Consider the following 72,089-nt stretch of genomic DNA (forward strand, 5'->3'; position numbering starts at 1 on the left):
ACCTCTAACTTCATCTTCATCCGTACTTGAATCACCTTTAACATGATGAATCCCAACAGAGTTCGACATACTAATACTTGCACAAAACAATAAAAAAACAGCTTTTAAATAACAATCAAATATTATAATATATGTCTCCCACAAGCAAAATCACTTACTCACCTCGCAGAGGAAGCGTCGCCGTCAATGAACTAACGAAAACGAATCGAACGGATATAAATTCGAAGGAATTGAACGGGTAAACAACCTTAATCGGGTCAGATCAACATCGGAATAAATGGATCGGTGAAGAAGAATATGATGGAAGAATAAGATGAAGATAACGATTGAGGAATATGAAGGAAATGGGGAAATTGGGGAAACCCTAATATGTTACCCCTTTTGTGCACTTTTTTTATCTTTTATTTTATTTTGACCAGAAAGTGTCCTTGTTTTATTCTTTTTTTGGTTACATCCCTTTACCATAAAAAACAAATCGTTGCATAGCTTAGGAAGCATTTTTTTTTTTTTTTAGAAAAGGCTAGGAAGCACTTGCAAACATATATTTTGGGAAATTCATTTTAGAATAAGATGTTTTTCTACTTGCAAACATCCCTTTTCTCCCAAAATTAATACTAGCTTCCTAGCACGTGTCCGTCTGTCCGTTTTTTCTACTGCGCTAATGTATGTATTTACTTGAATGCGTTTTTTTGTATAAATTAATATACACTATATGATACACAAATAATTCTTTAACACCATGTAGAAGAGTAATATATAAAACTTATTACATAAAAAATAAAAATTTGATGAATAGAGATGTTTGACACTAAGAAAGGTTTGCTCTAAAAAATTAAAATGTTGGACAATGGAACAGAGTGGTTTGAGACTCAAGAACACAACCACATTGATAAAAATAAGTAATTAAACTCCAACAATTATCTCAATATCATCAGTAGAAAAAGAAAAGGAAAAAGAAAAATATTGCGAGGTAGAAAAACTCAATATCATCACTATATGTTCTCCGTGTAATTAAACTCCAACAATTATCATCAGTAGAAAAAGAAAAATATTGCGAGGTTGAGGCCACAATAACAAAAACATTCATTCAAATACGAAGCCCGTAAATTTTCATTCATATTGCGAAGCCCGTAAACATGTCATGAAAAAGGAGTAACAACCTGTAACAAAATCAAGAAATAAAGGGAGAAACGTGAATAATGATTATATTTAAACAAAACTTTATTTTCCTCCTTTGCTAATATTTAATATGCAAAGCTAATATTTAGATGTCATCTTTCTTCATATTTAGCATAACATGAATAATGTCATAAGGATTAAGGAGTTCACCATACACATTCAAAAACAATTAAACTAATTTTACATAAAATTTTAGGAATTAGGACATATAAAACACATAGACGGATAGATGTTCATAAATTACATTCGAAAGAAAAGACTCAATGATTCATACTCTAATGTTTTAATCCCCAATGACTGTTACATAGAGCCTATCCGGTGGATTCTCAACAACAAAGAACAAGGTATCACCAACTTTGAGATGCCCTTGCCGAACATATTCATACCAACCTTTTCCAATGTATTTCTTATCTTCAATTGTAGGAGATGAACGGATTTCGCATTCAAATAATGTACCATTATCTTCATCATGGAGAACAATATTACTTTGATTCACATGAAAGCTTCGAATGGCAACGTGCATAGGAATATGCTGCACACAAATATGTCAAATGAATTAAAAGGTAAACTAACATTAAATACAACGTATGAAGCATGAAATAGTTGATTCAAGATACACAAACACACCAGAACATTTTTTGCTTGAATCAAAGAAGTAGTAACCTTGACCATCCAAACATAGTCATCAATATGGTCAAAGTTAGCAATCCATTCTCCAACAAGATCTCCTATTGGTCCATCAACCACTCCCTCGTCTTCATCTTCAACGGGGTAAAAATTCGCGTAAAATTCAGCCAACTCCGGATCGGTTTCAACGCTGTATTTAATAATTTCATTAACATGAATCAGAGTTGAAAAGATAATTATATAAAAAAATCTGGCATAATAGTATGAGGCCATTAGTTTAAATAAATAATATGTTGTTTTATATGTGAAAAGTTAGATCAGTTAGTGCTACAACAATAAAGCAAGCTTATGCATATATGAACCAAGAGCAAGAAATGTTGAATGAGCCAAAACAAGTTGGATTTCTTCATTATCCACCAAATATCATTTAGAATGCTACAACAACTAAAGTGAACTTATGATTATATCCTTACCAGTAACCACGCAAACACAAAAAAAAATAAAGGAGGGTGTAAAAAATTGAGATGCAACCTTGAAGATGAAGTCATTGGGTCCTTTGAATGCTCCTTGTTGAGGAATGAGATCTTTGTTTGAGCTGAACTAGGATGTGTGTGGTTATGGTTTCTTGTTGGGTGGCCTTCTCTTTAAAGGCAAGATGTGTGTGGGGTTAGTTGTGGGGTAATGAATTTTGTATTTATTATGAAATGGGGACCATTTTGGTTTTAACTTTGTTGGAATGTATTTCTTTCAAACAAAAAAAACTTTGTTGGAATGTATTGAAACCCAAAATAGAATATGAAAAATTGGCATTTAATTGAAATTGGCCCAACTTATTCTTTTTCTCTCAAAAATTGGCATTTATATATGCTCCAAATTCATTCCAGCCATAGAGCCATAGTGTCCCTACTGTCCTTTTCTATCATATCTACTTAACCGTATGGCAAAGTCTAACATGTGAGTTACACTAAACCTTCTCTCAACATGAAAAAACTTAATTTAAAACAACACAACACATCATTCATACACATATATGTCCTAGTTGAGACTACATTATCCTTCTATCAACAAGAAAAAACTTCATTACAAAACACATACCACATGATTCATAACAACATAAAATGGAAAAAGACAAACTATTAGATGATTCAATAAGACACGGCCATAACCATAGTATTCTCTGATTCATCCATACTGAATGCGACAAAATCACCTGCTTTGATATATCCGTTGAATAATTCGCACCATCCTCGAAAAACAGTATGTTCCATACCATTGAAATCTATCTTCCAAGTGTGTTGTGTTTTTTCTCCGGTAAACGGTAAGCCTAAACCTTTCATCCTCGGATAGTCCTCGTTGTAAAGTTCGTTAACGACTCCATAATAAATGGTTACAGCTAACTCTTCGGGTAGAACTCCATTAAAGAAGTTGTCCACCACAAACTTAGGGATGACCTACATACATTAAGATTCAATTAAATTAAATTATTATTTAGATATTTCCAAACTATGCAACAACATAAATGGTCAAATTTCACTTAAGTTAGAGTATATTACCAATGGTTTGCAATCCTTTGCCATTGATTCAGAAATAAAAAATCGCCACATGGGGTCATGACCCCAATAACCACCATATCTTCTTGGATCGTTAGAATCAATTTTCCCCAGATACTTGCCCATTACTTTCATCTCAAAAGTACCCTCTCCAACTACTTTCAATTTCATTATGCCAATCTTTGTTACTTGGTACATGAACCGTAGTCGTTTTTCGTTGATCCTTAAATATGTGCCTCTATGATTGTTTGCAATAAACCCAATGAAACAGTTACCACGATCATCTTTGACAACCACATCGTTACCAAGGCGGGATTTCCATCTTTCGTAAAACCATTTAGGAATGTATATTCTTTCCTGTGCATAAAAACTCATGCTAAAAATATTGATTAACCATAAACTAAAGCTACAATGACATTTTCGTCCGAGATTATTACCGTGTTTTCAACGAACCAAGCCGTGAATTCTTCCCTATTAAAATGAAACTCTGCAAAGTTTATTGGATATGCAATCAAATATCAGTTTGTCACAATCAATTTGGATAACCCAAATAAATCCATTTGAAAATATTATTCAAAAAAGGTTAAGACTTAAGATAAACCCAAAAAAATCAATTTTAAAAACTTCAAAACCCAAACAACATTAAGTTATTGAAACTATTACCTTCTTTAAAAGACATTTTCAGCGAGTGGGTGAGCTTAACTGCATTTCGTTCCATTTGTTGCTGGAATGATAACAAAATATTAGATGCTGCTTTCTCAATTTTAGAACACACCAATAACCCTAATTGAACATTTGAGTTGAAATACATACCCATCTCTCACTGTTGGTAGGTATAGGGGTCGGTGGATCAAATGAAACCCTTAAAAAAGAGAGACCATTAAAATTAAAAATATAAACATGGTACACCATCAACAAAAAACCAAATAAGATTAGTGGTTGTCTACAAAAAATAAAAAATAAAAAAATTGAAAAAGCGCAACAACGAGTTAATCATTTAGGGCATGCATGCATGTGATGAAAAAATAAATAACTTACCTCATTGAGGATGATGCATTTCGGCGGTGGAGAAATGGGGTTCCTTTGTCTCCTAAGGAGATTTTGGTTTTTAGTGAGAAAACGAGTGGCTGAAAGCGATTGTGTTTGTTGGATAATGAAAGTTTTTTGTTTCTTGTTAGTTTTTAGCAATGTATTGATGGGGACCATTTGGGTTGGGGGAGAAAATGGGCTGCCAGAAAAAGTAAAGCTGGGCCCATTCGTGTGTGTGTGTGTTATATAGCTGGATATATTACCATTTATGGTCATTGCAATGTATTGAGGGGGGTGGCCTAATAAAGCCAATAGTGGTATCATCGGAGAAACATAATTTTCTCTCGACCCGCATTAAAAAATTAAGACGCGCCATAGAATAGACATGATATCATAGATAACAAATATGTTGCGTACATTGTTTCGGGCGACAGTGTTAATGACAATGACATTTACTATATCAACATTGTTTATATGATGCACACATATTTTGTTTAGATTAATATAAAATAGATAAACTAATTGTAAATTGCTTATCATTTTCCCACAATGATTAGGTAACCAAAGCATGACTATCCAAAACTATCTATGATTTAGCTTTATTACAGGGAAAAAATCGGTTTTACATAGAATACGGTTAGCGTGTTTACATATGTAGTAATCCAAAATAGTGTTCCTTAAATTAAAAAAGAATAAAATTTACCGTTCATGATTATTATAGGCAACCGTATATGTACATATGCTACATTCACGGCAAAAAAACATCACTCTAACTAATATTGTGCAATATTAGGTTAGCTTGACATAGGTATAAGCTATTGCATAGGTATAAGCTATTGCACAGTCACTTAAGAAAACAACCATGTGCAATTTAAGAATTTGGTATAACTTAAATAGACATAGCATATATAATCATGTAGATATAGCATAACCATTCATCAGAGACATAGCATGTCCAAAAAAACAACCACGTTCTAAGGTTAGAGACAATGTCTTTGGGGCTATCACATAACCACCATAATTAAGTTAAAGTTACAAATTGATTGTTCAAAAAAAAAAGACAAAAGGAACAAGCTTCAAACAAACCCAAACTACTCTTTAGCCAAGTGCAGCACCGCGAACAATTCGCACAAACATGATATCGGTGGGTTCATCAAGGCAAAACCGTAACTGGTCTCCAACCTTGAGCTTGTTCTCCCTAACAAAATTATACCAGCCATCTGTTAGATACCTTTCATTGTCACTGACTACTCCTCTTTTTGGATTTTTGATTGTGCATTCATAGATTTTGTCAGTGTCATATAAACAAAGGTTGATTGTAGTTTGCTGTTTTGGGATGGCTATCTCACAAGTTTTGGCAGGCAATTGCTACAAAAACAAATGTGTATATGGTCATACACAGTCAATGTTCTTAAATCAAATTGCATCACAAGGATTACAATATACATACTCAAGCACAAGGATTACAATACAGCATAAATAATTGTAGTATATGGTCAAAAATATTATATCACAACATAGATGGTAAAAAAACAATGTTTAAACAAACATGTGATACGTACCAAAGTCTGTGGTCTTTTCTTCCTTGCAAGAGCTTTGGTAACATTACGCCTCCAATTATATACTTTGCAGAGTTCTGGTGGAACAAACCTACGACCAAGCCAATCACGTCCATCACTATCATCATCATCAGAATCATCATCACTGTCATCATCCACACTACTATCATCAATATCAGAATCATCATCACCATTATCTTCCCCACTATCATCTTCCTCACTGTCATCATCACTTTCCTCCTCAGAATCGTCATCACTATCAGAATCAGATATGACCAATGGATTGTTCATTGACTTGCCAATTTCTTCCCTTCCACCCTCAGGACCTACAATCTGCAGCTTGAATTTATTGTCCTTGACAAGATAATGCAGCTTAACTCTCGTAGGCACTGTCAATCCACACTGTTGTGCCACTCGAACCCCAGACTCCATATACTGATTAAAGCCAACCGTATTCATTTTGGTCACTATAGCTTGACCGCTTGGGAGCATAATCCATCCACGACTCTTAGATCTAAGCTCCATATACCAGTTGCCAACAAAATCAATTGGCAACTCAATACGTTCCTATAAGAAATAAACATACATCATGTATTGATTTGGAACAAAAATTGTTTTCCCTAATAAGAAATAAACATAACTCTTCATAATCATAACAATTACCAGATCAGGATGAATCACAGTTTCGAATGATCTAATTTTTTCACTGTTGGAAGAACTTCCTCGTTTACAAACCCTATATCAATAACATAAAATAAAATTAGTAAAGTAAAAAAATTAACCTTTTTCAACACATTTACTGTTACCATGTATATATCAGAAACAATTAACAGAACAAAAATCAACAACATATTCTAATAAACCTACGATTTTATCCATTTGAATCGATTTTTGATGAAAAAAAATATATAAACCAGAAAAAAGATAGATTCATCTATGTCGATGTTGCATGAGTTTACAAGATGTTACCTTTTGGAGGCGCGTTCCATATCCTTCGGCGATGACGAGTTTAGCTTTGATGAAGGATGCATGTTGAAGGAAAAGTTGGAAGGAAGTTCTTAAACGTGAACGAGAAGTGAAAGAGACTGATAGAGATAGCAAAGGTTTTTTTTAGCTTTTCGTAGGTGAATAAATGGGGACCATTTGGATTTGGTTGGAGACAAAGATTGTCCAAAGGTGGGCCGTGCATTTTTTGATGGAAATTTTTTAGAGTTTTCTCTAATAAATAATATTATACTAATATTTGGTATTAGTAATATTAATAGAAATGAAAATATTACTAATATCCTTCAAAAAAAATATTACTAATAATAATTGAAAAATGTTAAGGCAAACACACAATTATCATATATAATAGTTAGTGTGTGTTCGGTGCGGGTGAAATGTTATTCCTTTTGAGAAATGTGTGTTGATATTGAATAGTTTGTTTGTCACTGATGCAATCATTTTAGTTATTTGAAAACAACATGAACATGCATGCACCTTCACTTACAATACATTTTTGGCCTAATTACTCTTTTGGTCCCTTTAATTGAAACCAAACAATAAGCTAATGGACGAAAAGAGTAATTAAGCCTACATTTTTAGTCATGCATCTCTACCACCAAATAATTGAAATCCTAACTAAAATATTTTTTTTAAGGGAAAATACATATCTAATATTCTATAATTATAAAAAAACAATTGAGAGGCCTTTCAAAAAAAAAAACAATTAAGAGGTGGTGTTATATTAAGGCCTAGTATTAAATATGGTATTGGAACGGTTGAATGCTTTTAAGCAATGCTTGCAACGTGCACCCAAAGATCACAATCCATCAATCCCAACGATTCATCACAACCGTTCACACCCTTCATCCTCTCATAATGAATGCTTTTACTCAATAACACACCTCACTTTATACTCTGACTATTCTTATCACAAACCAAACACCACAAACCTCTCCGTCCTCCCTGTTTTCTAATCGTCATCACCACCCCACATCTTTGTCACCGATCAACTTAACCCAAATCCTAACAACATGCCTCCTACCCTTGATGAACTACTTCAACGACCTGCAAAAGGATTTTTCTCCACCGTACACGTCAGAAATGAGGTCTGTGTTAAATAAACTTCACTATTGTCCTTATTTGCATAGGTTAAATATATACTTGTTAGATCTTTTCGTGTTAGATCTTTGGTAGACATAAATCTTTTCTATTTAAGTTGCTTATTAGATCTGTTTGTGTAAATTGTAATGCTATACATTTATCATTTTAATGCATGAATCTTTTCCATTTAAGTTAGTGTTTATATCACTATGTCAACATTCGTTTTGTACTTTTGATATTGTTTTCTTTCTTTCTGAGCGCTGCTATATGCAGCGAACACTTTCATCCCGAAAGTGTCCCGTCGTACACATGTCCCATTTTTAAAGGTTGGTGAAAATTGAAAGTAGGTTGTTAGCGGAAATCAGGGGATGGTGGTGATTATATTAACCGATAGCATTAATTCGCTATGTTTCACGAGTGTGTTTGTCTGGATAAACAACATTTTCCTTTCTTTAAAAGATTGTGATTTGTTTTAGTAAAGTTATTACTGATAACTATGTTTTGGACTTTATGTTTCCAAGTAAGTGATTGTTCTATGTTTTGGTCTTTGTTTTATTTTTGTGTTACAGGAATATGGTGAAGTTGAACCAAGCTTTTTTAGAGAATTTCACCATGAGTTGGGACATACCTGGGTACTCTACGACAATAAAGGTGTAAGACTCACGGTTGAGTGCAACCATGACCCAGATTTTCCCCTGTTAACAGATGGCTGGGTGAACTTTAGGCAAGTTCATAATCTCAATGGGCACCACAATATTTTCTTCAAGTATTTAGGAACGAGCATCAGCACAGGGAGAAGTATTTTTGTTGTTGATATTTCGGATAAAGAAACACAAACTAGCGTTTTTCCTTCATGGCACAGTAAAAGCTTGGGATTTAGAAGGGCTGTGGTTTTTCATAAGACTCTCACAAATGCTGATTTAACTACTGAATTGGTTGAGTATTCAAAAGATTCATAATTTTTGCATTATTTACTAAATTGTTTCAGGAAGACTTAAATGAAATAATTTCGTTTCTTCTTTTTAATGTAGACTGTACCTGAAGAGATGGAAGCATATCTTTTGAAATCACTCTTTTATACGGTTAAGCTGCGTGGACCAACTGGAGTGCAGTTTGTTTGTCATCTTGAGGATGCTGAAGCTTGGCCATGGAATATGGTAATTCGTGATGATTGGATTGAGTTTGTGGCGCACAACGAGTTCGAGGTTGGAGACACACTTTATTTTCACATGGTTAACTTTCATGAAGACCAAGTAATCAACGTTGGGTATGGGTTTGATCAGTTTAAATTTCCGAGCTTTCCTTGTTATTTTGGGTTGTAATGTTAACGGCATAATGCCAATGGTTGTAATATTAATGGCATAATGCCAAGACATTCTCATTAGGTAGGTGGTTGTTTGAAGTATGGTATTATGTCAAGACTTGCTTTTTTAGTTTGTGGTATTTTGGCTGGTATTATTAATGGCATTGTGCCAAGAACATAATTAGTTTCTTTGTGCTATTTTGGCTTTTATTATTAATATCATAATGTCGTATTTAATTTGTACTATATAACTCAAACTTATATTTGTGTTTTATTTGAACAACCAAGATCATTTTGAAATCAAAATATATTGGTAACATTGGTGCATGCATGCAAAATATAAATCAAACTATATTGGCATAACCCAGATTTTCTTCTAACGTTGGTGCATGCATGCAAAGGGTGACAATGTTTTGAAAGGGAAAAGAAGTACCATAGTGCCAAGAAAAAAAAGCAAGGGACTATGACCATTTATTGGCAACATCCGGCTGTTGGTTCAAAAAGCTGTGGTGGGGCCATATTTATCCATTGAATATGGTGGACAAGACAAAAAAGACAAAGTTAAGAAGGTATATAATTGGAAAGGTGACGTGAGTGGTCCCGTGGTGTGCAAAAATAATGGGTAATAGCCAATGGATAATGAAATAAGAGGGAAAGATCGGTTTGTTTTGGCACGAGAGGTAAAATGAAAGTGCTTCCGCCAAAAAAGAAAATCGAATAAGTTAAATTGTGTGTTTGGTCGATCCCACCGTTGGATGTGACTCTCACAGAGTTAGAAGGAAGCAGAAACTGGAATTTCTCAGATCGGAATCCCGGAGACGTGTCTACCGGACAAACTATCCCTTCAGAAGCCTAGTCAACTAGGAAGGGCAACTCCCCGGAGACTGAAACGTGTCTAACATTGGAACCGAATCATGTTTGGTCGATCCCACCGTTGGATGTGACCCTCACAGAGTTAGAAGGAAGCAGAAACTGGAATTTCTCAGATCGGAATCCCGGAGACGTGTCTACCGGACAAACTATCCCTTCAGAAGCCTAGTCAACTAGGAAGGGCAACTCCCCGGAGACTGAAACGTGTCTAACATTGGAACCGAATCATGTTTGGTCGATCCCACCATTGGATGTGACCCTCACAGAGTTAGAAGGAAGCAGAAACTGGAATTTCTCAGATCGGAATCCCGGAGACGTGTCTACCGGACAAACTATCCCTTCAGAAGCCTAGTCAACTAGGAAGGGCAACTCCCCGGAGACTGAAACGTGTCTAACATTGGAACCGAATCATGTTTGGTCGATCCCACCGTTGGATGTGACTCTCATAGAGTTAGAAGGAAGCAGAAACTGGAATTTCTCAGATCGGAATCCCGGAGACGTGTCTACCGGACAAACTATCCCTTCAGAAGCCTAGTCAACTAGGAAGGGCAACTCCCCGGAGACTGAAACGTGTCTAACATTGGAACCGAATCATGTTTGGTCGATCCCACCATTGGATGTGACCCTCACAGAGTTAGAAGGAAGCAGAAACTGGAATTTCTCAGATCGGAATCCCGGAGACGTGTCTACCGGACAAACTATCCCTTCAGAAGCCTAGTCAACTAGGAAGGGCAACTCCCCGGAGACTGAAACGTGTCTAACATTGGAACCGAATCATGTTTGGTCGATCCCACCATTGGATGTGACCCTCACAGAGTTAGAAGGAAGCAGAAACTGGAATTTCTCAGATCGGAATCCCGGAGACGTGTCTACCGGACAAACTATCCCTTCAGAAGCCTAGTCAACTAGGAAGGGCAACTCCCCGGAGACTGAAACGTGTCTAACATTGGAACCGAATCATGTTTGGTCGATCCCACCGTTGGATGTGACCCTCACAGAGTTAGAAGGAAGCAGAAACTGGAATTTCTCAGATCGGAATCCCGGAGACGTGTCTACCGGACAAACTATCCCTTCAGAAGCCTAGTCAACTAGGAAGGGCAACTCCCCGGAGACTGAAACGTGTCTAACATTGGAACCGAATCATGTTTGGTCGATCCAACCGTTGGATGTGACCCTCACAGAGTTAGAAGGAAGCAGAAACTGGAATTTCTCAGATCGGAATCCCGGAGACGTGTCTACCGGACAAACTATCCCTTCAGAAGCCTAGTCAACTAGGAAGGGCAACTCCCCGGAGACTGTAACGTGTCTAACATTGGAACCGAATCATGTTTGGTCGATCCCACCGTTGGATGTGACCCTCACAGAGTTAGAAGGAAGCAGAAACTGGAATTTCTCAGATCGGAATCCCGGAGACGTGTCTACCGGACAAACTATCCCTTCAGAAGCCTAGTCAACTAGGAAGGGCAACTCCCCGGAGACTGAAACGTGTCTAACATTGGAATCGAATCATGTTTGGTCGATCCCACCGTTGGATGTGACCCTCACAGAGTTAGAAGGAAGCAGAAACTGGAATTTCTCAGATCGGAATCCCGGAGACGTGTCTACCGGACAAACTATCCCTTCAGAAGCCTAGTCAACTAGGAAGGGCAACTCCCCGGAGACTGAAACGTGTCTAACATTGGAACCGAATCATGTTTGGTCGATCCCACCGTTGGATGTGACCCTCACAGAGTTAAAAGGAAGCAGAAACTGGAATTTCTCAGATCGGAATCCCGGAGACGTGTCTACCGGACAATATTAGTTTAATTATATTTGATTAGGAATATTATATAATAAAATAAGGTAAGGTTTTTTTTTTTTTTTGAAACAAAATAATAAAATAAGGTAAGGTTTTTTTTTTTTTTTTTTAGAGAAAAATAAGGTAAGGTTATAATGTTATATAAGTGACTTCAACCAAGTTCATTAGCAACGTTTTGTTGCATCTTCTTTGTTTAAGGAACTAACCTTCGTCTTCAAGTATTTTTCTTTTTAAATCTTAGTTTAAGGAACTAACGTTCTGTAGTCTACTTAAATCTTAGTTTACTCATTTTATTTTTCTTTTTAAATTTTACACTAATCATCTCATATTCTCTGGTTCAGATTTTATCCCACATCTCTCACAAATGGCATCTTCTACCAACAGCTCAAACCATGTTTCATGGAGCCGGTATGCTATCAAATTCTGCAGATGTGAAGAAGTTGCAGAGATCCAAGTATCAACGAACAAGGAATACCCAAATAGACTTTTGTATAAGTGTAAAAAAAATGCTTGCAGATGGACTTGCTGGTGTGAACCCATTCCTGATTTCACAAAAAATAATTTCCAACCTCCAATGGATTTAACTAAAGTTGATCTTGGACATGAGATTTCTAAGCTGGTACAAGATCTGAACTTATCGGTTGAGGCACAGGAAGCAGAGCACGAGGAGATAAGAGATGAGATTAAGCATGCGATTGGTGGAGTCAAAAGTGTGGTTGATGATAATTTGGATGTTATGAAAAATCAACTTTTGACCAAAATTTCTTCTTTGAAGACACATTTTGAAAATGCTTCTAAGGATGAACTCTCTAAATTGACGAAAGAGTTTGAGAAACAGAGGAAAAAAGATATTGGGAAATTGGTGTTCGCCCTGATTTTGGTTTTAATTGTGATTTTGTTTAACAAAACCAATTGATTATGGCAGCTGCTGATTATTTTGGACGAACCTGTTAACTCTTTTTTTATGAAGTTTGTGTATTTTTTTTGATGAAGCGAACCTGTTAACTATAGGATTATGTCATGTTTTTAAAGTTAATTAAATTTAGGAGTTAACTCTATGTATCAACCTTTGTCGAAAAAAAAAGAAGCTCTGGATCAAGCAATTATTTCACATTAAGTGTGTTTTCTAATTTACATTGTTTTTTTTTTAATCTTCTAGTTTAAGTGTTTGTTTGTTAGAGAAATAATATGCCTTTGTTGCACTCTAATATGTCTTTGTTGGCCAAAGCTAAGTGATAATTAACCATTAACTCGGATTATTTTTTTAAAACCTCACCAACAGTCAACACACCACAATTTTTGTTTGAATCACAAGCAATGCATTCAATGAATTTTGGACTATTACACAGTTTAATATCATACAAATGGAATGTCTTCAGACCTCAACATCAAAATAGGACTTGTAGGGTATTACAAAATTGGAGCTACTTGACACATGTCAGCAGATGGGAGCATTGTAATGGGTGACCTTACAGCACACAAATTTGTCTTGTACCCATGTTCTGCAGGCTGCAGCATGCTTTCACAGACATTATCCTTCAAATTTCACCAGCGCGCAAACCAAAATTCCATCAGATGGCTCGGCGCCTTTTAGAGAACCATGTTAAACCTGCATTTTTTAATTGCATTTATGAAATAAAAATTAAAATAATAAAATTGTGATCTGCTTTTCATTAATTGATATGCATGATAATGGAAACTAATGGTGTCCTGCACCCTATCTCCAAGGCTAAATTAATCTCAAATATGGAATGTTTTGAAAACCACTACCCTGCTCTGCATTTAATGTCCACTTTGCAATACAACCTATCCTCAAATCAAGTCACAGCTATTTGTTTTATCTTGGTTTTCGGGTGTCAAACATTGATTACGTTTGAACCTTTTAAACCGGTGATATCTTATTTTTTCTTGGGAAGGGAAAAAGTAAGCAAAACCCTTGAGAATCGAGGTCCGGGAGTTGTTTTCGCTACGGGAAGGTGTTAGGCACCCATAACGACTATAGTAACCTATAGGAACCGTCTTTAATTTCTACGTGCGCGCTTTATTTTTAAATGCTATTTTGAAAGTGTTATTAAGCCTAAAGAGTTTCTAAGTGAAGAATTGGAGGGAGAAGAATGTTTTTGGTTTTTTATTTTAGTTGAATTGAAGGAATTTTGTTCCTTGCCTACGTACCCGATTAAGGGATCAAATCCACCGTAGTTCTCTCTCAAAAAATGTTTTTGTTTTTGTTGGTTGATTTTAAGTTTGAAAATGGATTTTGGAAGAATAGAAAGAGGCCTCAAGGGCATGAGATTAGGAAATAGTGAGGTTGGATTAGTGAATTGCAAAAGAAGTCAAAGTTTGATTATTTTCATTGAAATTTGATTAAGAAAATGGAAAAGAAAATACAATGGGATATTGGATCCCAAGGTTTATTTGGAAAAGGTTTGAGTGAAGTTGTTCACATTTGTTTGAAAAATTGATTTTTTCTAAGTATGAGTCCTAGGCATTCATCTAAGCATACAATCCTAAACATACATCTAAACATGCATATTCTAGCTACTTAGTGATGTGTGTGCATGTGTCGGTGCTTGTGTCGGTGTACATCATTAGAGTCCATTGTCCTTTACATCATACCCTAGATACATTCTATGGCCTCTTTGCCAAGAAATTAAAAGCATGAAAGAATATTACAAAATTTCCTAAGTGTTTACATTCTAACTTTTGGTACAAATTAAATTGCAAGAAAGAAAATAGAGATGAAAATGGGATGTAATGATGATGCTTATGGTGAATATGAAATATGAAAGGAAAAGATTAGTAGCATAAGGCAATATCAAAGAAATGAAGTAAGAGAAATATTAGAATGTAAAAAGGTAGAAAATAAGTGCAAACATGGCCAAAATTTGTTCATAAAATGCAAGAACCAAGTGACCTATAATCCTCACATTCCAATTACATTTTTAAAGTTTAGAAACAAGCTTGGAATGGGAATTAAGGCTACTTGATCTACTTGACATTTTAAAACAAGTTTTGAAACATATTTACATTATTTAACTACTTAATGACTTGTAAGCTAAGTAACCTACCAAAATTCACAATTATGCAACAAAATTAAACACAAACAGTAGCTAAAATCCTATGAATTCAAGTGGCATAGGTCACCAACATTCATCAAGATATTTGGATTAAAATCAAGCAAAGATACACTTATTTTTAGCACAAAATATAACAAAAATAGCAAGAAAATTGACACCTAATTTTTTAACCAATTTTGACATGTAAAAATTACCACAAAATGCTACAAAATTATCAAGAAACCTATATGAATTTTTTAGGAAATTTTTTAAGGTTTTTTGGACTAAAAAAATGCAAGAAAATTATTAATTCTAACAAAAATAAGAAAAAAAGATTCAATTATTTTTCAGAGGCTTTAGCACAAAAAAAAAATATCACAAAAATGTTAAAGAAAATATCAAGAACACATTAGAAAAAATATTAGAAATTTTTGTGAAGAAATTTGGACTGGTGAGGGTGTGAAAACACAAGACTGTGCGACAAATAGCAAGAAAACAAGCAAAATACAGAAAAACCCAAAGAAACGACCCAGGCCCAAACACAGGTTGGATTTGGATCATCCAAGGGCCTTGGAGGCGTTGGATCGATCCAGAACCTCTAAAACCCTAGATCCAACGGCTTCAAAGCAAGGGGAACATGGACCTGCAGTGCACGCGCGCGCGTGGAATCACAGAGCTAGTATATAAGCAAAATACAAAGGAATCCCTCACAATCCTCACTTCTTTCTCTCTCTACAAAGTTCTTAGAGAGAGAGAGTCTGCAGACTCTCTCTTCTCCGACCTAAGGCCGGTCATCTTCAACCTTCCTCCGACGCGGTGGCCGGCGGTGGCGCCGCCGCGTCGGAGCCCTAAACCGCCCAGAACTCAGACTTAAACACATGTTTCTATAGCTCCTGACCTCCTCTCTTCGATTTCGAGGCTCATTTTTTTCAAAGGACTTGCAAATCGACGTAGATCGGGGAAAAATTAAACACGACGTTGATGTTCTTTTGCTTTTAGCTCTTTTCAAACGATGTTTTTGAAGAAAGATTTTCTGTGACACTCCTTTCTACGTCGATTTGCGAAGAAAAAGCACGTATATGAAACAAGTTGCTATGATTGATAACGAAAGAGCGAAAACAGGATGGGAAGAAAGATTTGGTACCTGAACGAGAGAGAGGACGAACTCTTCGGAGGTTTTTCTTCTTTTGACTTCTGTGAACTTTTCGATCTGCTTCTCTTCTTTACGCTCTTGCGTTGATGCTTCAGTTCTTGTGTTGAAACCCTAGGGTTTCAGATTTTGTTGTGCTTCTGTGCTGGCTTCTGCGATCCTCTTCTTCTCTTCCTCGATCTCTTTCTCTCGTGATCGCAGATATGCTTGAATTGCGAGAGAACGGTTCGATGATGATGATTCTTGGAAAAGAATCACTGAGAACCTTCAATACTTGTTGAATTAGGACTGATTTGGTGAAATGTTTGCTGAATTCGTTTTGCTTGTGGCTGAATCGATGGAAATTGGTGCGAATTTGAAAGGATTTGTGTGTATTGTGATTCTGGAAAAGTGGTTAGGGTTTGAAGATGATGAACTTGTTCATCATGTTCTTGAATTTTTTTGAGAGTTTGTTACGGTTTTGATCTGTTCTGAGCAGAGAGAGAAATTGTGAAGTGTTTGTGATGAGGTGTTGGAATCTGAATGGCACTGCAATGATTGGGGCCTTTTATAGGCTGCCAAGTGTAGCTTCTGGACCAATAGAATATTGCCACTTGTACTGGACCTTGTAACAAACTTTTGGACAGATGGACAAATGAGCAACTGACACGTGTACAGACCTGATGACTTGGACAAAAGGACTAAAAGACAATTTTTAGGAATTTTAGGACTAAAAATAAAAAATAAAATGAATTAAAATTGGTAATTGGAAAATAACGTAAAGTGGAACGAATAAAATTGACAAAACGGACTAAAACGAACCAATGGCCTAAATGAGGTACTTTAAAGTAACCTCTCTCTGCCGAAATTTCGTGTGAAATGACCAAAATGCCCCTAGGGCTAAAAACGACTAAAAATGACTCAGATGCAAATTAAAATGGATTTTTAACAAGGAAAATGAAACAAAGACTTATACAAGCAAGATTAAAAGACTCAGAGACAACTTCTAGGATTTAAACAGTGACTTGACATTTGAAAAGACTAAAATGCCCTTTAGGGGCAAAATTGACTCAAAGATGACTTCAGATGCAAATTTTGAAATGGATTTTGACATAGAATGAAACAAAGACTTATTCACACTACTTGAAAGGACTTCAAACAAAATTTTGAAAGACTGAGAGACACTTGACATAGGAAATGACCAAAATACCCTTACATGTGAATTTTGCAAATAACAATTGAAATAAAATGCAGAGAAAGATGCAACTGATCAGAGATAGTTCAAATAGCTCGTAATGCAAGAAAAGAAAAATTGAGCTAGTATTTTTAGGTCCAAAATTAGGGTATAACAGCTGCCCCTATTTAAGTTTCTTTGTCCGGAGAGTCAAGAGACGAAGTCTTAGAGTTGACGGGACGAAGATACTTAAATATTAACATTTGCACTGTTTTTGGACGTAAAAATACGCTTTCAGATTTTCAAAAACATGAATGTTATGCAATATTTGATTATGAATGCAAGACAAACAACTGGAGTCTATGGAACCTATCATGTCACTGGGGATTCAGATAGACACTGACAGGGTAGACAAGCCAGGAAGTAGAAAATAGGGTACAAGTTGTTCTTTGGGTCGAACTAGTCACTTGACCAAGGAATACAAAAACACGGGATAGGTGCAAGCTGTTCTAGGGATTGAACTTGGCACTTGACCGGAAACATAGACATATAGGCAGATACAAGCGGTTCTTTGGATCGAACTTGACACTTGGTTGAAGATACAGACAGATAGGCAGACACAAACTGTTCTTTTGGATTGAACTGGCCGTTTGGCTGGAGACATAGACAAAAGGGTTGATACAAGCTGTTTCTTTGGATCGAACTTGCTTGTTGGGTTATCACCACATCATGTGGGAGAGTACAGACTGTTCTCTTAGAACGAACTTGTCGTTTGACCGATAACAAAGCATAAGCTGGGTACAAACTGTTCTTCAGATTGAACTTGCCGTCTGACTGATAATAGAGCATGAGCTGGATACAAACTGTTCTATCGAACTTGCCGTTTGACCAATAACAAAGCATAAGCTGGGTACAAACTGTTCTATCGAACTTGCCGTTTGTCCGGAAGCACAGGCATACAAGCAGGTACAAGTGGTTCTTTTTTGGATTGAACCCGGCACTTGACCAGCAATGAGATACCAATTGAAAGTCTGGCTTAACAAGATACCAATTGAGGGTAAATTGTTATTGACTTGATTTGAAAAATAGACATGACCATTTTTGTTGGCCCAAGAGTAAATTGAGAGTAAATTGACATTGATTTGAGTTGAAAAATTGACATGACCATTTTTGTTGGCCCAAGAGTAAATTGACATTGATTTGAATTGAAAATTGACATTGGCAGAGACATAGACATAGACATTGAAATTGGAATTGAAATTGACATTGACATGGAAGTTGGAATTGAATTTGACATTGGATATTGGAAAGTTGCAATTGACATTGAGATTGGATTGAAATTGGAATTTGACATTGAAATTGGATTGAAAATTGACATTGACGTTGTCATTGGATGTCAACATTGGAATTGAAAGATTGACATTGACATTGTCATTGGATGTCAATACTGGAATTGAAAGATTGACATTGACATTGTCATTGGATGTCAATACTGGAATATGAGATTGACATTGACATAGTCATTGGAATTGAAATTGGAAATTGACATTGGAATTGGATTGAAATTGGAATTGAAGATTGACATTGACATTGTCGTTGGATGTCAACATTGGAATTGGAGATTGACATTGACATTGTCATTGTATGTCAACACTGGAATTGTTATTGAAGTTGAGATTGCTTTGAATTTTGACAATTGAAATTGAATTGGATTTGACAGTTGAATTTAAAATTGGAATTGACAGTTGGAATTGAGTTTGACAGTTGAAACTTTGATTGAATTTGGCAGTTGAAAGTTGGATATGCAACATGTATGTATGATATAGCAAGATTATTGGATGCATGAGCACGTAAAATGCATGATTATGCATGTATGAATGCTTGAAATGCATGATTGGTTGGCAACTTGGCAGAGAAATTTCACAAAGGCAGACAAGACATTGGAAGATTGGGCACGTAGTGGCTCGTGCTGCAACATATTCACAGGGAAAAAACCTCTTTGGAGATACCGTCGTTGGGAGACGTATCGAAACCATGGCTGAGGGCAATAAAACTTGTAGAAGAGGGACCTTCGGAAAGTCCGTGGATACAGGTCGCCGTTGCTAGGCGTGTCAGTGCTGGGTAAACATTGGATGTTCGCATCTGTGGTCAATGCTTTTTCAATATTTCATTCTTTCATTTTTTCATTTTCAAACCCCATTTTTGCCTGAACCGCCCTTTCGGGTTTTCGATTCACCGGGGGATAAGATTCTTTTCCTTGCCCCATTTTTGCCTGAATTGCCTTCATAGGTTGTCAATCAGCGGGGTGCTCATTTTTGCCTAAGCCGCCCTTTCGGGTTTTCAACTTAGCGAGCTTTTTTATCTTCATTTTTTCTTTTCATTTCATTCTGTTTTTTCATTCTTGCCATTGACCACAGATCATCCCGGGGAGTAACCTGCTTGTAACATGTTATTGAAATAGACATTGACACTCATTCATTCATGCATGTTTCATTGAAATGTACCCTGTTGCTCAGGTTTGCTTTCAAAAATAGACAGGAAAAGATTTTTCAATTTTCAAAGATGTTTGTTTCAGACATTGACATTATCAAATAGAAGGAAAATATTTTGTATATAGCATTGAAAGTAGAAAGAAAAATAGAATTTCAAACAACAGAAAGGCTCAAATTGATGTAGAAGAGTGAAAGTCAGCCAAGGGCACGACTCCACGGATTTACAAAGCTTGGAAAATGGTAATTTTATTGGTTGGTGATACATTGAACACGATGACCGCTATATTTCATAGAAATTTTGAATTCACAAGTACAGAAGCCTCTGGTGAAGACGATCATTGACAGTTGCAGATGTCCCAAGGGGTGATGGTGATTTGCCAGATGTAGTTACTTGTCTTTATTGTCAACCTCATTTTTGCATGAACCGCCCTTTCGGGTTTTCGGCTCATCGAGGCGCTCATTCTTGCCTGAGTTGCGTACAATCTCAGCGAGCTCTTTCATATTATTTTTTTTGTCCCTAACTTTTGCCTGGATCGCCCTTTCGGGTTTTCGATCCACCGGGAAGCGCATTTTTGCCTAGGCCGCCCTTTCGGGTTTTCGACCTACCACGCTGTTCTTTTCTTTCTAGACAAAGTATTTCTTGACTATATCGGCATTAACAGGATTTGGGAGTTCAACACCATCCATGTGCGTAAGAATCAAAGCACCACCAGAGAAAGCCTTCTTGACAACATAAGGACCTTCATAGTTAGGTGTCCACTTGCCCCTTGGGTCGGGTTGCTGACTTATCCTTCTTTTCAATACAAGTTCGCCTTCCTTGAATTCTCGAGGTCGGACTTTCTTGTCAAAAGCATTCTTCATTCGAACTTGATACAACTGTCCATGAGTCATAGCATCCATACGTTTCTCTTCAATCAGATTCAATTGATCATACCGACTTTGACACCATTCAGCCTCAGTTAATTTGGCTTCCATGATTACTCGAAGAGATGGAATCTCCACTTCCAGAGGGAGAACTGCTTCCATGCCATATACCAGAGAGAAGGGAGTTGCCCCGGTTGAACTGCGCACTGTAGTACGGTAACCATGCAAGGCAAAAGGTATCATTTCATGCCAGTCTTTGTAAGTAGTGACCATCTTCTGAACAATCTTCTTGATGTTCTTGTTAGCGGCCTCAACTGCACCATTCATCTGAGGTCTATAAGGAGAAGAGTTGTGATGTTCAATTTTGAATTCTTCACATAAAGCTTGCATCATGCTATTGTTCAGATTGGAACCATTGTCAGTGATGATCTTGTTGGGAACACCATATCGACAGATGATGTTATTCTTGATAAACTTGACAACCACTTGCTTGGTCACATTTGCATAGGAAGCAGCTTCAACCCACTTGGTGAAATAATCAATTGCCACTAGAATGAAACGATGTCCATTGGAAGCCTTTGGTTCGATTCTTCCGATCATGTCAATGCCCCACATAGAGAAAGGCCATGGGGAAGAGATAACATTGAGAGCGTGTGGAGGCACATGAATCTTGTCAGCATAAATTTGACACTTGTGGCATCTCTTGGCGTGTTTGTGGCAGTCACGCTCCATAGTTATCCAGTAATAGCCGGCTCTTAGCAGTTTCCTTGACATGGTGTGGCCCGAAGCGTGGGTCCCAAAGGTACCATCATGCACATCATGCATCAACTTCTCAGCTTCTTGTTTGTCAACACATCTCAGCAAGACCATGTCATAGTTCCTCTTGTATAGGATTTCTCCGTCCAGAAAGAATCTACTAGCCCATCGTCTCAAAGTCTTTTTATCCCTGTTGGAAGCACCAGGTGGATATTCACGATTCTGCAAGAATTGTTTGACGTTGTAATACCAAGGCTTTTTATCATTCCCATCTCTATCAGCTTGATCTGGCATGTTTTCAATAGTAAACACATGAGCGGGTCTATCAAGACGCTGCACTTTGATTACGGGCACATCATTCCAGTGGTTGACACGAAACATGGAAGACAGAGTAGCAAGAGCGTCAGCCATCTGGTTTTCATCCCGAGGGATGTGGTGCAGCTCAACCTTGGTAAAATATGTCAACAGACGTCTTGCATAGTCACGGTATGGGATTAGTTTCTCATGATGAGTCTCCCATTCACCCTTTATCTGATTAATAACAAGTGCAGAATCTCCATAGATGTCAAGGTGTTTGATTCTCAGGTCAAGGGCTTCTTCAATGCCCAAGATGCATGCTTCATATTCAGCTATGTTGTTTGTGCACTCAAAAGTTATTCGAGCGGTGAAAGGAATGTGGTGCCCCTGTGGAGTTACAATGATGGCTCCAATTCCTTTACCATAAGCATTAACAGCACCATCAAACACCAATCCCCATTTGCTATTGGGATCCGGCCCTTCATTGATCAGTGGTTCTTCGCAGTCTTTTGCTTTCAGATACATAATCTCTTCATCAGGGAAATCAAACTTAATTGGCTGGTAATCATCAAGAGGCTGGCAAGCAAGATGCTCAGCAAGGACGCTTCCTTTGATTGCTTTCTGAGCTTTGTACACAATATCATATTCAGACAACAACATTTGCCAACGTGCGATCTTTCCAGTAACAGCAGGTTTCTCAAAGATGTATTTGATTGGATCCATTCGGGATATCAACCAAGTTGTATGATTCACCATATAATGACGCAGGCGTTTGGCAGCCCAAGCTAAAGCACAACAGGTCTTTTCAAGCATTGTATACCGAGTCTCACAGTCGGTGAACTTCTTGCTCAGATAGTAGATAGCATGCTCTTTCTTACCAGTCTCATCTTGCTGACCGAGAACACAACCCACTGAATCATCTAACACTGACAGATACATAATCAAAGGTCTTCCTTCCACTGGTGGGACGAGGATAGGTGGTTCCAACAGGTATTCTTTAATGCTATCAAAAGCTTCCTGGCATTCATCATTCCATACAACAGGCTGATTCTTTCTGAGTAATTTGAAAATTGGTCCACAAGTAGTAGTCATGTGAGATATGAATCTTGAAATATAGTTCAGACGTCCGAGGAAACCTCTGACTTGCTTTTCAGTTTGAGGGGCCGGCATCTCTCTGATGGCTCGGACTTTGTCAGGATCAACTTCAATGCCTCTTTGACTGACAATGAAGCCTAGCAACTTTCCAGATCTTACACCAAATGTGCATTTATTAGGATTCAATCGCAGCTTGTACTTTCTCAATCTTTCAAACATCTTTTTCAGATACACAACATGTTGCTCTTCATCACTTGACTTCACAATCATATCATCCACATATACTTCAATCTCTTTGTGAATCATATCGTGAAACAGAGTTGTCATACCCCTTTGATAGGTAGCACCAGCATTTATCAGGCCAAATGGCATAACTTTATAACAGAACGTTCCCCACGGAGTGATGAAGGACGTCTTTTCTCTATCTTCAGGTGACATTCGTATCTGGTTATAGCCAGAGAAACCATCCATGAAGGAGAATACTTTGGATTGAGCAGTACTGTCAACAAGCACATCAATATGAGGCAATGGGAAGTTATCTTTTGGACTGGCTTTATTCAGGTCTCTGTAATCAACACACATTCGTACTTTCCCATCTTTCTTTGGTACTGGTACGATATTGGCAATCCACTCAGGATATTCAGCTGTCATGAGGAAACCCGCATCAATTTGCTTCTGTACTTCAGCCTTGATCTTAAGAGCCATGTCTGGACGAGACCTTCTCAATTTCTGTTTGACAGGAGGACATTCAGGCCTTGTCGGTATCCGATGTTCCACAATCTTGGGATCTAGACCCGGCATATCTTCATAGGACCATGCAAAGACATCTGGATAATCATGGAGAAGCTGAATGATCTTCTTTTTCACTTCTGGCTCAAGTGCAGCACCAATCTTGATCTCTCGCTTGTTTTCCTCAGTACCCAGGTTGATAAGCTCAATTTCTTCCTGGTGAGGCTGAATGGCTCTTCTTTCTTGCTCAAGCAGTCGAGTGATCTCATACGGTATCTCTTCATCATTATCATCCTCATCTTCAGCTTCATATACAGGGAATTCAAAATTTGGAGGAACCATAGGGTCACTGTGTTCAACGGGTTTATTATGGTTCAATCTGCATAATATGATTGGGATGATTTTAGAAAAATGTTTTTCATGCAGATTTTTGAAATTAATAAGAAAAATACAGATGTTTTGGTTTTTTCTGGCATTACCATTATTTCCAAGAAAAAGGCACTAAAAAGTAAAAAAAACAAAGAGTCGTGAGAAAAACGACAACTTTTATTGATAACGGCAATGCCGAAACAAACACGCCCTTACAAAGATATCACTTTCGCCTTGGGCAGAGCGAAAGGATTGTTATTTTGAAAACAAAAGACATGAGCAACAAAACACATTACATGGAAGCATGCATGACTAAAGGAACATCAATGGCTTCCCAATTTCTCACAGTGCCTCCTGGTATAACAAAGGTAGGCACGTAACCACCTCCAGCAGCATCTTCAGTAATAGCATTGATGAACCCAGCACTGTAGAAAGTTCCCTTTGAAACAGCAGATGTCGGGGAGAATCCAAGGCCTTCTTTACGCTTGTTTTCCAAGATCTGAATCACCTTGCCCCAGCCAGCAGCTTGCCCTGCTTGAACAGCCTTCTGGGCATCTTTCAGTGAGGCCATGCTAGCACCAGCCCTCCGGGGCTCTGCACCCTCAACAGTCAATCCTTGAAACGACGTTCCTTCTGCGGACCCTGCTTCAACACAAGAGAATGATGATATTTGGCTAACCAGGAATGCCTCCTCACCATATACAGTGACAACCTTACCATTCTTCATGAACTTGAGCTTCTGATGCAAAGTGGAAGTTACTGCTCCAGCGTCATGGATCCATGGTCTTCCGAGGAGACAGCTGTAAGAAGCATTGATGTCCATGACTTGGAAAGTTATTTGAAATGTCTCGGGACCAATGGTAATTGGCAAGTCCACTTCCCCGAGAACATCTTTGCGGGATCCATCAAAAGCTTTAACCAGATAGCTGCTACCCCTCAGAGAAATTCCATGATGGCTCAATTGCCTTAGCGTTGATTCAGGCATTACGTTCAGAGATGATCCAGTGTCTACCAACACGTTGGATATCAGGTCAGACCCACAATGCACCGAGATATGTAGAGCCAAGTTGTGGCGTTTCCCTGCTTCGGGGAGCTCATCATCACCAAACCCCAAGTTGTTGCAGGCAGTAATATTGCTCACTATCCCATCAAACTGATCTACAGAGACTTCGTGGTCAACATAAGCTTGTTCAAGTATCTTCATCAACACCTTTCTGTGAGCTTCCGAGCTCATGAGCAGAGACAAAATTGATATCTTTGATGGGGTTTGTAGTAGCTGATCAACAATCTTATAGTCACTTTTCTTGATAAGCCTCAGGATTTCGTCCAGATTGGACTCTTCAATGGATTGGCCTGCTGGGCCGGTGTTCTTGTCAACAGGAGGAGCGACTGGTGGAGTTACCGTAGCAATGGGTGTGACCACCTGTCTTTGAAACAAAGGTGGACGGACTTTCCCGCTTCTGAGAGCTGTAATTTCACCGGCAACATTGTCAATTGTAGCTGGGGATACCAGAGGTACTTCCACCCCATTTTCAACCATGGTTGCATTGTATTTGTAGGGAATTGCTTTGGTAGAGGTATAAGATACCGGACCAGGTAGCCTGATCACCAAAGGCTCAACATTCTTTGCCTGAGATACACTTTCAACAGGAGAGTCATGGAACACTGGCACAATCACACATACATCACTGGCAATCAGGTACTTGTCATCCATCAGGCTCTGGATATCATTTTGCACAACACAACAGCCCATAGGATTCTGCAGACATTCCGAACAAGAATCATGATCATGTTTGAACAGATAAGCCTGGCAGAGCTTGATTTGTAGAGGTACCAAGGGAGTAACGACATTGCGGACATCCAACATGGGACCCTCTTGAGGAACGGGAATCCTTTCAAAGGCCTCAATCATATTGACAGCAGCATGGTTTGGAAGCGGGTTGTCAAGGACGTGAGGAACACTGTTCTCAAAAGTCAACCGTCCCTTTTCTATCAGATCTTTCACAATATATTTCAGAGCAAAGCAATTTTCAATATCATGGCCTTGAGCACCCTGATGAAATTCACATGTTAGGTCCTGACGGAACCTAGGAGGTAATGGATTAGGCGGAGGCTTGCCTGGTCTAGTGACACAGTGCCCCTTGGCCAGCAGAGTTGGGAGCAGCTCACCATACGACATTGGTATTGGTGGAAAAGAAGGCTTGGATCGGGGACCCTGTTGTTGCTGCCGTTGCTGTTGAGCAGGAGGCTGTTGTTGTACTTGCTGGGGGATGGCATTGACGGGCATTGGTGGTTGACCCGGTGGTAGAGGATATTGCTGATAGAATGGTGGGAAGAAAGGATGCTGAGAGTATTGCATGTAGTGGTAAGGCAGAGGTAGTTGCATGGCTGCTGCAGATGGATTACCAGACACCATTCCCACATCAGATTCTTTTCTCTTGTGATGACCATTACCGTACTTCTTTGGTGCACTGGTTGATGATTCACCTTTCTCGAGGACAATAATACCATCCCGGACAGCCTCTTCTAGTCGAGTGCCCATTGTAACCATATCAGAGAAGTTGTTTGGGGCAGAGACTATCATTCTCTCCTTGTATTCCTTCTTCAGAGTCTTCAAGAACGTTTGTGTTAACTCTTCCTCATCAAGTCGAGGAGAAACACGGGCAGCTGCCCCTCTCCACCTTTGGGCATATTCTCGGAAGGTTTCATCTGATTTCTGAGATAGGGCTTTAAGAGAGTCCCTGTTTGGCCTCAGACGGGTATTGAATTCATATTGTCCTTCAAAGGCAGCAGCAAGTTCCTCAAAGGTATGAATGTTGTCTTTGCTCAGACCAGTGTACCAATCTGCTGCATCATCTGTCAAGCTACTCTGAAAGCAATGGATCATCAGTGCATCATTGTCGGCATAGTTAGCCATCTTTCGGACATACCGGATAACATGGTTGTGTGGGCAAGAAGTCCCATTGTACTTGTCAAATTCTGGCTCTTTGAATTTCTTAGGAACCTCAAATCGGGATACCAAGCACAGATCACGAGTTTTAGCAGGAGCACCATTGTTTCCTCGGCTAGCCTTGACCTCACGGAGTTCTCCAGCCAACTCCCTTAACTGTTTCTTCATAGCTTCCATTGCGGGATCTTGTCCACGCGGAGTATCAACATCAATTACCTGTTGCACAGTGTGTACAATAGGGTCGGTAACAACGGTAGTCACCTGAGGCATAGCAGTAGACACCGGAATCTGTCCTTGACCAGCAAAACCAGAGACACCAGCGGCAGTATTAGGAGAGTAGTAAGCTGAGAGGCCATAAGGACGGCCGTTGGGCATAACAAAACGAGCATCAGTAGCCACAGTAGATAGTGGGATAGAGGGAATCACCTCAGCAGTAACTGGAATAGAAGTGGCTGGTTGTTCCTGTGAAGCCATCATAGCAGACATAGCGTCATGAGCCTTAGCCAAGTCTTCTTTCATAGCAGCCAATTCGGCACGGAGCTGAGCATTCTCTTCTTCAAAATTAGCCATCATCCTTCTCTTGTGAAATCTTGTCTGATGAATTCTATCTGGTTGGTAGACTTTGCGAACACGAGCCACTTTTTAGACTGCGGCGGACAAAACCAGGAGGCAATGAGCACGAGAGAAGTTTTTTTGTGGCCAATGAATGCATATGATGCGTGAAATGTGTAAATGCATGCAAAAAAAGACTCTTTTTGTGTTATCGAAGGGTTTTAGACAAATTATAAACTTGTAAACATTACTAAACAACAATTGACATAAACGGGAAACAAACAACCAACATATAGTTTTACAAGACAATTTCAACGTAAACAAAAGGAAATAACAAACAGGAAATGGAAGTCCTCAAGCATAGGAAGTGGAAGCGTCGTCCTCAGACTCAGACTCATAGTCGCAGTATCGTGCATAGAAGTCACGGGCCCCCCTAGCTCTCTTGGAGTCCCTCATAAGCAGTCTATCTTTCTCCTCAATCTCTCTCTTGGCCTTAGCTAACTCTTTCTTCAGTGTCAAGACCTCATGAGTCTGCTGCTCACCCTTTCCATCCAAAGTCATGATCAAGTTCTCAGCCTCATAGTATCTAGCCCTCCACTGACGCTTCTCCCGACTCTCCATAGCTAGATGCTCCTGATACATCTCCTGGGTAGGTGGGAGTAGAGGCAAAGGCATGGTAGGAACAGTTGCAGACACATATCTCATAGAGGGGTAAGGCATACCAGCCTCCTCGGCTCGGTTTATCACCCACTGTGTATAGGCCTCATGAGCAATACCGGACCTTACACCCATATGCTTTACTTCTTTCTTCCGAAGCTTAGTCCAAGCATGCATGAAATCTTCTCTAATTCCGGTGGGAGCATTGGAGTAGTGAAAGAAGTAAGGAGCCGTAGCAAGATTGATGGGCTTATCTCTCATCGGGAAACCAAACTGTCGCAAAGCAAGCTCCGGGTTATAGTTGATTCCACCCCGGGTACCAAGAAGAGGTACATTAAGAAACTTTCCGCCACCGAAGATGATTTCCTTGACCCTAGAAGCGGGAGTGAGCCAAACCACTTCATTAGGAGTGAGAGCCATAATCCTCTGTGAAATAGACCAATTCCTCGGATTGTCGTGGAAAGACTGCGGAAGGTGCGAAATAAACCACCTATAGAGGAGAGGCACACAACAAAGAATGTATCCACGACCTTTGCTGGAACGATCGTGAATAGCATGGTATGTGTCAGCTAGCAAAGTAGGAACCGGATTCTTGGAGTGGAAGATCATAATAGCATTCATGTCCACGAAGCCATCAAGATTCGGAAAGAGAATAAGCCCATAGATGAGAAGTGCAAGAATAGCCTCAAGAGTGTCCTGACAAGTGGTATTGAGGTTGGCCTTCCCAAGAAGATACTCTGAAGTGAACCCTCGAATATGTGCCTTAGTGACAAGATTCTTGGAGACATCGGTGGTCTTGAGATAGAGATCCTTAGCAATAACCAATGGAGGAAGAGGATCCTCAGGTCCTGAGAAAGGTATCCCCTTAGCAATAGATAAACCCATCAAGGAAGAATAAGCCTCTAGAGTAGGCACCAACTGAAAGTCTGGAAAAGTGAAGCACCGATACCCCGGATCATAGAATTGCACCAGAGTGTGCACGAGCTTCTCATCCACATTAGTATGGAGAATAGGGAGTAAAGCCCCATAACGGCGTCGGAAACCAGTCGGATCCTCGATCTTGAGTGCCAAATCCCTCAAACTAGCCAAATCCACTTCCTTGAACTTGTAGGACTTAGTCATCTTCATGCCTACAATGTTTACAAATTCAACTTGTCTAAGCCCTTCGATAACAATGTATGGAAAAAGTTTATGCATGTATGCATGTATGCATGAATGCATGATTAGGTTCAAGTTCGGAGAAAACATGGTGGGTTTGAAGTTCAAAGTCGAGGAGTCATGGGTGGACACGGTGTCCGGTGAAACTAGGGCTTTAGGATAATAGTAACCGGGTTCTAAAAAGGTTCCCAAGTTGCAACCTCTCCGACGTATCTCATGGTGCCACGAGACAACTCTCGCTCCATGATTATACGTGGAAGGTCTAACTTGAGTGTAGTATCGCGTGACGACTAAAACTCGAGACAACACCCGGTTTAGCCTCCGCACTACATCCTAGAAAATGGCCATGGATGGGTTTGGTTATCTACGGTTCATAGCGTCATAGAACAATTAGAAGCAAAGTGCCTAAACGCGACGTACACGCGCCGACAACATCACCCCCAAAATGCCTCAGCTATGTGGGATTGATCGCATAATCCAAAACACGAGGCAACCCCCGGAATGAATTGTCGATTATATCCCTCCTAAATCCTAAGTTCACTCAGCCCGGGTGCAGGACTTTTGATATTCTCACCCCACACGTTTGCAAGAAATTAAACATTTATTCACATAGGAAAGCAAGTAAAAGAAGCAAGTAAAAAAGAAGCGCAAGCGTGGAAATAAAGACTAGGCGTAACTCTCGAATCTCCCCAGTGAAGTCGCCAGCTGTTTTATCTTGGTTTTCGGGTGTCAAACATTGATTACGTTTGAACCTTTTAAACCGGTGATATCTTATTTTTTCTTGGGAAGGGAAAAAGTAAGCAAAACCCTTGAGAATCGAGGTCCGGCAGTTGTTTTCGCTACGGGAAGGTGTTAGGCACCCATAACGACTATAGTAACCTATAGGAACCGTCTTTAATTTCTACGTGCGCGCTTTATTTTTAAATGCTATTTTGAAAGTGTTATTAAGCCTAAAGAGTTTCTAAGTGAAGAATTGGAGGGAGAAGAATGTTTTTGGTTTTTTATTTTAGTTGAATTGAAGGAATTTTGTTCCTTGCCTACGTACCCGATTAAGGGATCAAATCCACCGTAGTTCTCTCTCAAAAAATGTTTTTGTTTTTGTTGGTTGATTTTAAGTTTGAAAATGGATTTTGGAAGAATAGAAAGAGGCCTCAAGGGCATGAGATTAGGAAATAGTGAGGTTGGATTAGTGAATTGCAAAAGAAGTCAAAGTTTGATTATTTTCATTGAAATTTGATTAAGAAAATGGAAAAGAAAATACAATGGGATATTGGATCCCAAGGTTTATTTGGAAAAGGTTTGAGTGAAGTTGTTCACATTTGTTTGAAAAATTGATTTTTTCTAAGTATGAGTCCTAGGCATTCATCTAAGCATACAATCCTAAACATACATCTAAACATGCATATTCTAGCTACTTAGTGATGTGTGTGCATGTGTCGGTGCTTGTGTCGGTGTACATCATTAGAGTCCATTGTCCTTTACATCATACCCTAGATACATTCTATGGCCTCTTTGCCAAGAAATTAAAAGCATGAAAGAATATTACAAAATTTCCTAAGTGTTTACATTCTAACTTTTGGTACAAATTAAATTGCAAGAAAGAAAATAGAGATGAAAATGGGATGTAATGATGATGCTTATGGTGAATATGAAATATGAAAGGAAAAGATTAGTAGCATAAGGCAATATCAAAGAAATGAAGTAAGAGAAATATTAGAATGTAAAAAGGTAGAAAATAAGTGCAAACATGGCCAAAATTTGTTCATAAAATGCAAGAACCAAGTGACCTATAATCCTCACATTCCAATTACATTTTTAAAGTTTAGAAACAAGCTTGGAATGGGAATTAAGGCTACTTGATCTACTTGACATTTTAAAACAAGTTTTGAAACATATTTACATTATTTAACTACTTAATGACTTGTAAGCTAAGTAACCTACCAAAATTCACAATTATGCAACAAAATTAAACACAAACAGTAGCTAAAATCCTATGAATTCAAGTGGCATAGGTCACCAACATTCATCAAGATATTTGGATTAAAATCAAGCAAAGATACACTTATTTTTAGCACAAAATATAACAAAAATAGCAAGAAAATTGACACCTAATTTTTTAACCAATTTTGACATGTAAAAATTACCACAAAATGCTACAAAATTATCAAGAAACCTATATGAATTTTTTAGGAAATTTTTTAAGGTTTTTTGGACTAAAAAAATGCAAGAAAATTATTAATTCTAACAAAAATAAGAAAAAAAGATTCAATTATTTTTCAGAGGCTTTAGCACAAAAAAAAAATATCACAAAAATGTTAAAGAAAATATCAAGAACACATTAGAAAAAATATTAGAAATTTTTGTGAAGAAATTTGGACTGGTGAGGGTGTGAAAACACAAGACTGTGCGACAAATAGCAAGAAAACAAGCAAAATACAGAAAAACCCAAAGAAACGACCCAGGCCCAAACACAGGTTGGATTTGGATCATCCAAGGGCCTTGGAGGCGTTGGATCGATCCAGAACCTCTAAAACCCTAGATCCAACGGCTTCAAAGCAAGGGGAACATGGACCTGCAGTGCACGCGCGCGCGTGGAATCACAGAGCTAGTATATAAGCAAAATACAAAGGAATCCCTCACAATCCTCACTTCTTTCTCTCTCTACAAAGTTCTTAGAGAGAGAGAGTCTGCAGACTCTCTCTTCTCCGACCTAAGGCCGGTCATCTTCAACCTTCCTCCGACGCGGTGGCCGGCGGTGGCGCCGCCGCGTCGGAGCCCTAAACCGCCCAGAACTCAGACTTAAACACATGTTTCTATAGCTCCTGACCTCCTCTCTTCGATTTCGAGGCTCATTTTTTTCAAAGGACTTGCAAATCGACGTAGATCGGGGAAAAATTAAACACGACGTTGATGTTCTTTTGCTTTTAGCTCTTTTCAAACGATGTTTTTGAAGAAAGATTTTCTGTGACACTCCTTTCTACGTCGATTTGCGAAGAAAAAGCACGTATATGAAACAAGTTGCTATGATTGATAACGAAAGAGCGAAAACAGGATGGGAAGAAAGATTTGGTACCTGAACGAGAGAGAGGACGAACTCTTCGGAGGTTTTTCTTCTTTTGACTTCTGTGAACTTTTCGATCTGCTTCTCTTCTTTGCGCTCTTGCGTTGATGCTTCAGTTCTTGTGTTGAAACCCTAGGGTTTCAGATTTTGTTGTGCTTCTGTGCTGGCTTCTGCGATCCTCTTCTTCTCTTCCTCGATCTCTTTCTCTCGTGATCGCAGATATGCTTGAATTGCGAGAGAACGGTTCGATGATGATGATTCTTGGAAAAGAATCACTGAGAACCTTCAATACTTGTTGAATTAGGACTGATTTGGTGAAATGTTTGCTGAATTCGTTTTGCTTGTGGCTGAATCGATGGAAATTGGTGCGAATTTGAAAGGATTTGTGTGTATTGTGATTCTGGAAAAGTGGTTAGGGTTTGAAGATGATGAACTTGTTCATCATGTTCTTGAGTTTTTTTGAGAGTTTGTTACGGTTTTGATCTGTTCTGAGCAGAGAGAGAAATTGTGAAGTGTTTGTGATGAGGTGTTGGAATCTGAATGGCACTGCAATGATTGGGGCCTTTTATAGGCTGCCAAGTGTAGCTTCTGGACCAATAGAATATTGCCACTTGTACTGGACCTTGTAACAAACTTTTGGACAGATGGACAAATGAGCAACTGACACGTGTACAGACCTGATGACTTGGACAAAAGGACTAAAAGACAATTTTTAGGAATTTTAGGACTAAAAATAAAAAATAAAATGAATTAAAATTGGTAATTGGAAAATAACGTAAAGTGGAACGAATAAAATTGACAAAACGGACTAAAACGAACCAATGGCCTAAATGAGGTACTTTAAAGTAACCTCTCTCTGCCGAAATTTTGTGTGAAATGACCAAAATGCCCCTAGGGCTAAAAACGACTAAAAATGACTCAGATGCAAATTAAAATGGATTTTTAACAAGGAAAATGAAACAAAGACTTATACAAGCAAGATTAAAAGACTCAGAGACAACTTCTAGGATTTAAACAGTGACTTGACATTTGAAAAGACTAAAATGCCCTTTAGGGGCAAAATTGACTCAAAGATGACTTCAGATGCAAATTTTGAAATGGATTTTGACATAGAATGAAACAAAGACTTATTCACACTACTTGAAAGGACTTCAAACAAAATTTTGAAAGACTGAGAGACACTTGACATAGGAAATGACCAAAATACCCTTACATGTGAATTTTGCAAATAACAATTGAAATAAAATGCAGAGAAAGATGCAACTGATCAGAGATAGTTCAAATAGCTCGTAATGCAAGAAAAGAAAAATTGAGCTAGTATTTTTAGGTCCAAAATTAGGGTATAACACTATTCATTCAACTCAAATAGTTGCAACTCAACTAAGTGGTGGTTGATAGAGGTAGAGATGAACACTGAAGACATGGAAACCAAAACAAAGGGGTATGATAACAAACAAGCAATTAATACGGTTAAGAATGGTGGTTGATGTGCATTTACTAATTTTTTTTTTTGCAGACATGATAATATTTCACATCTGGGTGAGGAGTTACACGTGGATGCATCTGTTTGTTCTAATATGGTATTCATTTTTTCGTTTTTAATTCAAGTTCCATGTAGATTGCATTAATGGCACAAAATTTACTCACCAATCATACTTTCAATGCAGTTGGGAAGCCAAACCAACGACCCTCTTCTTGCATTACTGAAGGAATCATTGCAGTTCCAAAAGGTATATATTCTGAAAATGATAAACACAATATAGGTTGAATACTTGCTACTTGAAAATGAAATAAACAGATGTGTGACCAAAAACTGTAAAAAGTGTTACAATAGATTTAGGCAAGGTGAAAGTTTAAACATGTTTGATAAACTGAAGATGTGCAGTGGATTGTCACCAATAACATGAAGTTTCTCTCCATTAACTTGAATCTGTTTGTTGACAATGATAAACTAATTAACACTCCCAAAGACATTGCTTATTTATTGGTTGTGCATGATATATTTTCAGGATTACGCTGATAGGTTAGATATGCTAAACGGCTGCTTCAACATAATCTGCAATAAACTAGATAGAATGGAAAGAAAGATGATAAGAATTGAAGAGCGTCTTGATTCTGAATCCACAACAGTTGTAAAACCCACTCCAAACGTCGACGAATATGACATGCCTCCTCAGCAACCCCCTGAAAAAAAATCACAAGAAGAAGTGATAAGTAATAAGAAATATGTCAAGAACAGCATTTTCAAAGGATCTGATGTGAGCGATGTTATCTTGGACCTTGAATCAGATGGAGATGATGCTACAGATGCCTGTACCTCCCAATTGAACCTAAATTTAACCCCATCAAGCCAAGTAAAAACCATAGGAAGGGCATTACGATTCAGTAGCTCTCCTCCCATTGCACCAAAAACAATGCCAACCTTTGGCAACCCCTTTCCTATGAAACCACCAGTTGCATATCATTCTCCATCCAATAAAACACAGAAATTGCAAACCTTTGGCTTTTCACCTACATTTAAAACACCAAAGGGATCATGCTTAGGGAACAAGTCAGAACCCCCTAGTACACCAAAATTACCAATCTTTCACACGTCACCTCCAAATAAAACACCACAAGTTCAAAAGAGGATGGAACCAACCATGGAAAATCCCCTTAAGAAAAAACAACGTTCGGTACCCTCCACTCCTAAGTCAAAAAGCACATTGAAGGTGAAAGAAGGGGCCACACAAAACACTCCTAAAGTTACCCCCTACTACTTATGGCCAGACCAAACAAAAGGTGCTCAAATTATTACATGTTGTAACATCATAATTAGAGATCCTAAGTACTATTAATCTAATTTTTGCTCTGTACATTTTCAGATGAAGTCAAACTTCAAAACAAGTGTAAAAATAGAACTATCTGATGAAGCCCATCACTTGGCTGCTTATGTGTTTCATCCCGATAAAGACATGGGGTATTTCACTTCTATTCACAATGATTGGTTTACATTCATTTTATATGACCATACATTATACACTGTCTATTGAATCTGAGTGTTGCAATTTGTATGAAGGGAGTATTTGTTCAAGGCATCGGATTATCAAGCAAATCGTATGTTATTCCAAACTCTATGTCCCGGAAATACTGTGGCAGCAGAGGTAATTTACAGAGGAAATCCAATTGGATCAGTTATTCAGCTTTTCCACACCTAATATTTTTTAATCATTATGTTAGATTTTGTATATCATGGCCTTGAAGACTACATGGGTTCAGAGGAACATCCATACCAACACGGTTTGGACATTCTCTCCATCATTCGCGGTAAAGTACTCTTTGTTAGACTATCATACAAGAATGTTAATTATATATTTATTCATTGTAATCAATATTGTAAATGTAATTGTCCACTAGAATGATGTGATTAATTCTGCCTCACTACAAGAACTAATCCATGATTATGCGGAAACCTGGATGCCGCCATTTGATGACTTGAAATATGTAAGTCATTATGTTCAAGTACAGATCAATTATTACTACGGATCCTCATTATGTTAGTAACCTAAATACATGTTTTGACGTAGGTTTATGTTCCCATCAAGGACAACTGTGATAATTGGTATCTAATGGTGGCATCAATTCATGAGGGAATTCTTTACCACATGGACCCATGTGTTTCACTAAATGGTATCCCAGCTAGGCAGAGAGTGATAAAGAAACTGGTATTATAAAAAACCAGAAAATTTATATTTCCCAATATATTTTGACCCTAGCCTCTAACCATAACCAATACTCATTGCAGTGGGAAACCATTATCCAAATCATGCAATCTGACCACTATTCACCAGATTTTTTGCTAGGCCGCCACATTCATGCTGAATGGGATATATCTGATCCAATTGGAATTGTATCTAATGACTACTGGTGAGTCAACTGTATATATCACTGTTGCAAAACAAAAATACGACTATAGTATAACCTATTGACAATTTATGAATTGTTTACTCAGCCAACACTCTGGAGTCTGGGTTCTGGGATGGATGGGAATGGAGGACATGTTTCAGCCTAACACCACTGGCTTGGTTGGTGATTTGTTTAAATAAATAGTTATGATTGTTAAACTGTGTAAAATTTTATACTTAGAACATGGTTTTGTTTCAGGTACATGAGGATGTGATCAGGTTGAAGGTGGCCATGGACCTAATCATGTGGGAACATAATGAGTTAGCTGCAAACTTGCAGGCCAAGGCAGAAGACAGTTGGCTATCTAAGCATTAGGAATGATAATCTGTAATTGATTTTTTGTAAGAGACTCAACAATCAGTCAACAATCAGTCAACACGCCTTAAACTATTTTCAGTTGTTTTATAAGAGACTTAGCTTACAATATGCGATCCACTTTTTGGGTGTTTGATAGTTGAATTATTTCATCTTTTGGAATGTAATCTTTAAGCACTTTGACTTGAATTGTGTTTTATCTTTTGTGGAACATCAGACAAGGTCTATGGGCATGTAATGTTAAGTACTTTTATTATTATCATATTATGTTAAGGGTGCCTATGTTAAGTACTATTTTGCTTCAATATATATATATATATATATATATATATATATATATATATATATATCTTGCAATCAGTTATTTGTCTATCAGTTATTTGCAATCAGTTATTTGCACAACTTATTCACACTAACAGAAATTCATCAAACATAGTACACAAAATTATTCAATTCCTTCTTCATTCTCAATTCATAGCTTACATAGTTTTCATACCATTACAAGGTTACCATAATTAAACACATCACACCTAATCCCTCTAATATTACATCAGTTAGCAAACTTAAACACATCACACCTAATCCCCCTAATATTACAATTTACATCAGTTAGCAAACTTAATGCACATTACACCAAAACTTAGCAACAACAATACCCCTAAAATGACAATGATACTCACATGAGTTCTCTCTTTCTTCCTCAAAGCATCGTTTTTCTTCAGCAAACCTCTGATGATCTTCTTCTGTCGATCTGGGACTTCCGGATCAAACCACCTAAAAAACTTGCATTTCCTCCTCTGAAAATATCTCCCACATCCATAGAATCTCCTCCCTGGGTTTTCATCTGTCCAAGCTGTTACCAATGGTGAATCAACACCACAATAGCAAACCAGGTTACCTCTTTGCTTCTGTGTCGCACCAGACAGGGTTGAAGAAGATGAATAATCACTCATTTTCGGATTCCAGGAAAAAAGGGATGAATACGAATTGAAATGGAGAGAAAGGGATGAATATGGGAAAGAAAGGGAGATATGAACACGAATTGAAACAGAAATTCGATTAAGAGAAGAAGAATAGATGAATGAGATGAGTAATTGATGAAGGAGATGGGAATGGAGAATGGGAGTATTTGGGGGTTTTTATACCCTAATATCCTACCGTTGGAGAAGCTACCGTTGGCGAAGCAGGAAGAAGTGACGTGATGTCCTTTTTTTATTTTTTTAAAATAATAATCACACACTAATCTTCTACACATAATTGTTCTTACAATAATTACTTCCATTAAAATAATAATCACACACTAATCTTCAATATGCACAACAAACAAAATAATCAATTGAATTTAAAAACCTAATTATTCAACATTTAGATCTAAACCGGTAAGTATAAATCCAAATTTGTAATGAGAAGTGCACCTTAAAGGAATGCGGAAATTTATATGTACAAAGTTGTATCTTCTCCGGCAGTGTAGATCGACTCCGGTGGCGCAAAAGGTCGCCGGCGAGTATGTCTGCGAAGGAGGTTGACAACTGAGAAGAGACAACTTAGGTGAGCTTTGTGATATGGTTGTGGATGTGTTCTCGTTGTTTTTGAAAGGATCGCCGCCGTTAACGGTGGCCGGCGATGGTGAGTATGGAAGCAAGAAATGTTGATCGGAGTGGAGAGAGGAAAATGTATTGCGATGTGTCGTTTTTTTGATTTTGGGGGAGTTATGAGTTTTGGGTTTGAGTGTGGGGAGGTGTAGGTGCTCCCTTGCTGAGGTGGAGTAGATCCAATCCAATGTTATAATCCTAAGGTTAAAAAAAAGCATCTTTTGCTCCCTCACTAGATGAGGGACCTATCAGCTACCTCATGTTAGACTTCGCCTATGTTGATGGGGGACCTTTGATGAAGACCATTGGAGAAGCATAAAGTGTGGCAACAAATCATCATTAAGAGGCATTGAATGAAGTAGCAACTCAACAATGGTTTCATCGGGTAGATGATGTGACACCCTAAATTTCAAACACGGTAAAATAATATTTATACTACTCCCTCCGTTTCACAATACTTGTCCATTTTGAAGAATTATTTTGTTTCATTTTACTTGTCCCTTTCAAGTTTCAATGCAACATTAATTATTGGTTTATCAATAATACCCTTACTTATTTATTGTAGAGAGAGAAATAATAGAATGAAATAATAAATGAGTAAGGGTATTATAGAAAAAACACAAAGAATTCCATAAAAAATGACAACATTTATTTGATTCCTTGGTATGTGTAATTTCTTCAAAATGGACAAGTATTGTGAAACGGAGGGAGTAGTTATGAATAAAATGTGCAGCGATTTCAAATAGAATATTTCTAAAATAACCTTCTCATTGGCTTATAATGCCACATTCAACACATTATAACTCTAACTCACTTAGAAACATATTGGACTAAAAATATCCACTAGAATTGCATAATTAATTATCAAGTAGCGTCAAGTCACTTTCAGAACTTAGAAACAAATTGCTTTTATTCTCAGGTGCAGGTTCTGGTGGGAAGGCTTGTTAATTTTCCCATGATGGGAGAAGCCACATTGACTTGTCATAGCCAGTATTGCCAGTTTTTCCATTTTTACACTTGTACCCCCACAAAACTAAATATGAATGTATTATCCAATTATTGTATGGGTTTATTATATTTTTCACACAAACCTTTATTTTATGATTTTTTTTACCAAATCCTGATCGTGAAAGTCGTTCCCGATATCCATTTTTCACCGCAAAAAGAAATCATGATCTTGATACCCATTTTTTCCCTTATCTTCTCTAACGCTATTTTCCATTTGTAACTCTTCACTCGTTTTCCTTAGCATATCCAAATTTTTATTCAATTATTTAAAAAAATTGACTTATTGATTGGAAGGATAAACGGTAAAAAGAAAGTTTAAGAAAAAAATTGCGCTTAAACTTTTTAAATAAACATATACACATTTTAAAAAGTTCATTATTTTAAAAGTGAACTAAATATTTTTTTTAAATGTCAAAATAGTTTATCAGCATAAATTGAGTATGAGGTGGGTATCTCAATTAATTTGACTTAAAAATGAGCTTGAAGTGATGAGCTCAAACCCGGATAAAGAAGTAATCTAACAAACTAGTTGTTAACAATTGTCATTAAAAAAACAGCAATTGACTCTAGTGAATGGACTAGATTCGAACAATATAGTGAACCAATTTTCGAATATTAAATTGAAGAATTATCTAACGCGCCTCAAATATAACTATTGTGGTGGTGAAAAACTATGAAAAGGAAATATTGCAAATCAATTTATCACTTCGTATTAAAATTTTAAATACAGTATTAACACTATTAAATTTATTTCTACAAAACTAATTATTAAATTTAGATCGATAAAACTCATTTGTTATTGGTTTAGACTAGATAAGGGCAGGGCATATGGGCATCTGGAAAAAACGCAATCATATTCTTAGGCTTTTTTATTTTATTTTATGGATTAGGCCTTTTCTTTTATAAAATAGGTATGTGGAAAAATTCAATCATATTTATTAGATACATTTTTTCGAGAGAATTGTTTTTTTTTTTTTAGGGAAGAGAGAATTGTTGAAATCGTAATGTACATATGCTGGGCATTTTATCACAAGTATATTTAGCACAAAATAAAATTATCCAAGTTGTAGGGACAAGTATATAAATAAGCACAAAGTTTGGTACAAAAGGTACCCATTCTTCAATCAAAGCCATCAAATATTTTAATAATATATCAATGGTGGATTAGAGCTTGTCCCATCATGGGAAAATTAAAGAGTTCTCCCACCATAAATGTCACCTTATTCTCAAGGTGGAATTTAGCCTGGACCCATGATAGTATTGGTCCATACTGGACCAAAAATTATAGCCATTGGATTATTAAGGAACCACAATAATACAATACATCTTATATATTTGATTATTTTATTTTCTCTCAAAAAAGTTCTCTTGTTTTCTCTCTCTTTCTGTTTTTGATAAAATCCTTTCTCTCTCTCTATACTGGGTATTGAACTGGAATTCATAATTTGAAGAAGATATTAGTGAACAACATCAAACCCAAACCTAAAGAATACAGTCACACTACTAGTTATGCTCTATATCCTAAATCCGACTCTGAATGTACCACGACAACCTCAACCCCAACCCGGTAGTGCAACAGCCACCCTTTATGTCACTCCTGCGCCGGTTCTAAAGTCCATGCCTGTAAAGATTTTTTATTTTTTTTTTAAGTTGGAACAACTTGCAGCGGTTTTACTCAAACAATTGATAATTTACTAAATTGCTTATTTCAAAAATTAATGTTCAAATTAGACTTGACAAAATTCCAGCAATATAGACTTGGATAGCCATGAATAATGAACCACTGGGCTTAGAAGGAAAAAATGAGAAGAAAAATCAGTATTAGTTTTTGGCTAATGTTAACTTGTGTCCTCAAACACATGTTAAGATACTCATTATACAAATACAAATATCAAAAGACTTGCATTCAACTTCTTAAAAATTGTCATATTGTGTTTTTCAATGTAAAATTGTTTTATTTAGGTTGTATAACATGTGCCCTAAGGGCGCAAGTTAACATGGACCCTTAGTGTTTTTTTGCATACAGGGAAGTGAGAAAGAGAAAGAGTATAATGAAAAGATAGAGTTGAGGATAGATTTGGTATGAGTGGACCATGATAAGATTCGGTAGACAGTCAAATCAGACCGTAGAAAAAATTGGTCCATGATGAACCAAAAATTTTACCAGTCCATTTTATAACTGCAAAAGTAGTTTTCAAAACTCATGAAAATACATTGAATAACTTTCCATCCGGTATCACTTATCAGAGTATGAGTCTGAATGTTAGGCTTTCAAAAGCGTCAAACATTCTTCTAAAAGATATGTTCATCAAAAAAATATACCACGTTTTCACATAGAGATGATATGATACATCATAAAAATACTTTCAAAAGATATGTTCATCAAATAAAAGAGTCACATATTCACATATAAACCATTCACATTGCACATACAATATCTCATACTCACAATTTCACATAATTACAACATATGATTTGCATTACACATATTATAACACATGATGATCACAACTTAACATGTATTCATAAAATTGTCTTACATAACATATCATGATAACTGAAAATAAACCAAAGTTTACTTCAACACACATTCAATTAAGTCATAGTTACTACATATTCCGACTAAAATGACGCACACCCAGGCTTGTTTATATTTATATATTTATATATTTAATTTAACGTGTGATGACCTTTGAAAACTCGTTGAAGATGAAATATTAAAATATATTTCCCGCGTGGAACACGAGGGTAACACGAACACCGTAACTCAACTATTATTGATTTGTTTTTTGTAAAACTAGCAACAGACCCGTGCTAAGCACGGGCCCGTGCTCCGCACGGGTTGATACTTAAATCGCGATTTATGCGTCAAAACGCATTTACAATGTTATTTACATTGATAAATAAGAAAAAAAAATGATAAAGATGAAGATGATAATAAAAACATTGAAATAGTTGTTATTAAATATTATAATGTGGTAGACTAAATATATGTGAAAATATTATAAATAATAAAATCACAATAATTATAATGGGGACGTTAATAAGCCCCGTGATTTTTATATATCATTGAAAAATATTTGTAATTTTTTTTAGCTTTTTTGTATTTTTATATGAATTTATAAGCAATAAATATGTATATCGTGCAAGATTCTTATATCAAATTATAATTAGTATATTATAATTACTCCCACTATTATTTAGAATATACAATTAGGCATGACAATGGGGCGGGTGGGGACAGGTTTTACCTTCCCCGTCCACATACCCTGCTACCATATACTTACCCGCTACTCAACTCATATCCAACGGGGATAAGAAATCGAATCTCATCCCTTTCTCCGACGGGTTCGAGTATCCTCGTCCCATCCCCGCAATGATTTCTTTTTTAATAAAATAGAAGTATTTTTCTGCCTCATACGCAATGTTGCAATGCATTATCCTGCAAAGAAACGACGACGATAGATCATGGCTATGGTGATGGAGAATAGAGAGAACTTTGAGAAGTTAGTATCATCTAATAGACTGAGACTCTGATTATGTGACTGAAATGATTTATGGTTTGAGTTTCTTTTTATATAAAAGGGGCAATAAAATGATTTTCTACATTCGAAACGAGTTTGGGTATGGGTTCGAGGAGGGTATATACTTATATCCCTGTTACTCTTCTCGTACCCGTGTTCTGAAATCGTGGAAAACCCAAACCGTGTCAAAGCGGGGAAAAACCCATTAAATTGAGTTTGGTTCAGATGGGTACTCGCGGGTATGAGTTTTGTTGTCATTCCTAGATACAGTACATAAAAAAAATCAATTTAACTAATTAATATGTGACTGATTGTTATCCCTTGTATGATTTGTACAACAGTATTAGTTAGTGTCTAATTAATTAGAGAGTAACGTTTGTTTTGTGTTTTTTTTTATAGTCATTCTTTGAAAGGATATAATGATTAATAATGAATAACGATTAAAAATAATAATTTTATAATATGACATTAAGATAAACCAAAAAACTTATGAAAATCATTTATACAAAAGAAGTAATCTTGATGATGTGTAATTTTATGTAAAGTAGTTGTATTTCTCATAATAAATACTAACCCCGTGTATAATTTAAAAATGAGAAAGATTTTGTAACTCTCCCAAAGTTATGTTATTTGTGATAATTCAATTGGATATAATTGAATAAATTTAGATTTAAAAATATGTTTCAGCGTGAGAAATAATCCTATGATTTTTTTGTCAAAAAAATGTCCTATGCTTTTTTCTTTTTTATTTACTCTTTTTCCCCGTGTTTTTTTAAGTATCGGTATAAAATGGTTCTCCTGTATTTTTATATTATTCATAAGTGAAATGTATTTATTAATGTTTTTTATTAGGAACACACGATGAGATAAAATCACATGTACGTCATAAAGTTTATTTTTAGTAAATGTAAATTAAATATATGACAAATTTGTTACGAATTAAAAAAATGACATTCAATAATTTATAGATTTTTTTATCATGATAAAAACCACCTCTTTAAAAAAAAAAACAATTCAAGACCTGTTTTGTTACAAATTAAAATAAAAGTGATTTTGATATCTATTAATTAAGAGCACTTATAAAACAAATCACGATTTATTTTGTTTAGTTATAGTAATTAAAATCACATATTTTAAATAATTTAATTTGTTTAGATACAACTATAAAAAAATTGGACATTTTTGTTACAAAATTACATCAACTTTAATAATTAGAGAAAGATAATATATTGTAAATTGTTTTTTTTTGGTAGAAATATTGTAAATTGTTTTTAACTCTTTAGATATTTAGAAGTTGAATTATAGAAAAAAAATATTTTGATTGGGATTAAGATTAAGTTTGTTTGTTCTTTAAAAAAAGATTAAGTTAGATTGTTTTATCAAGTGAGTTTGTTTTATTTTGTTTTTAAGAGAGAAAATATAGGGGGAGGTTGAAGCAAAAGACACAAAATAATATAATTTTGATGACGACTCAAAAAATTAAGAAGGAGTAAAATTATATTTTTGGTACACATTAAGTTTCATAATTAGATAATAGATAATTAGAAAATAAAAGATTAAGTTTGTTTGCTATTTAAAAAAAGATTAAGTTAGTGTGTTTTATCGAATGAGATTGTTTTTGTCAAAAAAAAAATCGAATGAGTTTGTTTTAATTTGTTTTTAAAAGAGAAAAAATAGAGGGAGGTTGAAGCAAAAGACACAAAAGGATATAATTTTGATGACGTGTCAAAAAATTAAGAAAGGGTAAGATTGTATTTTTGGTAGACATTAAGTTTCATAATTAGAGAATAGACTGTTATTGATTTTATTTCGACTACAGAAAGATGGGCACGAGTCTGTCCGATCTTTCTACTGCGTTAACGTAAGTGATTATTTTATTATGTTTGTTTGTATAATTTTGATTAAAATTTTAAAATATTAATGAAAATTATTGATATATTGATTTATAAACAAAATATTGTCAAGACATATAACAAAATTATTTTTGACTTATAATCACTTATAAACCAGCAAAGTCAAATATAATCCATAAAATTAATCGACTTTGATTAGTTGTAACATGAAAGAAAAATAAAAAAACTTACATGTTAATTCTGAATTCTGATGCAAAGGGTTGTGAGAGGTTGAGAAAAACTAAACAATGCGGAAACGAACTATGAACTGTGAGAACCCTACTTATTAATATTTAATATAGTGCTAACAAATCTTTTTCTAAAATATTTTGAGTCCTAATCTTTTTTTTAGAGGATTTAAAGTCCAGTCTTAAGCAATATTTTTTGCTTACATTGGTTACTAATATTTTTTAGAGTATTTAAAGTCCAATCTTTAACATTATATTTTGCTCACATTTGTTACTATTTTTTTTTCAAGAAGATTTAAAGTCCAATCTTTAACATTATTTTTTTCTCACGTTTGTTACTAATATTTTTTTAGAGTATTTAAAGTTTCATCTTTAACATTATTATTTTTTGCTCGCATTTGTTACTAATATTTTTTTAGAGGATTTACAGTCCAATCTTTGACATTATTTTTTGCACACATTTGTTACTAATATTTTTTTAGGGGATTCAAAGTCCAATTTTTAACAATATTTTTTGCTCACGTTTGTTACTAATCTTTTTTTAGAGGATTTAAAGTCCAATATTTAACATTATTTTTTGCTCACGTTTGTTACTAATCTTTTTTTAGAGGATTTAAAGTCCAATCTTTACCATTATTTTTTGCTCATGTTTTTTACAATTGATCAAAGGCTAAGGAAGAGTAACTTATATTAATAAAGTAATAAAATTAAAATGGAAATAATGTTTTTTTGTGGAAGTAATAAAATAATATGGAAATACTGTTTTTTGTGGAAGGGATTTGGAAATACTTGGCAATCTTTGTCGGTTGTATTGAGGGGAACAACACAGATGTACAACATAAAATTGGATGATAAAAAAGTAACATGAGTTTTTGTTTTGTGCTAATTTTTTGTGAGTTTGTTATGTGGTCAACGGAGGTAAAAGAGGATTAACGGGGACGATTAGTGACATGAATTAGTAATCCACGTGTTATTTTATAACTGACTAACAGTAAGAACAATTCATAAGGAATTGTGTGTGAGTTTTCTCTTTAAATTAAATTTATTCTTATTTATTTGTTACATGTGTTATTTGTATTTAAAATAAAATTAAAATTAAAAATTAAGGGTATTTTTGGAAAGAAAAGTCCAACCCAAAAGTGTGCTGAAAGGGTAGTTTTCTTTATATATAGTATAGATTTATTTGTTACATGTGTTATTTGTATTTAAAATAAAATTAAAATTAAAAATAAAGGGTATTTTTGGAAAGAAAAGTCCAACCCAAAAGTGTGCTGAAAGGGTAGTTTTCTTTATATATATTATAGATTATAGATTATAGATAAAATAATTCAAAGTAATTTCTTTTTTGTCAAATTCAAATTAATATTCTAACCACGTTAAATAACCACATCATTCTTTTAATTACTTTATTTATGTATATAATTTTTTTGGGAGTATTAATTATTTCATCTCTACTAATTAATTGCTTAGTTGAAGAAAATGGAACATCCATAATCAAATGTAAATTAATTTTGAATCCAAAAACGCTTGGATGAGATGGTAAATAAATCACTTTCAATATAATTAGAGATTTTCAATTCAAATTTCTTAGAATACAACAATGCTACTTGACTATGAGGATTCTGAATTCAAATTTCTTAGAATACAACAATGCTACTTGACTCTAAGGATTAGTCATTGCAGATAGGGATGGGAATAGGCCAGGCTAGGCTTTGATAGGCCTGAGCCTGGCCTACGAAAAAATTTACAGGCCTAAGCCTGGCCTATGGCCTATCATAGGCCGTTTTTCTTGGCCTGACCTGGCCTATTTAAAAGCCTGGACTGGCCTGAAAGCCTACTTACAGGCCTACTTTATATTAAGGCCATCAAATAGTTCATTTAGCCTACTAAATAAGCTAAACAAGCCTTAAAGCCTACTTAAAAGCCTATTTAACTACAAGTAAATTTTAACTAGATTAAAGCCTACTTAAAAGTCTATAACAACAAAGCCTATTATGGGACTACTAGATAGAGAAAAAGATATTTATATTTTTAATATATGCAATTATTTTAATATAAAAAAACATTTTTTAATAAATAGTATTAATAGGCCAGCCTATTAGGCTTAACAGGCTTTTCTAGAAGCCTAAGCCTGGCCTATTTAACTAAACAGGCTTTTTAAAAAGCCTAAGCCTAGGCCTATCTACTAAACAGGCCAGGCCAGGCCAGGCCAAAACAGGCCAGGCCGTAGGCCCCTGTAGGCCGGCCTGGCCTATTCCCAACCCTAATTGCAGATGTGCACAGAAGATATCAAATTCACACAGAAAAAAAATGTTTCTCTTATTTACATTTGGTCCTACAATTGTTGTAATTATTTTTTTTTCAAGTAGTTTAGTGGCTAGAATTCACCTTTTTCAAGGTGAATAAATAAGGTGTCCGGGGTTCGAAATCTGGCCCCTACATATAACAATGTATGTCCCTGCTAACTGAGTTATGCTTACGGGAACTTGTAATATCTTTTTCTATTAACAAAATTTCTAACTTTCATCAACAAAAATAAATAAATATTATAATATGACATTTTTTAAGATATTTCGCAACTCAGATAGTCTTAAAATCGCAACTCAAATAGTTATAACGAGGGTCTCATACCATCACTTATCCGGCGGCATCTACGGTAGGAGAGGACAATAGGTCCCCTACCATAGGAGATCATATAAAAGGGTTTTTTTTTTTTTTTTTACAACTAAATTGACATGTGTTTGTAGGTGGTTGACACAATAGATATTAGTGTTGCATTTTTTTTATAGAAATGATACATCATCCTCTCACTATTATAAGCAAAAATGTACATAAAAATTTACATTTTAAATTCATTTATTAAATGATGTACGAGGTTTATAATACAGACTACATACATCATTTAATGAATGTATCTAAAACGTTGATTTTTGCTTATAATAGTGACGAGATGATGTATTTGTACAACCACTATGATAACTTGTTGACAACCTTCTCTCATACTCACGTTATACTCTTATTCTCACTCTTCATTTTCCTCTCTCCATTATTTTTTAAGCTTAATTAATGATTTAGTCCATTAAGTTATTTGTTGATTACATTTTGGTCCCATAAATTATTACCGTTACGTTTTGGTCCCTTAACTTATACTCTGTTAACCAAATAAATATTAACTTTTGTCAAAAAAAACCGTTAAAATTCATCATCACATTCATCATCTTCATGAACACCCTTCATGAGATTCATCAGTAAACCCAAAAAAATTTAAAAAAAAACTCAAGAAACCCAATAATCTAATTTAAACATCAATATTCAATTTTCCCTCAATTTCAAACCCCTAACAACCTCAAATTTTCCATATTTTTTCTAAACCATCTTCTTCCCCAAATAAATTCACAAAACAAACCAAACAACCCCCATAAAAAGAAACTCAAAATCATCATCTTCAGCTATGTCTCGTTTAACACTGCTAAAAGCAACAACTTGTAACAAACCCAGAATTCAATTGCCAAACCCCAAAATTAAATTTACAAAAAAGAAAAGACTTCAAATCAATGTTTCCAGCAAGAGCATGGCACAATTTTGAGTTTTGGTGAGAGGGATTTGGAACGATTTTGTGAGAGGAATTTGTTGGTGATGATTCAAAGCGAGAGAGAACAAAACCATGAGAATAACAAATTACTTGATTCTGTGAAAGGGATTGTTTTTTTTTTTTTAATAATTATAAGGATTGGAATGTTAGAGCAGGGAAAGATGAAAATAATAAATTGTTGGAAAGAAGATATTAAGCTATAAGTTCATGGGTATTGAAATTAGTTTAAATATGAATAAATAATATGGGTGGGTCATTGAGAGAAGAAGGAGACGATGAAGATAATGAGTTTTCTGGGTTGTTGATGAAGGTCATGAAGGGTGTTGATGAAGATGATGAGTTTTCTTTGTTGATGATGAATGTGATGAATTTCTGGATTTGATGATGAATTTTAACTGTTTTTGACAAAAGTTAATGGTAAGGATTTATTTGGCTAACAGAGTATAAGTTAAAGGACCAAAACGTAACATTAATAATTTATGGGACCAAAACGTAACCAACAAATAACTTAGGGGATCAAATCATTAATTAAGCCTAAAAAATAATGGAGAGAGAAAAAGGAAGAGTGAGAATAAGAGTATAACGTGAGTATGAGAAAAGGTTGTCAAAAAGTTATCACAAAGTGGTTGCACAAATACACCATCTCGTCACTATTATAAGCAAAAATCAACGTTTTAGATACATTCATTAAATGATGTATGTAGTCTGTATTATAAACCTCGTACATCATTTAATAAATGAATTTAAAATGTAAATTTTTATGTAAATTTTTGCTTATAATAGTGAGAAGATGATGTTTCATTTCTATAAAAAAAAATGCAACACTAATATCTATTGTGCCAACCAGCTACAAACACATGTCAATCTAGTTGTAAAAAAAAAAAAAAAAACCCTTTTATATGATCTCCTACGGTAGGGGACCTATTGCCCTCTCCTACCGTAGACGCCGCCCACTTATCCAAGTTCGAACTTTGAATACAACAAAACTTGATCCTTTTTCCCTTCAAAAATAAAAATATAAATAAAAAAACTTGATTCTTTTTCAATAAATCTTTTTTAAGAGTAAATAGTCATTTTTCGTCCTTTAATGTGTAATAAGTAATCACAATAGTCTCTTAATGTATATGAGCAAAAACAGTTCATGATTTTACACTCTATATTCAAAATAGTCTCTAACTGTAAATAGTCATTCAATGTTAAAACTAACTCTTTTCTTATAAAGATTGGTATGACAATAGTAAATATTTATATGAATTGATATGATAGTAAGTAAGTATACCGAATGATTGATATGACAATATTAACAAAATATTTTAACATCAAAGACTATTTTAACGAATTAATGCAATACACAACCTGATATTATTTTATAATTTTGATATATTGGATGATTATTATGACTACTCGTAACACATTCAAGGACAAAAATGATTATTTACCATTTTTTTCTAAATGTCTAATTATAATATGAAAAATGCTAAAGTTCCCGAAAATAAATTTCCCGACATTATCGCGACAATGTAAAGCAAGCATGTGGGCCACCTCTTTCATTTTCCATCATCCCATGTATTGTTATAAAGAAACTAATCCAACGGTGCAAAAGGTTTTAGTAACAATAAACATGATTTGCCGTAAAATAAAACAAACAATATAGATAGTTTTAGAAGTTAGGCATTTTTGTTTGCCCAATACATAGCAGGAGGTGGCATCTAGATTTTCCACACAAATGATTAAAATAAAAGTGGATGGTGTGGGAGAAGCTTACTTAGTTTCGTTGTGACTGATTTTAAGTTTAATAGTTGTTTAATAATTGAAGATTATATGGTATTTGGTGGTTCGGGAAATTTTCTTGAAGAATATTGTCGTGATATATAGCAATGCTGTTATAATATTTTAAAAATCCCTAGGTAGGTTGGCCGGCTGTGACGAGTAATGTACTTGAATTTTTTTATTTTTTTTTCCAATCCATGAAGTTAATTATCATAGTACTGCATCCAAATTTGAATATATAATATCCAAAATATATTTTATAAAAAATATATATAACAATAAAGATATTATTAAAAAAATCTAAATTAATCTATTGACATTAAAAATGCTATTAACTAAATCGTGTTAATTGAATATCATTTATGTTTATTTGAGATCGCCAAAAGTGATAATTTTGTATTGGGATGAGTATCTACTGATTAAAGAGTTATAGGTTAAAAATTCAGGATTTGAATTATAGTGAAAGAGAAAAATAATAAAATATAACAATTAACATGCTATAACATTTGTTATTTAAAAAAATCTTATAAATATAATTCATATAACCTGATTTAAAATATAATTCATCTAATAAAAAGACTTAAGAAATATTTGATGCATTGAAGCGGAGTTTGAATCCAAAATATCAAACTTTTCTACGGTTAGTGCTTATATAAGTTTTGTCCTTAAACTCTAGTTAAAATAGAAAAAGAATGTACTATCTAAATTGACATGATGTGTTAGAAAAATACGTGGAGATAAAAAAAATGGAAGAATTGGAGAAAGAGATAGAGCACGTGGAGATGAGATTGGAAACAATTTTATTTCTTAAAAAAAAAAATTAAGACAAAAACAATAAAGATATAGGGAGTGAGGGAAAAAAAAGTAAGAATACAGCTAGAACCTTTACCCGTGCTACCGCCTGGGTCATAAAAAAGGAGAAGCTAATATATTGTGATATGATCCATTACATAGATAATAAAAGAATTAAGAACATACAATGGTTGTTCACACATTTTGGAAAATCTCCTTATACACTACATTTGAAGTGGTGTTAATACAGTCCTCATTGTCATCTGTTAATAATATTTTTAGGACATTATAAATGTAGTAGACAAAAGCAAAATTTTTTAGTACAATCCCAACTTATAATTTTAATGTCATAATTTTAAATAAAACTATAAAAGCATATTGTGCAATTGATTCAAAATATTTTTAGCGACATTGAGCAGCAATCCATAATTTTATTAACGAAAGAGATTTTGGCAAAAACACCACACAAATTATAAATTACTGAAACAAAGCAAATGTATTTTGATTCCTATCAATTCTGTATGTAAGTTTAAAATATCTGTCATGATTCTATATTTATGTCATTTATATTGTGCACTTAGTTTTAATGATAATTTTCCTTGTAAATTATCATACGTTAACTATCCTACTGTAAATCATTCTACCAGTGCTTGTTATAGTAATATGTTTAACTCCCAAAACAACTATCATAATTATGACCGAATAAATTAGATTGATGGTAAGTTGAATAACTTATATATAAACTATATGAATAGAAGAACGAAAAAATCCAAAACAATTAGATATGACAGAAACAAATTTGCATAAATTGTAAATCCCTTCCTAGTAGTAAAATTTGTTGCTTGTTAAAATATTTGAGGGATGTAACAAAACGTAAAAATAACAAAACCTAAAAAAATTAGGGTTAGTATTAGGAGGGAAAATATTAGGTTTAGTTGTTGTAGACTTGACAAAATTAATAAATAAGGACTAGTATTTGGACCCGTGCGATGCACGGGAAGTTGATTATATCATTGACTAATAAATGTGGTAGTTGATCATGAAATGAAATAAGAGAAATGATAGGGTCACACCCTCTAACACTCTCCTTTTAACACACCCAATTATTTGAAGCCACATCATCCCATTTTTTTACTCTTGTACTTGGCTACCGGTTGCATTTTCTAATCATTTATTTATTTATTTATTTAGATTATTATTAACCATTTAATTAAAACAACAAAACACAACCTCTTTCTTATGCGTTTATACAAAAGAAAACCTCTTTCTTCTGCAAGTTCTCATCGTCCTAAAACAATTAACAAACTGTTGCACTTGTTCCTCCAACACTCTTTTTTCTTCTTTCCATTTTATACTTTTTTGATACAGAGATGTGAAATTATAGAAAAAGGATTAAAGAAAGAAAACTGAAGGGTTGTAAAAATATTAACAAAAGGGATCCCAAAATTGAAGCCACTACCATTGATCTGTTTCACAATTCCAATTCCAATTTATTTTGGAAGATGGAACCCAACTCAAATATCTGCAACATTACCGAACTCAATCTGTCACACTCATAAGATGGAACCCAGAACAACAACTTACATCGCGACTGAGACGACAGCGGCGGCTATGATGAAATATATCGCAGCAGTGTGTAAATAGGAGAATAGGAACAACCAACAACCAGAGCTCTATACAAAGACAATAGAAACATAAAAGACCACCGTGGGTTGCGGCTAAGACGACGGTGGCTGCCCACTCGCGAGATTGGATAGGTCGGAAAAAGCGATAAAGACGACAGAGCTCTAGAAAAAGGATGAAGCTTGGAACAAAGAAGATGATTGAGTCTATACAACACAACAACTCGTGAAGATGGAGGTAAAGAGCGACCAGACATGGATCTGCAAAGCCAAATTCCCAAAAAAATAATTTAAAAATAAAAATTTAAAATTAAAAAGGAAATTTGTTATCCCGTAACTTGTTTAGCCAGTTTTCAGGTTAAGGAGTAAAAAAATGGGATGACGTGGATTCAAATAATTGGGTGTGTTAAAAGGAGAGTGTTAGAGGGTGTGACCCTAGCATTTCTCATGAAATAATAGTTGTTGTTGAGCATGAGTTAATACTTCCAAAAGACGATGACAACAATAACCAAACATTATCCCACTAAATGGGGTTGACTACATGGATCGAAATATGTCATATTGTTTTATCATAAACAATATTTACATCCAACTCATTAATCTATAAATCTTTCCAAATAGTTTCTCTTAGAGGGCGTTTGTTTTGGGGAAACACAAATTATTCCCAAGAATAACATACCTGGGAATGAAAATATGAAAATTTGATTCCCGGGTATTTGTTAAAAAAAGTGTTTAGCAAATAACTTGACATTCCTGGGAAAATTGGAAGTTACAATTTTTTTTTTCAAATCAATGCAGAATATCATGGGAATTCACATTCCCATCTCTTTAGATGGGAATAATGGAAGTTATGGGTAGTTACTTCATTCCCAGGAACCTTTATACACATGAATTTTTTTTTCTCAACGTCATAACAAACATGAGTATAATCATTCCCTAGCCATGTTTTCCCGGGACTATCATCCTTAACCTTGAAACAAACACCCTTTTATGGTTCTTCTAGGTTTTCCTATACCTCTTGTAATATGACTATCCTCTATTTGATCTACTCTTCTTACTATTGAATCTACAGGTTTTCTCTCTAATTGTCCAAACCACCTAAACCTATTTTCCACAATATTTATAATATAGGTGCTACCTCAACTATCTCTATAATGTTGCCATTTCTAATCTTATCCCATCTAGTCTTACCACACATCCAACACAACATTCCCATCTCCGCACACTTGCTTTATTCTCGTGTTGGTTCTTAACTTCCATAAAACATCGGTGTTCTAACAACTTTCTGGTATTTTTGCACTTCAACTTAAACGGCACGTTTGTATCACAAAAAACACATGATGCTTTTCTCCATTTCAACCACCCAACTTGAATACAATAATTTACAGTTTCTTTTATTTCTTCGTCATTTTGTACTATGAACCAAATATTTTTTTGTTGAAAGAATGAACCCAAGATATTTAAACTGTGTAACTTGAATGATATGATCTCTAACTCTCACCTCTAAGGTCAAACTACTTCGTCTTTTGCTAAAATTACATCACATATATTATGTCTTGCTTCTACTCAAATGAAATTCTAACGCTTCCAAAACTTGTCTCCAAGTCTCCAACATCCCATTCAATCCCTCTCTCGACTCTCCAATTAAGACTACATCATGTACCAAATCCATACATCTTGGTGCAAGCTATTGAATATGTTTTGTAAGTACATCATAGACTAATGTAAAAAAATATAGGATTAGGGTTGACCCTTGGTCCAATCCTTGTTATGAAAAAATCGTTCATATGCATTAGGGTTGACCTTTGGCCCAATCCTTGTTATGAAAAAACCACTGACAATGCTTCCAAAAGACAAATAACTAATCCCCCGAGGTAATTTAGACTTCAACAACATTTTTGGCTACAAAAAGTTGTCTAAGAGACTTAAGAACTTTTACAAATAAGATATAAGATACACAATCATTTTCTAAAAAATAGAGAAACGGCAAAAAAATTAGAAAGGAAACGTGCAACAACATTTTAGACTTAAGAACTTCTAAAAAAATAAGATATTTAAACTGTGTAACTTGAATGATATGATCTCTAACTCTCACCTCTAAGGTCAAACTACTTCGTCTTTTGCTAAAATTACATTACATATACTATGTCTTGCTTCTACTCAAATGAAATTCTTACGCTTCTAAAACTTGTCTCAAGTCTCCAACATCCCATTCAATCCCTCCCTCGACTCTCCAATTAAGATTACATCATGTACCAAATCCATACATCTTTGGTGCAAGCTATTGAATATGTTTTGTAAGTACATCATAAACTAATGTAAAAAAATATAGGATTAGGGTTGACCCTTGGTGCAATCCTTGTTATGAAAAAATCATTCATATGCATTAGGGTTGATCCTTGGTCCAATCCTTGTTATGAAAAAACCACTGACAATCCTTCCAAAAGACAAATAACTAATCCCCCGAAGTAATTTAGATTTCAACAACATTTTTGGTAAAAATTTGTCTAAGAGACTTAAGAAGTTTTACAAATAAGATATAAGATACGCGATCATTTTCTAAAAAATAGAGAAACGGCAAAAAATTAGAAAGGAAATGTGCAACAACATTTTTGGCTCCCAAAATTTGTCCAAGAGACTTAAGAACTTTTATAAATAAGATAAGATAAGATATGCGATCATTTTCAAAAAAATATAAAGAAACAGTAAAAAAATTAGGAAGGAAATGTGCAACAACTTTTTTGCCTCCAAAAAGATATCTAAGCGACTTACGAACTTTTATAAATTAGATACGCTATCATTTTCTAAATAAAGAAAAACAATTAGGAAGGAAATTTGCAAAACATTTTTTGGATCCAAAAGTTACGTAAGAGACTTAAGAACCTTTATAAATAAGATAGACGATCATTTTCTAAAAAAATAAAGAAACAACAAAAAATTAGAAAGCAAATACGAAACAACTTTTTTGGCTCCAAAAAAGTTGTCTAATAAACTTAAGAACTTTTATAAATAAGATAAGACACGCGATCATTTTCTAAAAATATAAATAAACAACAAAAAATTACGAAGGAAAAGTGCAACAACATTTATGGCTTCAAAAAGTTGTCTAAGATACTTAAGACCTTTTATAAATAAGACAGACGATCATTTTCTAAAAAATAAACAGCAAAAAATTAGGAATGAAAAGTGCAACAAAATTTTTGGCTCCAAAAAGTTGTCTAAGAAACTTAAGACCTTTTATAAATAAGATAAGAATATATTTGAGGGATGTAACAAAACGTAAAAATAACAAAACCTAAAAAAATTAGGGTTAGTAGTAGGAGGGAAAATATTAGGTTTAGTTGCTGCAGACTTAACAAAATTAATAAATAAGGATATATTTGAGGGATGTAACAAAACGTAAAAATAACAAAACATAAAAATATTAGGGTTAGTATTAGGAGGGAAAATATTAGGTTTAGTTACTGCAGACTTAACAAAATTAATAAATAAGGATAAGAGAATGAGAAAGAGAAAAAAAGGTTATGACTAAAAGTTATTTCAAAATAGTTGTATAAATACCTTTTCTTTTATAAATATCCACGTCCTTACTTACATTACAATTCAAAAAAGCAATTAATATACTAATTGTGACATATAATCCATGGTCAACTTCAGTAAAAAAAATTATGTATATGAAATTTGCTTTTTGACTTAAATACAATTATAGTCTTCGATGTGTTTTTTTTTTCGCACCTCTATTTTCCTTTACATAAATTTGATCCCCATACATATTATTTTCGTAAATTTGATCCCTGCACCTTTAAATTACACTTTTAATCCTTGATGTTAGAGGATGTTTGTGGATAGAGGAGGATTGTGGTTTAATGTTATCGGCGTGATATGGTGTGGAGGGTGGGCGAGTGAATGAGAGGGAAGGAATATGTCTGTTTGGTGGAAGGAGATGGTGCAAACTCGTAATAGAGTTGGTTTAGAGGTTGGGAGCAGGTTTGAGTAGAATTTACAGATAAAGGTTGGCAATGGAGTAAATACTTTTTTCGGATGGACTGGTGAGTAGTGGAGACTCTTTTGTGTGAGCGGTTTAGGCGGCTGTTTGATTTGACTGTTAATAGATGGATGTCGGTGGCATATATGTTTTCCTTAGGATGAGGTTAAAGAGGAGAGGCTTGGATGTGGCGGAGTCTGTTGTTGATGTGGGAGGAGGAATTGGTAGGAGAGTGTAGAGATTTACTTCTTAATTTAACTTCGTATGTTAATATTGTTGATCAATGGTTTTGGCAGTTTAACCCGGTTGAAGGATATTCAGTTTATGGTGTGTATCATTTCTTCACTACTAGTCAATAAACACAACTATTTACTGCAGTTTCAGAATTCATCTGGCATAAAGATGTCCTTTTAAAGGTTTCAACATTTGCTTGGCGTCTTCTTCGGAATAGATTGCATATCAAGGATAATCTATTTAAGCGCGACATTATACCTCGTCAAAAACGTCTTTGTGTGAGTGGGTATGGTAATGTTGAAACAATAAATCACTTGTTTCTAACATGCAATAACTGGATATTACTTCACCTAATTATGTTTAATATGCAACAATACCAGTATGACCCTTTCTTAAAAATAATATCAATTCGTACCTATCCAACAAAAATACGTACATATCCCACAATTACCGTAACAATATGCATTACTTTATCCCCTAAAAAAATAAAGGATAAAAATGGATTTTAAATAAAATAATAAGGGTAAAAATGAAATAAAAGATGATAAGTTATAAGCTCAAATGCTATTTGAAATAGCGTCTGAAAAATAAGCTATAAGATAGTAAAATAAGCTATAAGCTCGTGGTGAAAAGACTATTATCAAACGGAGCTTTTTTTGTCATACGAGCTTATAAGCTATCCGCTATAAGCTGACTTATTGGCCTTGCCAAACAGAACCATAATGTAAAGCTTGTTATCCCATAAACTTTCACAATAATCTAATTTAATTACTAGCTCCGTCCGTAATTCTAAAACCTTTTTGAAAAAATATGTTTGTCCCTTTTTATAAGATCTTTTTATTATTTTCCACTACATTAATTATTATTTTTACCAACATACCCTTATTTATTTTACATATTTTTCTTCAACCAACAATAAATATTATATTTGAAAATTTAAACCAACTCTCTCTCTCTCTCTCTCTCTCTCTCTCTCTCTCTCTCTCTCTCTCCATGGATATAATTGTAAAAACAATAGTAACTACAATCAAATTTTCTGAATTTCTGTAATTTTGTCAAAAGGGTCCTATATTTAAGGACGGAGGTAGTATTTATTTTTAAAACTCGTTATCCAATCAAAGCATCGACTAATTTGAAAGATAAATCTCATCGTTCATTAGTGAGAGCTCCAATTAAAGTCAGAGCTTTGTTCTGTATGGACTAGCCAACAAAAACTGATATCAAGAAGATTCAAACATGGCACCTTGAAATAAGTGTACTCCAAAGTCTCAAGCCTACACCTTCAAATCAACCTGTATAGGTTTAGTATCTACGTGTAATTGATTTGAGAAAGTTAATCACCAAGCACTCACTACCAACACTCTCTCATCTCTTTAAGCTAAATACAATCGTCGGCGTACTCCACCACCCAAAATCTATTTTGATGTGGCCTTTGTAGGTGGTGGTGTGCTCACCCTTCACAATAGCACCACCTCCTTACCCCAACTGGGGTTAGGTTAATATGTAAGGGTCCGTACCAACTACACCGTTGTGATTGAAATTAGCTTCTAAATTTGCGCTCGTCCGTCACACTTCTGTTCGAAGTTGTTGTTATGGTTTCATCTTTGGTTTCGTTGATCTAGGTGTTTTCAAAACCGTTTCAGATGGGTGATTGCTTTCACCGTTTGGAAACTAAGGATTGAGGCGGAGCGTCGTCATGTTGGTGGTTTAGTTCGCTTCCTTTCTTTTTGCTTTCTTCTGGATGTTTTTGGGTTCTTGGTTACAATTGTGTAGATTTGTAGTGTTAGTTAAAGCCTCAATCGATGGTGGCTAGGCTTTGTTCTTGGATCCTCATTGCCGCCACTGAAAGTGTATATCTGGTTTGTGGTGGGTGTTTCATACTTTTGACTCTCTAATTATTGTCCATATCTATTGAGATATGTAGGTTTTAAGGTTATGGTTTGCCTCCTTTGAGTCGATGACGCTTTAATATCCATATCGATTTTCGTGATTGATTTTGTACTGGTTTGAAATCCTCGTCATTTTATCTATTTGATGTTGGTCTTGCTGGCTTGAAAGAGGTGTTTAGCTTGTTGTTGTTGTGGGGAGTTATTGGTACTTAAAACAATTGTGTGTTGAAAGCCAGTCTGTTCATCACACTGTAGACATCTTATTAGTGATATTTGTTAGGTTTGAGGTTGGATCCAATTGTTGTTTTAAACTTTTGTATTATCCATCTGGGTTGTCTTACACTTATGTATGTATTAACTAGGTTAGGTTTTAACACCCCCGAGACATTTTATATTTTCTTTGATTTCACTATGCTCTTAATTTAGTGAGGAAGAAAACCTACGTGTGGTTAACTCATTTAATTAACAAACTTAATTTCCAAATTAAGTTTAACTCATTTGGTTCATAAATCAAATTCAATTAGTTAATTTTTGAGTCAAGTTATTGACCATGTTTGAGTTGATTCGGTTCATTGTGGGGCATAATTTTGACAAAATGTATCACAAAATAATTATTGATAATTTGGCACGTTTTAGACAAATTTACTACGATCAACAACTTTCTTAATACCATAAATTGTTTTATAGGCTCCTATAATAAAATACGGGTCGAAATACAGGTCGAATATGTTTTTGGGAACAAGATCGAGTATGTATTTTTTTCTTTTCAGATAATTTAGTCACTAGCTTCACCCACATTACGGGTGAAGAAGTAGATAATTTAGGATTTGAAACAGACCTGTTCAAGGGATCGTTTTTAATTCAGGTGGTAAGGGCAGATTTAGTCCCCGTTTATTTTGGATTTTTTCCAACAAAAATCTATTTTTTCCTTGAAAAAATCACTTTTTTCAGTTTTAAGTGTTTGTTTTAGATTTTCAGATAAATCATTTTATCAATAAAATCTATTTTGACCCTAAAATTAAAAGCTATTAGGATTAGTTTTTCTCAAAATCTATTTTTTTCAAAAACAATGAGGTAACAAATGTACATGTTAAAACTCATTTTATTTAAAAAAATAGATTTTTATGGGTAGTAGGTAAACAAAAATAACTTCAGATTTTTTTTAAAATATTTAAAACTTAATCTCTAGAATCTTTTAACACAAAATCTTTTTTTTAAAGCTAAAACAAACACACCCAAAATCTCAAAAAAATAATCTTCAAATTATTTTATATCATAATCACTTTTATTTTAATCCGTAACAAACAGACCCTTGATCAGCCAATAATTGAAAGATTTTAATGGGGCAGCTGGCCAAATTTAATTCAAGGACATCTTTGCTGTTTGCTGGGTCATGATGTTAAACTCATGATGTACAACGTTGATTTTTTTCTTCCCTAATTTGGAAAATCACAATTTAATGATGGACCCACATATGCCACAAGTTTTGATCCCTTTTGTTCACACTTCACACCATGGTCGTGGTGAATGAGAATCAAGTGGACAATAGTTACAAGGAGAGTTCTTACATCATTGATGAGGATATAATAAACTAATAAAAACGATAATTAAATGAGTTTCGGTCACATCATTAATTTATAATTTTTTTAATAAAATTATCTATTACAGACTCCATAAATTCATTTATAGTAGTAAAATATAAAGTATTTATATAGGTTAACTAACATGTAATTTAATGCGTGCATTTAGAAAATAAACAGAAAAAAATTGGAAAAGCAAGAATCAAGTGTGTTTGGTTCAGCTTTGAATATAATTGATTCTGACAGAATTGATTCTGATAGAATTGATTCTGACAGAATTGATTCTGACAGAATTGATTTATGTTTGGATACAATTATGTAGAATTGATTAAACAAACTGAATGTTGTTTGGATGATTTTGATCAAAATTGCTTTTGAATGTATAATTACTAAAATAGACATAGAATTTAGACATAGTTGAATGTGTATGTAGATCAAAACTAAATGTAGATATATTATTTAATTTAAATAAATAAATTTTCTATATATTAATTTAAAAAATAATAAATACGATCATTAAACAAATTTTTTTACAAAAATACTTGTTCATATATTTTATATTTTTTTACAAAAATATTTATTCATATATTTTATATTTTTTTGATAAAATATATTTAAGTTAAACAATACTAGAGTTTGTTGCCAAAAATAATAAATTTTTTTGATTACCACTTTCAAAAAAAAAGTTTTGAAAAAATTCGTTAATTTTTTTGATTACCACTTTCAAAAAAAAAGTTTTTTGATTACCATAAACTTTTTTTTTAAGTTACAAAAATAATAAAGTTTTTTTAAGTTACAAAAATATTCGTTAACTTTTTTTTAAGTTTAAAAAAAATAAACTTTCAAAAATAATAAAGTTTTTTTAAGTTACAAAAATATTCGTTAATTTTTTTGATTACCACTTCCAAAAAAAAAGTTTTGAAAAAATTCGTTAATTTTTTTGATTACCACTTTCAAAAAAAATGTTTTTTGATTACCATAAACTTTTTTTTAAGTTACAAAAATAATAAAGTTTTTTTAAGTTACAAAAATATTCGTTAACTTTTTTTTAAGTTTCAAAAAAAATAAATTTCAAAAATAATAAAGTTTTTTTAAGTTACAAAAATATTCGTTAATTTTTTTGATTACCACTTTCAAAAAAAAAGTTTTTTGATTACCATAAACTTTTTTTTTCTTGTAAAAAAAAAGTTTTTTGATTAAATTTGGTTCATCAAATTAAATTACAAACAAAAAGAAGGAGAATTGATAAAGGGCAATAAAGGAAAATAATAGGTTGTAATAATAAAATATAAAATTTATTGGAGAATTGATTCTAGAAAAGGTAGAAGCTAGGATTTGTAGCTTCAAGGATAATTGCTTTTGGGGGGATAGAAGCAATTTTGAAAAGCCAAACCAAACACCATTGAAAATCCAGTTTTTCACTTTTGAGGCTCTAGAATTGCTTCTGGTCTTGGAATAAGCTGAACCAAACTAACTCTGAGTTTGATACGTTGAGATCAACTTTTTTTCTATTTTAATTGTGAGACATGTTATTTGCAGAAGAGAATTGACTATAACTGATAATTACTCATTTTTCCTTTGTTCAATGATAATTCTTAGAAGCTTGGTTGGGTACCAATACTTGGTAATAAAAATTCGCTTAAAATTTGATTTGATTTTCAAATAAATTAATATAAAAATATGACATGACATTACATAATCTGAATGAAGAGAACATACCTCAAAAAGGTATGAGTGTATTCACCTAGTAATAAAAGAAGAAAGGGAGCTCATATGAACCTGAAGACAATGGCATGCATGTTGATAAGCTTTTGGGTGAAAACAATATCAAGCAAGGTGCTATGGAAATGCCTTACACCATCTAATATGGCATAGCTTACCCATAACAGGCCAGTGTTTATTTAGCATTTTTTTAGAGGTGAGTCTCGGTTCGAGGCCTCTCAGGACCCATAGGCGTGACAATCTGCATGCAATTTCATTCTTAACTACCTAAAATAGATTCATCAATCTGAATGCAATTTTTCATTCTTAACTACCTAAAAACTATGTGAATATTATTGAGTTTTTTTTCAAGAGGTTGCACAACGCCTTGATGATTTGTGAACCAATTTTGGCAACAATTTACTTGTTTGTAAGAAATAGAAAGAGAGGTGACATTTCTTCAAAACCAAATCTTATAGTCACCCTCTCATACTTGACTGCATGAAGGAAAGAACATAAATCAAGAGGAACAATTTGAAAATGTACTGGATATCTCAAATTGCAGTAGTATTTTATAGGCTTAATTGCATGTTTGGTCCCTTATGTTTATTTTAGTTTTCAAGTTGGTCCCTTACGTTTTGAAAGTTTCAAGTTGGTCCCTTACGTTTTAAAAGTTTTCAAGTTGGTCCCTTACGTTTTGAAAGTTTCAAGTTGGTCCCTTATGTTTATTTTAGTTTTCAAGTCGGTCCCTTATGTTTATTTTAGTTTTCAAGTCGGTCCAAAACATAAGGGACCAACTTGAAAACTAAAATAAACATAAGGGACCAACTTGAAAACTAAAATAAACATAAGGGACTAACTTGAAACTTTCAAAACGTAAGAGACCAACTTGAAAACTAAAATAAACGTATGGGACCAACTTGAAACTTTCAAAACATAAGGGACCAACTTGAAAACTAAAATAAACATAAGGGACCAAACATGCAATTAAGCCTATTTTATAATATAGGAAAGTAATTCATGTACAATATTGATACATCTAGACACCGGAAAAATCTTGCATGAAGACAATCATAAATCAATATCATTTAGGTACTCTTATATTAAATGAGCAAAATTTAAGAAAAATTGTTTAGTCACATCAATTGGCATTATTTAATTTTATTCTCTTTTATTTTATTTTATTTTTGTTTGTGTCCAAATATATTTATTTGGGCTTGTATCCAAGCAAGTATACCTCCTAAACATCTCCCGAGAGAAAAGAGATGATAAGAATACTTTAATGGATAATAGTCATTTTTGTCCCTGAATGTGTAACGAGTAGCCAAAATAGTCTCTCAATGCATCGAAATTTCAAAATAGTCCATGATTGTGCACCTTGTTAGTCAAAATAGTCTTTGACATTAAAATACTTCGTTATAATTACTTATTGCCAATTCAGTCCATATATGAAAAAAATTATTATGAGTATTGAAAGATTATTTTAACATTATAGACTATTTTGACTAACAAAATGCATAATCAGAAACAATTTTAAAATTTAATACATTGAGGGACTATTGTGACTGCTCCTTTACATATTCAGGAACCAAAATGACCATTACTTTTAGTTAATAAAAGTTATATATTGATAATGTACTAGAAAGAAAAAAATGAGGTTTTAATAAATAAGCGTGTAAAAACTAAATAAAAATGTTTAAATATCACTACCGAATTATACAATCATGCAGCAATGGTAGTTTCTAGCACATGGTAGTTAGAATAAGTACAACCAATATAGAAGAGGGTGTGGCTGAAATTTCCACCCGTGCTATTCAATTGGGGACCGCAACGTGCAATAATAAAATATACCAAAATTGTAACGTGCATTGGCCTTCATGAAAAGTGACACGCAATTATTATAGAAAAGAAAATACTTTTAATTAAGAAATCGTCCAAAGTAGAGAAACATCCAAAGTAGAGAAACAATATGTAAACACTTATTTTATGATAATTTTTAGAATAATTCTCTCTCTAATTTTTATTGTGTTTCTAATTTTTTTTTGTCAAATAGCCTAACAGCTAAAGAAATTTACCTTAAAGTTAAATAAGTGGAGTGTCTGAGGTTTGAACCTCGACCCCTACATATATCATGCGTTATCCGTTAGCAAGTGAACTAAACTTATAAGAACCCTAATTTTACTCTTTATTAATTGTTTTTTTTCGTCAATATCCACATTTAATTTTTTTTTTGTCATTATCCCTTATCAACGTCTACTGTTTTCTTATTGCACATATCAATCAATCAAAGATTGATCTTATCTAATCTCTTCAATAATTCAAATTAAATAAACAAAAAAAGATAGCTCAACATCGACGAAAAGTCATAAAAAATGATAAACTACAAATGATTGATACTACATGCCTATGAAGCCCGGATACTCCAAAATGGTGCCGTATCCGTGTCGGATACGTATCGGATACCGATACTCCGCGGATACTCCCGGATACGTATCCCAGAAGTATCCGATTGATTTAATTTAATTTTTATTTAAAAATATATTGGATACCTTAAGGATACGTTAAGGATACTCCCAGATACGTATCCTAGAAGTATCCGAATGATTTAATTTAATTTTTATTTAAAATTTTTATTTGTATTTTGATCACAAGTATTAATTTTTGTAAATTGGGATCATTATATTGGCCATTACTTGAAAAGGGTGACTATCTTCATACTACCTTGGTATCATCATAGTGCAGGTTGTTTATATGGTATGTTTTGGTTTAAAGGATATCTTAGTTGGTGAATGGTCCATTGTATTTTGACTTGGTGTAATTAGTTTTAAGATTTCACGCTATTTATTTTTTGTGCGATTATGTCTAATATATATATATTAAAAAAAAATTGTAAACGTATCCAAGCCGTATCGTATCCTAAATTTGAAATTTTTGACGTATTCGCGTACCCGTATCGTATCGTACCCGTATCCGTATCCGTATCGGGGCTTCATAGCTACATGCACTTCCCGCTGCACTAATCACACGTGGAGAAAGTTGTCTTTCCCTTTCTTTTCATACTCTAAAAAAGGATTAAAAAAAAACCTTTCTTTAAGGAAGGACAAAACCCTTCTTGAAACCCACACAAGTCTATTATGGTTGTTCCATAAGTTGTCAACTAAATGGTTGTTCAAATAACACTCTTCATTAGGATAGCACTTGGGTGCCATTGGCTTTTGGTGTCCTTGATACCTTTGTGTCTATCTCTCTCTTAACAACTCATTCTTTCTCATCTAAGAATAACATTCATACCTATATGTTTGGTAAAAATTTAGATTATATGAAAATGTTTTAGAAATTATTTAATTAAAAAAATAAAATGAAAATAAATGTGAGTGGTAGTGAGAATTTATAGCAAGTTGAGGTTGTATTCGATGTTAGATTCCAATCCTTTAAACATGTGAATAAGAATATAAGCAATCATGTGTAAATAACGTTCCTAAAAATAAATTTTCAAAACTTGAAACAAACATGAGAATGTTGCATTTTCAATCTCACATTTTCGGAAACATGAATGATAAATTAACATCCAAGCTTACAACCACACCGTCTATTCATACGGTCAACATATACCAATTCATTTTTTAATAATTTTTTATTGCCCTGGGGATTTGTGCCATCCTGGTCTGCCTTCCCAACAACTCTACGGTGTAAGTAAAGTTGTCACTCTTTGATTGTCAAAATATCAATGCTCTTTCGGAAATGATATTACAAACCTTGAAACAAACACACCTTAACAACTAACATTTGTCCTTAAAAATATAAATATCCTACCGTGTCTTGAATTAAATATAGTAGAAGGACTCCGTGAGCATAACTCAATTAGTAGAGATAATCTATTGTTATATACAGATGTGAGAGTTTAAACTCCAGACATCCCACTTATTCACTTTAAAATGTGAATTCTAACCACTATGATACTTGATAAAAAAATACAGTAGAAGGAATACTTTATGAGAAATCAATACAAAATGAAAAAAATGTGACAAAATACACTCGTATTAACTAGTTACAACAAAAATGTGTCACTACAGCCATGTGTATATATACTTAACTATAGTCTAGAGTCAAGACACTCACAACCATAGGCTAAAAAAGAACTATATATCAGTCTACCTTTCCTCTCCTCTCCATTATTGTGCTATTAACTACCTTAAGCCATGGCTTCTACTTGCGATAAGGGTTTTGCTGATAGTTATATGATTTTGAATCCAGAAGATGCTCATTTCTTTGATATTATTCGTATTTTATTTTCCCGGGACATAGGGCATAGGAAATTTGTGGATAGTAATGCTGAAGGAGATGTGGAGGGAAGTTTCAGAGGTAGATGGCTTATATTTATCTCTATTGTTCTCCAGAAATTCTTGTTGTTCATTGCTAAACCACTTGCCAAGATTGGTTATTGGGTTGAGATGTTGATTAACCTCATTGCTCTTAATGGAGGAATCACCATGATTATAATTAACTTTCTCTCAGGTTCGTTTCTGAATTTAGTTAATTTATACTATATTATGTCAATTTGATACTTGCTACTATATTAACTTGTCAAATACCTAATTAACAAGTAAAAGGAAAAAAAGTGGTAAATCTGACCAGCTAAATGAATATTTGATGGGTTTTATAAGTTAAGACATATTTCAATTGTAGTAAATCAGATCTCAGTCCCAAGCAGGCAATTTGAGTCTTTTACAAGTGTCTGGTTTGGCCTGTTTCGTTGCTTGTATTGGTCTATTTTCCTTAGTTCTTGAGTGGCTCTTCTGTCCCATGTGTATTGGTCAGATCTTGTTTCATTTGTGCTATTAAAGATATATAAGATCTTGATGACAAGTGTTTTATGACACGATTTAAAAATGAAAAGAATTTATAAGATACGCATGATTTTTAAGATAATTTTTTTTTTTTAAATTTCTTAAAGACAATTGTTAATATTTTCTTTAAATTGTGCTATTAAAATTAAAAAATCCTTGTCCCGGTAAAATTAGTGACCCCATATTTTTTTTTGTGGTGACTGAAGTTTGAACCCCAGACATTTCATATACTATACATTGTTTCTGCCAACTGAGCTAAGCTCACGAGTCACGAGGATATTGACCCCATATTTTGAATCTGTATAAAAATATATAACTTATAATTTATTTATTTTGTATCATGATTTATAGAATCCTCTAAAAATAATAGAAAATTAAATTGTGTATCCACCCTATGTCCATGCGATGCGACAATAAAAATATTGTACAGATTTTCTAAAAAAAAATAATATTGTACAGATAACATTTCTTCATGAAAATAGCTGGCAAAGTAGCATAAGGGGGTCTATATGCATCATGGTCCGGCACACATTTAAGTTTACGTCCGATTCAAATTAGTTCAATTCTTTAATGTATAAGTGATATCTTACAACTTCCATCATGCACAAAAGCTTGTTTTCACCATTGAATTAATAAATTTCATCAATAATTTTTTTTTTGCTCAAAAATTTCATCGATAAATTAAACAATATATGATTTGATTTATTGATTCCATGATAAAAAAGGTATTTGTGCATGGTCCAAGATTATTTTGCTTATACATTTTAGACAAATCTATTTATTAAATGAAAACTAGGCCAATCCATTTCAAAAGTTTGCATTGCTAAGGTGAGGCTTAAAATCATTTAAAGTTCTTTTTAAGCCTAATCAAATAATAGAGCTATTTATTTAAACAAATATAAAAACGTATTTGTTTGTCTTTATTGTGATAATATTCTAGTCAAACCAATATTTGTATATTGAAATTATAAAGATATTTTACCTTTAAAAAATTAAGAAAAATTCTTTAGCATTCTAGAATTTTGTTGGTATCGATAATTTGTAAGCAAAATTAATTAAAAATTAAAATTCATATAAAAAATTAAAATAATGAAATATAAAAACGACATGACATTCAATAATTACATGTTTGAATTTTGATACATACGAAAAAATATCTAAGATATCTTCACCAAAATTTAATTATGTTGACTTATAGTATAAAAGACTTTGGTCTATATATAAGTTGATTTTTGGGGATGAATTTATTTTTATTTAAATGTATGATTATAAAATAATTTTTAAGAAGGATATAAATGTTGATATCAGTTAGTAATAAAAAAGCAAATGTTTTTTTTTTTATCTTATCAATATTTTCTCTTAATTTTATTTGCTAATTTTATTTTGAAAGATGTTAATTATTATTTCAATCCAAAAACAAAAGTTGCTCTTTATGTGATATGATGATCCGTCTAAAACGATTTTGACTTCTAATCTCATTGTTATTATAAACAAAAACAGGTCATTTGGAAGTTCCAAATCCTAAATCATCAAAATACTTGTCTTGCATTGGAAATTTGGATTCACGAGTAAACCTCGACATTCTCAAGCGTCAAGACAGCAAATACTATGTTAATCTATCTATGATGGCTGCAAAAGCAGTCTATGAGAATGAAGCTTTCCTTAAATATACTATCAAATATGACTGGAAGGTACAAAATTAACTTATTTGTTAAGTTTTTTGGGGTGCTTTTTATCTTCTATATATGTTCATTTAATTACTTTCTTTTGACTCACTCCTATTTTTTTTCTTTCTTTCTTTCTTACAGATGGAGTATGTGGGATTTTTTGACTGCTGGAATGGTATGAACTAAAAAACAAACCAACTCTATCTATATACTATCCTGGTCTTAAATATAAGAATGGAAAGAAAAAAAACTCATTTAGTGGTCTATATTCTATAATATACACATATAAGAAAATATTAACAAATTAGTCTCACATCACTAATTGATTATATATTTTTAATAAATTAATGAAATAATTATTAAAATATATTTTAATTAACACAATTTAATTTTTCTATAACTCTTTCCTTTTTATGAAAATATTTTTTATGAATGAGAATTTAAACTTTTAATTTAATTTTTTGTTATATTATAAGAATTAATTGTAAATGAGAAGATCAACTGTTACATATTTAAAAAAAAAATTGATATTCAATAATTTTTAGAGATTGACTTGTAGAGAATTAAAAAAAAAAATGTAAGTTATTTTGTGTTTGTTGACTATAATGAAAATCATTTAAAAAAAATCAGTTATAAGAAATATTTTTTTACAAAAACTACTCAAAAGTAATTTTCATTAAAGTAGCTTTTTAGATAGTGGTTAGGCCCTACTTATTTTTGCTTGCTTTTGAGATTGAATTGAGTACATTTGTATTCATGATTTCAATTTTCAAGCTTATTAAATTATATTGAAGAATAGTTAACTGTATGGTTGATTAATTTTTCTTTTTAATATCCTAACATATGCAGAATATCAAGAAAGAGCCACAACCCAAGTCTTGATATTATTGGACAAATTTAAGGACCGTGACACTTATGTGGTGGCTTTTAGAGGAACAGAACCCTTTGATGCAGATGCATGGTGCACCGATCTTGATATCTCTTGGTATGGGATTCCCGGTGTTGGAAGAGCACACGGTGGATTCATGAAAGCCCTAGGACTACAAAAGAATTTGGGTTGGCCTAAAGAGATTGAAAGAGATGAAAAACTTGCCCCACTAGCCTATTATGTTATTAGGGACATATTAAGAAAAGGTTTGAGTGAAAATCCTAATGCAAAGTTTATAATTACGGGTCATAGTTTGGGTGGAGCATTAGCAATACTTTTTCCAACAATTATGTTCTTACATGATGAGAAATTGTTGATTGAGAGGTTGGAAGGGATTTACACATTTGGACAACCAAGAGTTGGAGATGAGAGATATGCACAATATATGCAACAAAAAATGAAGGAAAATCGTATAACCTATTGTAGGTTTGTTTATTGCAATGACGTTGTTCCAAGGTTGCCCTACGATGATAAGGATATGCTCTTCAAACACTTTGGGATCTGCCTTTTCTTTAATAGGCGCTATGAACTCAAGGTACGTATGAAATTTGATGTGCATCTTTTTTTCTTCATATGTTCCCTCCGTTTGACTTAATCTGATTTGAGGTGTGTCCGAAACGACCTCTCCCGATTGAAATTTGAACTTTGATTTGCCACGTTATGAGATTCTAACCCTTTCAGCTAGATAATGTTTGTCGGTTCATGTGTATGCATTTGATCATACCAAAAGTAATATACTGGATATATCAAATTTATCAAGTTATCAATTTTTTTTATGCAAGTGAAATTCTCATTATTTGATTTCAATACAGATTCTTGAAGAAGAACCCAACAAGAACTATTTTTCACCTTGGTGTGTAATACCCATGATATTTAATGCCATACTGGAACTCATAAGGAGCTTTACCATTGCCTATAGAAATGGACCTCACTACAGAGAAGGGTGGTTTCTCTTCTTTTTTAGGATGGTTGGTTTACTAATTCCAGGATTACCTGCTCATGGTCCCCAAGATTATATTAATTCAACTCTCCTTGGATCCATTGAAAGACATTTCAAAGAAGACTGATGTTTTGATACGTGTCAATCGATAATAAGCTTATAATAAAGCATGTTAATTTGATGCTTCAATTTGCCTATGCAAAGTTGTTATTTTAGAATTGTGTAAACACAAAAAATGCTATGAGTGTGTGAGTTTGTTCTCTTCTCAAAGAGTTAGGCATGGAATAGATATTTATTTCACTTATAGTTGCATCCTCTAGAACTATAGCATCGTTTCTACCTATCAAAAAGTATAAATCGTTTCCAAGTGAAATGAAGGTTTCAAAATTCAACAATATTATAGGTCAAGTATCATTTTATTTTGAAGACTACAACTTTATGGAACTTACATTTCAAATTTGGATTCCACAAAAGTGAATCGATGTTTTCATACATGAGAAATGACGACATGATCAACACTTCACTTGACCATAAGTCATAACACATGTCTTCCTCCCCTCATAAGCCTAAATCATTCCTCATAATAGATAGCTATCGTTGACATTGACCAAGTCTGAGGCTTTCAATTTCACATATATGACACAATGCACATCTTAACACGATTCATATTATTCACATCACATTATTTACAAAGGATAATGATGGTTAATGTCCTCATCCACGTAACTCACATTGCATAATTTTCGCATATCACACGTTGATCACGTTGATCATGATTTCTCAAATAAAACCTTTAGCACCATTCACATTTCACACAAGGGTCATATTAATTTCACACCATAAATATCACTTAAGTCATCAAGCATCACATAAATTACAATATATAATTGAATGTAAAACATGGTAAATTTCTACGAAGGTGGTCCAAAGTGACTAGTACGCAAAGTTATCATAAATTCTAACAACGGTATAAAACAATGATTTGATTGATGTCGGTTCAATAAAATTTACGTATTTATTTTATGTTGTTTTAATCAAAATGATATCAATTAAATCATTATTTTTGTCCCTGTGAGCATAGTTCAGTTGGCAGGGACATGCATTATTATATGCAGAGGCTGGAGTTCGAACTCCAGACACCCCACTCATTCACCTTAAAAAAGGGTGAATTCTAGCCTTTAGGCTACTTGACAAAAAATAAATAATACTCCCTCCGTCTCTATATCTAAGCCCCCGTTTGACTTTATTTTTGTCCTTAAATGTAAACCCCCTTTCAAATTACTAGATGCATTTATTATTTTTTTCCTAAACATACCCCTAATTAATACTACTAACTTGTCTTGAAATATGAAAAGTCAAATTTAATACACATACAAACAAAGGACAATTTGGTAATATTAACACATAAAACAGACACATTAATTACACTGACAACATTTCTTAAGAAATGTGAAAAAGACAATGGGTGTCTACATTAAGGGATGGAGGGAGTATCATTTTAATAATAAAAAATGAAGAGGATCATTAACATCTACAACCAAAAAATAACATTTGTCGTCATTGGAATTTAAAAGTTTTTAAGTACTAGTTCACGATGGACCACTAATAAAGGTGTCCCGTATTAGAATTTCTTTATAAAACATACAACACCTTAATAATATTTCTTGTTCCACATATTATGCCCCACTTGTCAATTAATAAAATAAAAAAGGTTTTTTCTAGATTACCCTCTCTTG

At 34.2% G+C, this 72,089-nt stretch overlaps 2 protein-coding genes and 1 long non-coding RNA gene across 3 annotated transcripts; 1 reads left to right on the plus strand and 2 right to left on the minus strand.

Annotated features, from left to right (window-relative positions):
• Nucleotides 1–1,310: 1,310 nt before the first annotated feature.
• Nucleotides 1,311–3,845, minus strand: LOC146919787 (uncharacterized). The gene is made up of 4 exons (XM_085710622.1): nucleotides 3,794–3,845; nucleotides 2,338–3,713; nucleotides 1,807–1,996; nucleotides 1,311–1,711 (listed from the first exon to the last, which is right to left on the minus strand). The coding sequence occupies exons 2-4, from the start codon at nucleotides 2,352–2,354 to the stop codon at nucleotides 1,463–1,465; spliced, it is 456 nt and encodes a 151-aa protein (XP_085566748.1). The 5' UTR covers nucleotides 2,355–3,713; nucleotides 3,794–3,845; the 3' UTR covers nucleotides 1,311–1,462.
• Nucleotides 3,846–13,232: 9,387 nt separating this feature from the next.
• Nucleotides 13,233–35,259, minus strand: LOC146919788 (uncharacterized). The gene is made up of 3 exons (XR_015010690.1): nucleotides 34,622–35,259; nucleotides 33,990–34,526; nucleotides 13,233–13,612 (listed from the first exon to the last, which is right to left on the minus strand). It is a non-coding gene; the product is annotated as an uncharacterized LOC146919788 (long non-coding RNA).
• Nucleotides 35,260–66,084: 30,825 nt separating this feature from the next.
• On the plus strand, nucleotides 66,085–70,659 carry LOC146919789 (triacylglycerol lipase OBL1-like). Its single transcript, XM_085713190.1, has 5 exons — nucleotides 66,085–66,486; nucleotides 68,319–68,509; nucleotides 68,627–68,660; nucleotides 69,335–69,948; nucleotides 70,226–70,659. Exons 1-5 carry the CDS (start codon nucleotides 66,171–66,173, stop codon nucleotides 70,478–70,480), a joined length of 1,410 nt encoding a protein of 469 aa, XP_085569316.1. The 5' UTR covers nucleotides 66,085–66,170; the 3' UTR covers nucleotides 70,481–70,659.
• Nucleotides 70,660–72,089: the final 1,430 nt, after the last annotated feature.

The sequence above is a fragment of the Medicago sativa genome, chromosome 5, assembly GCF_051527215.1.
Source record: "Medicago sativa cultivar Bolivia chromosome 5, Bolivia_mono, whole genome shotgun sequence".
NCBI classification, from domain to species: domain Eukaryota; kingdom Viridiplantae; phylum Streptophyta; class Magnoliopsida; order Fabales; family Fabaceae; genus Medicago; species Medicago sativa.

Coding starts and splice junctions, on each gene's coding strand:
- LOC146919787 (XM_085710622.1), bottom strand. Junction 1,712..1,806: donor TTCAAGCAAAAAATGTTCTG/GTGTGTTTGTGT, acceptor ATTTGTGTGCAG/CATATTCCTATGCACGTTGC.
- LOC146919789 (XM_085713190.1), top strand. CDS start 66,171: ATGGCTTCTACTTGCGATAAGGGTTTTGCTGATAGTTATATGATTTTG. Junction 66,487..68,318: donor TATAATTAACTTTCTCTCAG/GTTCGTTTCTGA, acceptor AAACAAAAACAG/GTCATTTGGAAGTTCCAAAT. Junction 69,949..70,225: donor ATAGGCGCTATGAACTCAAG/GTACGTATGAAA, acceptor ATTTCAATACAG/ATTCTTGAAGAAGAACCCAA.